Source organism: Cryptomeria japonica, unplaced genomic scaffold (genome assembly GCF_030272615.1).
Source record: "Cryptomeria japonica unplaced genomic scaffold, Sugi_1.0 HiC_scaffold_230, whole genome shotgun sequence".
Classification (NCBI taxonomy): domain Eukaryota; kingdom Viridiplantae; phylum Streptophyta; class Pinopsida; order Cupressales; family Cupressaceae; genus Cryptomeria; species Cryptomeria japonica.
The window spans coordinates 34066-106154 of record NW_026729052.1 but is presented as its reverse complement, the minus strand read 5'-3'; the positions used below and the strand labels follow the sequence as shown (position 1 = coordinate 106154).

The following is a 72089-nucleotide window of genomic DNA, read 5'->3' as shown; positions in this document are numbered from 1 at the left end:
GTAAATGATCAACAACACAAAAAGACACAAAACCGTTAGATTGTTAGCGTTAGTCAATCAAAAACTAATCTAAAAAGGCATACCAAGAGAGACACTAAAAGCATGCTAATGTATTTAACAAACGAAACAAATATTATGAGACATCTCCAACTGCCTCTTAGCATGGCTTTAGCTCCTTCCTCCCTTGTTCCTCTCCTCTCCAAGTTCCAAAATAGTGTAGCTCTCAGTAGCTTTTTGCACTATGGATGCTTATGGAGGATTGAGATTGAAATATTGTGCTTCAAATATGAAATGAGAAGCTAATGCTATGCTATTGATGCTAAAATGATATATTTTAACCAAAATAACAAGATATTAGATTGTCTATGCTAAAAATGCTCTCTAAAATGTCTATAGCTTAGATGCATACAAGTTTTCAGGATCTGGATTATGAAGAAATGGGCTCTATTTATAGGAAAAATGGAGCAATGGATGGTTGAGATTGAGCAATCTCAACAAGGGTCAAGATTGAATGATTTCAAATCCATGTGAGGGCTTTCAACCCAATCCCAGGATGACAAGTGTCGATGTGAGATAGGTTGAGAGGAGAGGGAATAAGCATTAAATGCCTGATATGACTTTGAGATTTAGAGTCAAGGTTGGTTGAATGAATAAACTCTTTATTCAAAGAATAAAGTTTTTATCCAATGGATAAACTCTTGTGCAAATGTGAAATGGATGAATATGGTCAAAAATAATAAATGTTTGGGGGGACAAGTTTGAAATAACCATAAATGGTTATGTAAGAGCCATAAATGGTCTTGGAAGACTTTGGGGGTTAATTTGTTGAACACACAAAGCATTAAATGCTTTTCAAAGACTTTGGAGTCTTTGAGAAGTGACTCCATTTTGCTTAGGAATGTGACAATATTTTAGGGGATGGATTAGGCTAATTAGAAAGGGGTTAGAAGAATCTAGAAGGGGATTAGATTTTGCAAGTGGATTTGGTGGGTGAGGGAAAATAGGATTTTATTAAAATAAAAATTCATTTATTTCAATAAATGTGTGCAAGTTGCATTTGTAGGAAAATGCAAGTGGGGGGGAGATAATGATTTAAATAAATGTTTTATTTAATTTATTTAAAAGAGGAATAAGGGGATTTTAATTAAATAAATAGATTTTATTTATTTAATTGATTGTGAATTTGATTTAATGAATTAATTAAAATAAATTGAATAATTTATTTAATTAATAGGAGAATGTTTGAAGATGAATTAATTAAATATTAATTTAATTAATTGATGGCTAGTAGATTTTTAATCAAATAAATAGCGAATATTTATTTAATTAAGCTAGACAGATTTGTGTGACTACATTTGCCCCTCTTTGAGACGGTGCAGTTTATCGTATCGTTTCAAAGAAAGAAAAATAGGTGTGAAGAAATGCCCCATAAAATGTTAATTTAATGGGTGGTATGCCCCCTCGAGAGATGGGCCGAAAAATTTCAAAAAATCGAGCGATCTCTCGAAAAAGAACGAAAATTGGCAGGGTGATAGAAGAGAAGAAGTTAGCCATACGGGCGAAAAATAGAAGAAAACGGGGGAAACATGGAGAAATGGGGGGCGCGGGAAGTTCATGGGGACCACGACGATGAGCAGGGGGGAAGTTACGGTGACCACGAAGGGTATAAATGGGGTGAAAGGGGTGAAAACAGGATCATTTGTGATCGCGACCAGTTGAAAACGAGAGCTCTGATAGTGACATTTGGAGGAGCGAGCAGCAGCTAGGATGCCGATTCCAATCACCGAGCACAGATTCGAGCAGGTCCGACGGTTCCAGCGCTCAGATAACTACGGACCAGCGGTACGCAAATTCAAAAACTTAAGTTTTGTGCATTTTTTATAGGGTTTTAGTTGAGTCAAAGTCAAGTTGGAGCAAGAGCGCTGGAACTTTGGTTTTGGCGCTTTTGCTCCATAAAATAGCGCTATTGTGCCGCAATGGCGCTATTGTCCCCTTGTTTGAGCGCTTTTGAATGCATTAGCGCTATGGTGTGTAAGGTTTAGCGCTATTGGTTAAGTAGCGCGATTGCTGGGTTAATTGAGCGCTATTGAGTTAAAAGAGCGCTATTGTGAAGTTGTTTTAGCGCGTTTGTAGTTGTAGCGCTTTGGTATAGCTTATTGAGCGCTTTTGTTAGGGTTGTAGCGCTATTGTTGAAAGATAGCGCTTTTGTTGGTAAAATAGCGCTTTTGTCTTAAGATAAAAAGATGCCCTATTTTGAATGAAGAAAAATCTCCTGATGCCAATGAGTGATGGATGGCAAGGTGAAGTGGGAGTTGTTTCGAACCATAGCAGCCTGATGAGACTTAGGTCATTTGTTTAGGATAAATTCCTGTTGAAGTCTAGGTGGCCATGATTGCTTACCTGTTGAGACCCGAAGATACTTGATCAAAGTATCTGTTGATAGTCTAGGTTTAAACTTAAGAAAGTTTGAAAACAAAACAACTGATGGTGATTGATGAATGTCCATGTGCAGGAGGATCTGCGCGTGTTGCAATTACACGAGCGCCATCTTGCGACATAGGGGTTGTGAAACCAATTGACCCAGGCAGAGATTGATTGTATTGCAGCGACGGGTCTTTATGAGGTGATGCATATGCCCGTGATTCGTATGAATCATGGATTGATCACAGCACTGGCGGAGCGGTGGCACAGCAAGATGTGCACCTTTCATTTGGCTCAGGGGGAGATGACCGTGACCTTGGAGGATGTGTGGCGCATCCTACGGATTTTGATTCGAGGAGAGCTGGTCACGTACGATAGATCCTGGGGGACTATGGTAGTGCAGAGGATATTTGATGAGGATGTATTTATTGATGATGGCTCCATTGCTTGGGAGGATATAGCAGCACTATATGAGCCTCTTCCAGCAGTTTTATCAGGGATTGTGGGAGGACTTCTGTGTCCAGACAGGCAGTCACATGGGTTGGCGGTGGGATGGGGACAGGTTATCGAGATGATGATGACCGAGGGGACCCGATTTGCATGGGGGCCGTGCGTGCTGACGCACATGTATCAGGAGCTTCATGAGGTAGTATACCGGGGGAGGGGTTCCTTAGCAGTGGGCATGACGCTGCTACACATTTGGGCTTGGGAGCACCTACCAGTGACTCGATCGGTGAGTCTGAGATTCCGTGCGGTGGATCAGCCATACATGTTTATGTACAGTGGTACGATGAGTCAACCCCACTTGGGGAAGTTAGAGTGGTGGCGGCGGGTGCTAGATGATCTGGATGCAGTGATATGGTGGCCATACTTGGAGTGTGAGCCATGGGAGGATGACGCAGAGGCACTACCTTATGTGTTCATGACTCAATTCCTCATTGGGCAGACTACATATCATGTGGAGAGACAGGTGCCTGGGAGAGTGATGAGGCAGTTTGGACGGCAGCAGGGACTGCCTAGTGGATTCGGAGAGTATGCATGGGTGATTCGGGAGAGGTATGCATGGGGTCCAGTGCTCCCTTATGATCAGGCACTGGCAGAGTTTCGGACACTGCAGGCGAGGCCATGGGACCTACAACCGAGGGTCGTTGATGCAGGGGTTACAGATGAGTACATGTAGTATCGGGCGGCGCACCGGATCCTACGGATATCGGACCCAATAGAGCCGATCCCAGCTTTTGAGGATGAGAGGGGATAGAGACGGGGCAGGGTAGGAGGTCGAGGAGATGGAGGAGGAAGAGGAGAGGGAGGTGGAGGAGGTGGAGGAGGTGGAGGATGTGGTGGAGGAGGAGATGGAGGAGGTGGAGGAGGTGGTGGAGGAGGAGATGGAGGAGGAGGTGGAGGAGGTGGAGGGGACTTCTGGAGAGGGAGGTGTAGGGGAGGCAGCTATGGACACCGGGGAGGGAGCCACTGGAGATCTGCGGGACCACATTATAGTACGCTTGTAGACGCGGATAGAGGATTTGGAGGTAGAGGTGGCAGCTAGGGATGTGCAGCTGTTTGCACGGGAGTTAGAGTTGACGGTGGTGTTGCGGGAGAGAGATACTGCAGTGGAGAGATTGGCGGAGCTGCAGGAGAGAGTCCGAGCTGGAGTAGGAGCACAGGGGCCTACAGGGGAGGTTATGAGGCAGTTTGGGCGAGCACAGGCTGAGATAGAGTACTGGCGGGGTTTGTATGAGCAGGTGGTGCCAGTGAGTCAGCGAGCTCTCAGTTATACGCAGATGCAACAGACTCGATCAGAGCGATCGCAGAGGATGCAGAGCAGTGGGGGTGTGATGGGTCCTTTGAGGCGGGAGAGATCAGGGGATGCAGGAGGGAGTGGTGGTTTGATGAGGCCTCCACGGAGAGATGGATCAGGGGGTGCAGGCACCAGTGGTGGAGCAGGGGGAGGTGTTAGGACAACATCAGGCCAGAGCGGCATTTGAGAGAGCATTCATGCATATATGTATTTGTATCATTATTTTGTGGACTGTATCTTGGATGGCTCTTGGTTGCCGATTTTTGTAGACTTCATTGTACTCTGATATATGAGATGATATATGAGGAGAGCCCATATTTTGATGATATGCATTTGATTATGTATGGATGTTTATGCAGGATGATGAGTTTATTGCTTAGATGGATATGTGTATATGTATGCATGTGATGAGATGTTCCTTATATGCAGGTGTTGATGATGATACTTGACATATGAATGCAGGTTTATATATGTATGATTTGTTTGAGTTTTAATGTAATGCTTTTATGTATGTAATGTCATGATGATGACGTATGCTTATGATGATTTATGAACAAGATTTCTTTTTGGTGTCTCCGATTGCAATATAATGATGAGATGATTTATGTGATGGCGTTAATGCAATGGTCGAATGAATGATGTTATGTATGAATATGCATCTAGATGTCTTTAGATGAATGTAATATGGATAAACAAAATGCAGAGTACAAATGTTTATATGATAATGTGTTAAATGAATGCATTTGGAAAATGGATATATAAAATGGTATGGTACTAATGTTTATATGAATGCAATATGGATAAACAAAATGTAAAGTACAAATGTTTATATGATAATGTTTTAAATGAATGCATATGCATAATGGATATAAAATGTTAAGAACCAATGTTTTGTAAACAAATGGATTTTATGATTTCTAAATGCTTTAAATATGATTTTAAGTAAAAATGATAAGGTGATGATACTATAACTTATGTGTTTAATAACTGCACCTTAATGCAATTAAAAAGAGGATAAATGAATGCAATGCGAATGAATCCTAAAATGAGCATAATAAGATACTTATTAACGAAGGAATGAATGCACTTTTTAACTATAAATGAATGTGTGCAATAATAAATGATACAAGTTGATAAGATGATAATGGATAATTGACACTAAATGAATGCCTAATAAAATGATCTAAAATAATCAAAGACAATTTGATCCCATGAATGAATCGAATTTTATTTGATGATTGATGTAATGATGCAAATGATTTAATGAAAACTAAATGTCAAGAAAACGAACTATATGGAAATTTAAAAAAAAAAATGACATGAATTTTTTTTTTAATGCAAAATGCAACTAAATGTTTAATGCAAGATGCAACTAAATGTTTAATGCAAGATGCAATTAAATGTGAGGATGATATGATCATGAAGAGTGCAAGGTTCGTAAGACTTTGCATGATGCATTGATGATGTATCAGAGTACTCGATCATGATTGTATCCAAGACCAGCTTAATTTTCATATTTTGCATATAAATCCTACATATGAATGAGCGAACGGATGGGTGTTATGCAACAGAATGCAATATATAAACAGATGAGATGAAATGACGATCCATAGTGCTCTATTTTCATCATTGAGCTTTAAAATGTTGGAAGAGAATACAAGCATCTTGACATAATGATTCAAGATGACCTGAGTATTCCTTTCATGGATTTTATGTAGCAAGTTAATACAAGCAACTTGATATAATGGATCAAGTCGACCAGAGTATTGCTTGCGGAACAGACAAGGATTATCTTCGTTCATGCATGACTTGGATCGTCCTCCTTGATCTTAGGCTGATCATATCCTGAGACAAGTGCATACCGTACTAAGAGATAAAACCTTTATCCAGTTTGGATGAGGTAGGAGGAACCAAAGGAAGAGCATTGTACCTGCAAACAAACAGTATATACATAAAGAATAAAGAATAGGGATCCTTGGTAATGGTTCATGCTCATATGGTCGAGGTATACGCTGTAGTCAGCAAGCCGGAGTGATCTATGACTGTATTTTGCATAAGATCACATAGCTTGGTGAACTTCCCACGTAGACACCATTAGTACATGCCCCAGAACTTCATCGGAAATAAGGCACAAACAAAACAAAACAATGCTGAAAAGATCTCGATATAGATAAACAAATGATTGTACTCACAAATCAACCAATTATTTGATAGCTTAACATAATTTTCTTGTCAAAGAAAACGTCATCTTGTCTTTGTTTTGGTAAGGAAGGATGCATCCTTGTTGAAGACAATTTTGAGTGTTGATGTGGATTGTGTGGTCGATTGATAAATGGTCATTTGTGTGAGTATTTTGTCAATGTTTATCTTGGTATCTGTGGATGAGTATGTACAAGGTGTTGCCATTTTTTTGTGTGATTTTCGATGTTTTTGGATTTTGAATTGTTTTGAATGTTTTTGGTATTTTTGCGAGATATTTTTGAATGTTTTTGGTATTTTGATGATTGCTTGAATGAAGAATTTAATGAATTATAAGACAATGTAGAATCCACTTCCATCAATAGGTTAAGGGCGTTGCCCCCAGTTTTTAGACATGACTATGAAAAAGCGGGATGCAAGATGCATGAAGTATTTATCATAATTGCAGAGAAATAACAAGCCATGGTTTTTCGGATGGATGTATGTATGAAGTAGATGTGATCACAACAAGTCTGAAAGACAATGGAGCCATAGCCTTTACGAGTGGCGCCTGTTTGCCAGGTTTTCACCACCGTACTTACCCAAGGTGCCATCAGAGTGGTTGTTCACCGTTTGGATGCATGATTTTCCTTTACTTTTTTGAATGTTTTTGTATTTCTTCAGGACATTTTTCTGAATGTTTTTGGTATTTTCTGGTATGCAGGGGAGCCTGATGCTCTGTACACCTTAGGTATAAAATCGTTTGAGGTGCATGCTGTTGATTGGATCTGCAAGCGGTTCTCCTTCTGATGTAGCCAACTGATATGCCCCGGACCCGAATACAGCAGTGACAACATATGGACCCAGCCAGTTTGATTCAAACTTGCCCTGATGTTCTTTGTTGGGTTGATTGCAAGGATTCTCTCGTAGAACAAGATCACCTACCTCAAATGTACGAGGTCTAACTCGGTGATTGTAGCTTCTGCTCATGCGCTGTTGATAGGCTTTGAGATGGTTGTATGCAGCTTGTCGCTTTTCATCAAGTAACTCTAAGTCCTGAAGATGGGACACTCTATATGCTTCACAATCTATCAGATTATGCAAGGAAACCCGTAATGATGGTATCTCAACCTCAATAGGTAAGATAGCTTCTGCACCATAGACCAATGAATAAGGAGTTGCACCTGTGGGGGTTCGAATGCTAGTTCGATATGCCCATGGTGCTGGATTCAATTGAACGTGCCAATCACGACCGGCATCATTGACTGTCTTCTTGAGGATTATTAATATGTTCTTATTTGATGCTTCGGCCTGACCATTGCCTTGTGGGTAATAGGGGGTGGAAAAGCGGTGTTGGATATGAAATTTCTCACAGAGTTCACGGACATCCTGATTTTTGAAAGGAAGACCGTTATCTGTGATGATGTACATGGGTACACCATACCGGCAGATGATGTAGTTGAGGATGAATGAGGCGATTTGCTTGCCGGTGACTTGGGTAAGTGGAACAGCTTCGATCCACTTTGTGAAATATTCGGTGGCGGTAATAATGAATTTATGGCCATTGGATGAAGATGGATGAATCTTACCCACAAGGTCAAGGCCCCATTGACAGAAAGGCCATGGTGTTGTGATTGGTTGTAGTTCCTGGGCCTGTGCATGTATCAAGTCACCATGAACTTGACATTTCTTGCATTTTCTGACAAAGTAGTAGGAATCTTTTTCCATAGATGGCCAATAGTATCCATTGCACAGGAGTTTCTTGGTGAGTGATGGACCACTTGAATGAGTCCCGCAAATGCCTTCATGGACTTCTTCCAAAGCCTTTGTTATCTCATCTTATTCCAAACATCGAAGGAGAGTACCATCAAGACCGCGTCGGTATAGGGTTTCGGCAATAATGGTATATCGAGCAGTTTGGCGAATGAAGGTTTTACGTTGGTTATTTGATTGGTTGGGGGGAAGGGCATGATCACGGAGATAGGTGTAGAACTCACCATACCATGAGGATTCAGAACCGACAAGGCGACATATCATCTCGGATTCAGGGATATCATAAGCGGGGATCCAAAGCTATTCTACCAAGAACTCATAGCGTGTTGAATTTTGTGGAAGATCTAGGAGAGATGTGATGGTAGCCATAGCGTCAGCAGCTCGATTCTGATCTCTTGGTATTTGCTCAAAAGTGATAGTAGTAAATGATGTCTTTAGAGTGTCCACCATTTGCTTATATGGCATGAGTTTATCATCCTTTGTCTGATATTCATCTGTTGCTTGTCGAATGACCAGTTGTGAGTCACCATATACTTGTAGTTCTTGTAATTTCCATTGTACGGCTAGCTTGAGTCCTGTGATCAAGGCCTCATACTCTGCTATGTTGTTTGTGCATGGAAATGTGAGTCTGTAAGACTTCGAGATACTGTCACCTTGGGGTGTGATAAACAGAATGCCTGCCCCCGAGCCATGCCTAGTGTACGAGCCATCAAAGTAGAGTTTCCATGGTTGTGTTGTTGTGATCATGAATATCTCTTCATCTGGAAAATTGGAAATAAGAGGATGATCGCCTGTGAGGGGTGCATCGGCCAACTAGTCTGCAATAACTTGACCTTTGATAGCCTTTCGGTCCACGTACTCGATGTCAAATTCACTCAGAATCATCACCCATTTGGCCAAGCGGCCTGTCAATGCTGCTTTGCTGAGTAAATACTTGAGTGGATCAATCTTTGCAATGAGTTGTACCTTGTGTGTCAACAGATAGTGCCTCAGTTTAGTGGCTGCTAAGATCACTGCTAGGCAAGCTCGCTCAATAGGTGTGTAATTGAGTTCATAGCCCACCAATGTGCGAGAGATGTAGTAAACAGTACACTCTTTTCCTTCTACATTATGTTGTGCCAGTAGTACACCCAATGCTGTACTTGTTACCAAGATATAGAGTAACAACGGTCTACTTGGATCTGGTGGCATCAGCAATGGTGGATTCATGAGATAGTCTTTAAGCGTCTGAAATGCTTGTTGGCATCGGGCATCCCACTGAAAGCGGATATTCTTGTGTAGCAGATGTGTAAATGGATGACACTTATCAACCAATTGTGCAATGAATCTTCGGATGGATTGAAGTCGCCCTTGTAGTGTCCTTAGCTGACTGATATTCTTTGGTGGTGGCATGTCCATGATTGCTTTTACCTTTGCTGGATTGACCTCAATACCTTTGCTTGAGACAATGTAGCCTAGAAGTTTCCCAGAGGTTACTCCAAAGACACATTTCTTTGGGTTGAGTCGAACATGATATTGTTCCAGTCTATCAAAGATTTTATCTAAGATGTGGAGATGTCCTTCTCTGGTGAGTGATTTTGCTAGTAAGTCATCCACATAATCTTCCATCATGGTATGCATCATGTCATGGAAGATGGTGGTCATTGCTCTTTGATAGGTTGCTCCTGCATTCTTTAGACCAAAAGGCATTACATTCCAGCAGTATGTGCCCCATGGACAGGTGAAGGCTGTCTTATGCTGATCTTCTGGTGCGATCTTTATCTGATTGTATCCTGAAAAGCCATCCATGAGTGAAAGCATGGCGTGTCCTGCTGTTAGATCCACTATGATGTCAATATTTGGAAGGGGGAAGTCATCCTTAGGACATGCCTTATTCAAATCTCTGAAGTCAGTACAAATGCGGATGCCCCCTTTTGGTTTGCCGACAGGCACAATATTGGAGATCCACTTTGCGTAATCAATTGGTCTAATGAAACCAACGTCTAGGAGTTTCTTGAGTTCTATTTTGACTAGCACTGCAATCTGAGGATGCATCTTACGAAGCTTCTGCTTGACAGGTTTGGCTCCTTCTGCTATGGTGAGGTGATGCATGACTAAGTCAGGATCAAGCCCAGGCATGTTTGCATATGACCATGCGAAGTTGATTTGACACTTCTGGAAGAACTCTATGAACTTAGGCTGTTCCTCTGGAGTGAGAAGAGATGCAAGATGTATGATATGTGGATTTTCAGGAGTCCCCACATTGTACTCTTTGGTTTCCTCTATGAGAATCATTGATCGTTCCTGTTGTGTATTATCAGGGAGAATGTCAAACCCTTCATCCTCAGGCGCCTAAGAGAGGTTTTCACCGTTGGATACACTCTTTCTTTTTACTTTTGTCGGATCAAACAGTGCCACAGTGTGGTTTTCACTGGAAGATCCATGTTTTATTGTTATATTTTTGCAGCTGAAAGGTTTGGCATTCGCCCCGAAGTATGCTGCGCTATTAAGTTCAATGGCGAATCCAGCTTTGTGATCCCCGCTTGGTAGGTTATCCCTTAATTCCAAAAAGTCAATGATAGCCTCATTGTTTTGGAAGAAGTCAAGACATGGGGGATTTGGTTGGTTCCATTCGATGAGTTTAGGGTGGACAATGGGCATTACTTCATCGACTAGGTTAAGTTCGGTAGAGGTATCAGTGAGGGTTAAGACGTTATGGTGAAGGTCGTTGATGGTACTCTCCCTGTCAGAATCAGGCGTAGGATGAGACGTAGGGTCTGTGGAAGATGTTTCCAATTCAGGAACCCAAGTGGTTTGTATCTGTGCTTCTCCGTAAACAGGGATGTCTTTGCGTGGTGGAGGTGGTGATGTGTCTTCCTCATCTGAAGTATTTAGCTGTACCGAATCAAATTCCCACTCATGTGAGTCAGTCTCTGAATCACTTTCCAGCATCCGGTTACTATACCATACCGGGATGTCTTTTGAGTTAAACACCGCAGGTGTGATTGGTTGATGTACCTTTGTAGTGATCAGTGCTACAGGAAGTTTGATGGGGATAAAAGAATCTGGCACAGGAAGTATCGACAGTGTTGACTCAGTGGCTTCTGCGAGAACTGTTGGTACCATAGATGCTGCTGCTAATGGTACTATGGATGTAATGGCTGCTGCGAATGGGATTACTGGTTTGATTAGTGGGATGATTGGTATTGTAGATGGTTGTGTTGGGGTTGTGAGCCTCGATGGGGCAGTCGGGATGGTGCTTGATGCCGCTTTGATAATGAAAGGTGGCCTTTTGGCAGTAGGCTGACAAAAGGGTTTGCTGGGTTTCCCTTTGAATTTTAATTTAGGGAAGATCTCTTTTTCAAAGCCAAGGCCTATATTTCCTTTGGGCTTGAATTCCAGTAGCAGAGGTTCATGTTGTCCTTGTTTGCAATATCCCAAAGCACTCTGACCATCATACCCCATTCTTTGCATAATGAGGAGGCCTTTGCCATATTGGTCCGTAGGAAGTATAACTCGCGGTATGTCAGTGGTGATGGGATCCTTATAGATCCATTCCGCTAGGTCCTCATCTTGTGTTTCTTCCTCTTGACTCTTTCCAAGAATGAAAGGCATCAAAGCACATGCTGGTATGTTTAGTGGTTGCTGGAGTACCTGCTGTGGTTTACCATGCGTTCTAGGAGAAGTGGGCATTTGTCCCACACAAAAGAGTTGACTCAAGTTGTATTCCCCAGGACCTTCCTCTGCGATCTTCATCTGAAGCTTTTCTTGCTTGGGTATAGTGGTGTTTGAACGGGCAAGAGAGGCGGGACTTATATACGATGTGGAAGAAATGGCTTCTCTATTATTAGGAACGGTAATCTCTGGTTGATGGTTGATATTATGGCAATATGCAAAGGGATTTGCGTCACCCAGAATTGTGATCTCTACACCGTTATGTGGGAACTTGATACATTGATGGTAGGTAGATGGAATGGCTTGCATGGCATGTATCCAAGGTCTTCCTAACAATAGATTGTATGGCAGAGGAAGGTCCAGAACCTGACAAATGATGTGCTTTACCATGGGACCCACTCGGATTGGTAGTACCACAACTCCTTTGGATGAACGCTCCGCATCGTCATAGGCTTTGATTGTGATCTTCTGACGAGGATCCACTGATTCTACCGCATATCCCAATGCTGTGACCAACTACAATGTACAAATATTTAGGCCTGCTCCATTATCGATCAAGACTCGCTTGATCCTATGCTGGTTAATAAATCCTTCAATGTGGAGTGAGGCATTATGTGGTTGTTGGAAGGAAGAGTTGTCACTTTAAGAAAAAGTGAGACAAGGTGATGACTTTAGACTTCCAACCATGGCTTGAAATTGGTCTGTATTCAGATTTGCAGGGACTGACGCCTCTTGGAGTGCTTGATCCAAGATAATTTTATGAGAGGGTGATAGGCGCAGAAGCTCTAAAATGGATATAAGTGCAGGGGTTTTGTCTAATTGTTCCACAAGATTGTACTGCTTTGGGATGGAGGTGGTGCCTTGTGGAGCTGCCTTGATGGTAACTTTGCCGCGATGCGTAACAACATTGCAATTTGAGTTGGGATTTTTGAAGGTTATGGTTGCAACTTGTTCATTGGCATCATACAGATGATTTACAGTGTAATTATATGCAACCTGCGTATAATCAATGGTATCAGTGCCTCGCCTGGAAGTGGAAGGATCCCTTTGATCTTGTGATGGAAGTGAATTTTTGAACATCAGATGATCATTATTGGTTGTTTTTGGGTTATGTCCTTCAATTTCAATTTCTCCTCGATCAATAAGATCCTGAATGAGATCTTTCAATCGGTGACAATTACTTGTCTTGTGCCCTCTTCCTTGATGGAATTCATAGTGTTCAGTATCTCGCCACCATGCCGGTTTGAATTGAGGCTCATAGTTTGATAGCTTAGGTAGAGTGACCAAATTTTGAGAGAGGAGTTATCGCAACACTGTTTCAATGGGTTCCCCTAAGGGAGTGTATGTGCGTTTCTGTTTTTGCTGACGAGGTCTAGGTTCATCATGAGATGTGATGCAATTTTGATTGGAAGGAATGCTTGTGTTATTCTGAGGTGGAGGATTTTGTCCTGCAAACCGAACCACAGGTTGTGCGTTTTGGATAGTCCGAGCATCCACAACCCCATCATTGACAATATTCTTGTTTTTATTCCATAAGTTTGGTTTATCGCTGTTGAAGCGTGGGCGAGGACCATCTTTTGGTTCATTAAAGATTTTGATGAGTCCCTTCTTGATGAGTGCCCATTCACATTTTAAACCCTTGGTGATCATATCATTAAAAGAGTCTGTGTCTTTGACATCCAGGTGAAATTCCATTTCTTCGTTTAAGTTGGAAATGAATATTTCCACTAGTTCTCGTTCAGGTAACTGAAGAGAACGTTTGCTAGACATTTGACGCCATCGTTGCAGGAATACTGAGAATTGTTCACCTAGTTTTTGTTTGGTGTTGCACAGATCAGCCATGGTGATGTCGCGTTCAATGTTATGAGAGTAATGAGCTAGGAACTTCTGGATGAGTTCCTCAAATGTTCTAATGCCACCTGGTAGTCGGGAAAACCATGATGTGGTTGTTCCTCCCAAGCTTTGGGGAAAAAGGCGCATTAAGTAGGTGTCCTCATATGCCACTTCAAGACAAGCAGAATGAAATTCTCTGTCATGATCACGAGGATCTCCCTTTCCTCTATATTTTTTGAATTTGGGTGTTTCGAATCCTCTTGGAAAGGGTGGCATGTAAAGATTCCTGTCAAAAGGATAGGGATAGATGTCATTGAGTGAGAATTGGTTAATCTTGACACCACTATGAAGCTGTTGGGCAAGAGTCTCGACTTGTTGCCGCAACATCTCCATTTCATTTGGAGGAGGAGGTGGTGGGTTACCTCGAGGAATGTTATATCTGATGGGATCTCTCCTCTTTCCTCTTCATGGCGACTTTGTCTTTCTGATGCTTGTCTTAATTGGGCAAGATCAAAGTCAGAGGGGAGTTTTGCTCCTTCTTGAGCGAGTCTTAAGAAGTGAGCATCCGCATTACTCCTGAGTATTTTGTCAAACAATCTGTTAAAGAGAGGGTTATGCTGAGCCCTTTCTATTGTTGCAGGAGTGGGAGTACTTGGGTTTTTGTCATCTGCATTTCCTCCAAGTGCTTCTTGAAATTCATTGAGATTTTCCTCTTCTTCTTCTTCTCTTTCTATTTCTCATTGTCTCGACTGTGATCGGGTTTTGAGCCATTTTGTTTATGAGTCTTTGTTGAAATTGCATGAAAATGATGATGAGTGTTTGATGAAATGAGAGATTGATGATTTGGTGAATTGTGTTGCACGCGGATCTCTAGCACTTTTAAGGTAGATGTTACCGAAATTCCTTCTTTGAATTGCTTGCTTGTTTGATAAGATCTGATGTGATAAGGTGTAGAGAAATCTGAGATGTGTTACAGATTTGACTACCTAGTAATGAGAGGATTCACTCATGACCTAGTTTTAACCTGCGTAGATGTGTCTCTTAGGATGAGCTTATCCTAGATGTAGAAATAATCTAAAAAGTGATGTGATGTGTTTGATTTCAAGCAATATCTAAAAGAGAACTTGGGACAAGAACCTCTTAATGTTTTGAGAGTTGGGACGGATTGATGATGAAGTGATGATGTGTGAGTGAGATGATGGATGAAAATATTTTCAATTTCAATAAAAACTCTGTGTCACAAATGGGACGAACTCTACCTCTTTCCTTTCAGGTGTTGGAGGTATTTCTCGAGCTGTGTTGTAGGTGATGCAGACGTTTGGGAAGAAGTTGGGATTAATCTTTCCTCCTTGATTTTTGTGATAACCCAGAGCTCTATATTGCATAAAAGCTCTGCGGTTCAATGATTCTGAATCAAATTCGTTTGTTTTTCCTTGAAGGTATAGATGCATGCGATGTAGAAAGACTCTATGGGAGACAAAGATTTGTCGATTGATATAGAAGAATTTCCTCTTTTTGATCAAAGCCTTTGAGCTCAATGGTCTTCTTTTCAAGTTGATATTCTGATGACACTTCTTCTTTCGCAAGATGTGAAGAATGGTCATAAAATTTTGACTCTTTGTTTGTTTGTACCTTGTTTTTGATGTTTTGGGGTTGTTTTGACAAATGTCTGGTTGGATGAATACTTTGTTTTTGGATTTGGCTTTCTGATTTTTCTTTGACAAGAAAACAAAGCAAGCACACAAACACAAGAATGTTGCCTAAAAGGCACAAATGAGTATGGGTTTAGATTAACCCAATCCTTGGACTTGTATATGACCCTTCCTTTAGATGTATTTTAAGGTGTATTTCCAAAGCCTGAAGTCGGCTCAATTTGCACTTGGTCTGTAAAACGAACACACTTCAAACACTTTTTATCCCTAAGGTCAAATGGCCAGTTGTGATAAATTTAGCCCACATCTTGATATTTCTTCGACTTTGGTACTACATACCTTATGAATCCCGCCGTGGTAGGTAAGGATGTGATATACTAAGTTTTGCACGAGCATAACAAATAGATGATCCCTATGATGGGGGAGTCACCACTTTTATCAAGCCACAAGTGACTTTTCAAAAAACTATGTTTCTACTCAAGGAAATATGTATGGTGAGTATCTTGGGAGCAAAACCATCTATGCTCTTGCACTAAATTATATCGCAAATATTCTCAATCAATAGAACAGGTGGGCTACTACTTAAAGGTGTTTAGTCATGTTCGATGTTTTTGGACATAAGTTCATTCTGCAGTGACTCACTTAAGAGCCTTGTAACTAGTGGTGGGGCCCATTTGTCCTTTCGGCCAGTTACACTGTAGGAACAGCTATACCCAAGGCTACAGCTTTCGCTCTCACCTAATTTCTATAGTGGCTCGAAGGATTTACCGCTCGAGGTCGTTCCCAAGAGTATCGATCCCTTGGCAGGCCTCGCTTAAAAAGATAAAATTTTGAGCGTTACTAACACTTTTCTCTTGCACCTAGGACCACGAGAGCCAAGGGAGAGGATAGTGTGTGTTAGAGGTAGGACCACTCGACTGACTTTTTGCACAAGCGTGCCAAACACGTAAAAACACTTGTTCTTTTTAATCCAGCATTTGGAAATGTGATCTAACTATTTGGAGATGTTACTCCAACAGCCATGGTGTTTGTTTTAACTTCAAAAGGCAATGTGTTTTGTAATCTAGAATTCAAAAATCCTGGTCAACTTAACAAAAAGCATGTTTTGCTTGAAGTAAATCGCTTGCAAAAAAAATGGAACAGGTGGATTGTAAGTTTTTTTAATTGCACCAAAATTTGAAGTGTGGCTTGTAAATTCTTTAGTTTGATGCAAGAAAAGCAAATTTGTGTGTTGATTTTAAGCACCAAAATAAGGATGAATCCTAGCTAGAAAGCAATGGAAGTAAATGTTTGTTTTAAAGTGTTTTAAGGCACCAAAGGAAAATTTGTGATTTTAATGATGAGTTTTTAAACCTGCAAAAACAATGAATAGTTAGTAAAATCTATGTCCAAGGGGGGGCTTCTACAAGCCTAAGATTTTCAATTTTTCGGTTACAAGGTGAGTTTTACAACATTCTGTTGCAATAGCGCTAGTCTGCGTTTAAACAGAAGCGCTATTTCACACAGAAGCGCTGAAATAACAAAACTGACAGAGAGCTCGAAAGTGCTAAAAAGATCTTCAGTAGCGCTAGAAGAAGAATAGAAGCGCTAGAATAGTGACAAAAGCGCTGAAACTTTTACAATAGCGCTATTGTAAGGGCAATAGCGCTAAAATAAAAAGTGTCAATAGCGCCATAACATGTTCAATAGCGCTAAAGCGCAGCCTGTGTGACACTTTCAACAATCAAACATGTTAGTTAGAAAAAAAAATGAGATGTTTTTGGTGGTTCGATTCACATCAGGTTCACCAAATGATGCCCTCCTAAATGGCACAAGGTTAGTAAATGATCAACAACACAAAAAGACACAAAACCGTTAGATTGTTAGCGTTAGTCAATCAAAAACTAATCTAAAAAGGCATACCAAGAGAGACACTAAAAGCATGCTAATGTATTTAACAAACGAAACAAATATTATGAGACATATCCAACTGCCTCTTAGCATGGCTTTAGCTCCTTCCTCCCTTGTTCCTCTCCTCTCCAAGTTCCAAAATAGTGTAGCTCTCAGCAGCTTTTTGCACTATGGATGCTTATGGAGGATTGAGATTGAAATATTGTGCTTCAAATATGAAATGAGAAGCTAATGCTATGCTATTGATGCTAAAATGATATATTTTAACCAAAATAACAAGATATTAGATTGTCTATGCTAAAAATGCTCTCAAAAATGTCTATAGCTTAGATGCATACAAGTTTTCAGGATCTGGATTATGAAGAAATGGGCTCTATTTATAGGAAAAATGGAGCAATGGATGGTTGAGATTGAGCAATCTCAACAAGGGTCAGGATTGAATGATTTCAAATCCATGTGAGGGCTTTCAACCCAATCCCAGGATGACAAGTGTCGATGTGAGATAGGTTGAGAGGAAAGGGAATAAGCATTAAATGCCCGATATGACTTTGAGATTTAGAGTCAAGGTTGGTTGAATGAATAAACTCTTTATTCAAAGAATAAAGTTTTTATCCAATGGATAAACTCTTGTGCAAATGTGAAATGGATGAATATGGTCAAAAACAATAAATGTTTGGGGGGACAAGTTTGAAATAACCATAAATGGTTATGTAAGAGCCATAAATGGTCTTGGAAGACTTTGGGGGTTAATTTGTTGAACACACAAAGCATTAAATGCTTTTCAAAGACTTTGGAGTCTTTGAGAAGTGACTCCATTTTGCTTAGGAATGTGACAATATTTTAGGGGATGGATTAGGCTAATTAGAAAGGGGTTAGAAGAATCTAGAAGGGGATTAGATTTTGCAAGTGGATTTGGTGGGTGAGGGAAAATAGGATTTTATTAAAATAAAAATTCATTTATTTCAATAAATGTGTGCAAGTTGCATTTGTAGGAAAATGCAAGTGGGGGGGAGATAATGATTTAAATAAATATTTTATTTAATTTATTTAAAAGAGGAATAAGGGGATTTTAATTAAATAAATAGATTTTATTTATTTAATTGATTGTGAATTTGATTTAATGAATTAATTAAAATAAATTGAATAATTTATTTAATTAATAGGAGAATGTTTGAAGATGAATTAATTAAATATTAATTTAATTAATTGATGGCTAGTAGATTTTTTATCAAATAAATAGCGAATATTTATTTAATTAAACTGGACAGATTTGTGTGACTACAGAAACAACATTATCAAATTTGGAATGATAACTTATTAAATTTTCTCAATCACATGTTGATTATCTAATTTATCATTCCTTGAACTTTTGTTACAAACTCATTAAGTGATTCATTTTGACCGATTTGGAAGTTTTCAAAAATATTCCTTAATGATTACAACCTAACCATATGAACACTTTAACCATATGAACACTTTGATATGCATTTATAAGAATAGTCCATGCCTCTTTAAAACACGTACAACACTACTTATCCTAAGAGAAATTGATTGACATGTCTTGAATTACAAATACAGTTTCATTGTCTTTTTGTTAATTTTAATTGATTTCTTGTTTCAATTGATTATTTAATGCATTAATATTTTTCTCTGTTCTTCTCATTCTTCTCTCTATTCTTCTAAAACTTCTCGTCTTTTTCTAAGGTGTGATACCAATTGAAGGTATTATACTGTTATAAATGTTCTGAACTAGTTATGATCTGCAGATCATCAGCAGAGATGCTTCTATTCAATTTCGTTCTTTAACGCACAGGATTCTTTTATTTAATTTCAGACATCATAGGAAGTTCTTGATCATGACCAAGGATTGATTGATCAAACGATGAGAGATGAAGAATGCATTTCGATCACCTCAATAAATAGAGGTCTTTAATAAACAACAAATTTTAGAAATTCTAGAAACTTATCATATAAGTCTGTATAAATTACAAACTTAACGTATAAAATGTATATTTACGAATCTTATTGAAAAAAAAAACCTGCGCTTACAATGCTTCTCTTTTTAAATGATAGAAATAAAATATTCCAGCAAGAATCACATAGAGATTGAGAGAAAACTCAACCATGTTTGACAATTTAGAAATAAATATTTCATTACAATTATTCTCATGCCAAATGAGAGAAATTAAATATTCCAACAAGAAGCACATAGAGATTCAGATGTCAGAAATTAATATTATATACAACAATCTGCCCATAATATATTCCAAATCATAAATGGAAGTGGGTTCTCCTCTTTTTGCTCAAACATTTTGCATCTCTTTGGTTAAAGCAGGGACTATGGTGGTCAAAAGATCTCTGATAGTACTTTCTGCCCAACCTTTGTTGAATCTGGTCCGATAATTGACCCATTCTTCATGCTTTTGTTGAAGACGTTTCACAATTACTGGTAAACAACGATCTGGCTTTTCAAGCAACAGATCTATTATACGAAGCCCGCAATTACTATAAATGAGCTCAATGCACCTTAAATTCATAGCTGCAATGGCCGAATGTTGACATATTACTCATCACATTTGCAACCAACCAAAACTAAATACCCAACTTGTGACTCTAAGTACAACAACTCTTACAAAGAACCTACCTGTCAGGTGGTCTTCAATTCTGAAATGAGCACTTGTCTGAGTTGCGTTGTCATGTTGCTTTTCCAGTAACTCGTGTACACGCTTGAATTTTTTATGAGAATGTCCAACTCAAATCTGAAAATTCACAATTTGACAATGTTAAATACAAAATAATAAACATGTATACTATTGTCATAAATAGGGAGCACCCAACACCGAATGATAAGCTCTCACCCACTGTATCCAGTATGCCTGATTTGTTTCAAATAATCCCTTGCGTATATATTCTTCATTTTGGAAGGGCGTCTGCTATGACAAATCAAAATATCAATGAGGAGTTACAGAATCTTCAATTGTTAAGAGAACATTTTACTCAGCACTTATATACCAATTCATCATAACTAGAACAAATCCAAACAATTCAAAACAAGAAATGCATATAAAATGTAGGTTTCAAATGTTAAAAAAAGTTTTTAATAAAATTAAAGACAATGTAGTTTCTATATCACAATAATTTTTCCTTTATATCATTTCAAATCACACCCCACTCTATAATCCACCATCAAAATGAATAAACTAGAAGAAATCATATTCAGAATTACCTTAATCTTTTGGGAGGAATTTATTGCAACTTAAAAGAAGTTCATGGCTCAGCTGAACCCCAATCGCATCACATCTGCAAATTAAGCAAAAATGCCCGTTCAAAGAGCGTAAAATACATTATCAGTTAAAAATTCGGAAGCCCTAAATAAAGATTTGAAATGATTACATACGTCTTTGACCCAAAATCATTGAGGATTTGAATAAACTGTGCAAATTCTTCTGTGCAGATTTGAATAAACTGTGCAAATTCTCCTGTATCATCCTTGAAATGCTCTTTTACCGAAATCAGATACGATTGTGCATCTATCTCTGTTGGCAAAGGCATCTCTTCGTAACTGACATTAACGCAGCACAAATGACAAGAAATAGTCAGAAATCTCATGTAGTGCACAAGCTTGATTAAAAAACTAATTATTTTCCAGCTTAGTATAAAAACTAACTTACCGTTTTGTTCCCCGACTCTCTCATCTTTCCTTCTCCGCTGCTCTCTTCATTATATAATTAAAGCAAGATGGGCTTGACAAAATCCGATTATATAATTAATTTTGTCGATTGGATTTTTGCTAATAACTAGGTAATCTCAACTTACCCGCGAAATGCTGTTTGAGGGACAAAAAGCATCGCGATAACATCTCGTGACCAAAACTAACGTGAAACGGCATCTCGTACAACTGATAACATCCGTTTGAACAAAACCAAGTGTACGAAATCTTTTTAATTCTCACCTGTTAACTGTAGTTTTTGCCGCCCATTATGATAATTTTTATTTTTATTTACACGAAAGGTGTATTCTATATGAAGTTGAGCAGCTCACTTCAAATATTAAGGGTACAAAATTCTTTACACGGAATGGAAGATGATTCAATAAATCACAATCGTCCATCTTTCCGTCAATTCATCTTCTTCGACGGTTTAACTCCTGGATAAATGATGCCTCAGTGGGCGACCCGACACATTTTCCCCGGGCCGTTAGTACCATCGATGTTATTACTCTACCAACACTGTCGGGTCCAGAACAATTTGCCTTTGAAATCTGTGTGATGGTGGGTCCTCAAGTCCAGTCAGCCCCTTGCCTTCTGTCAGAGCATGCTAAGAGTCTTTCAGCGTACTCATAAAAAGATAGGGCACGAATTTCAAACATTCCCAACTGTCTCTTTGCCATCTGTTTACTATGCTTGCCAAGAAGGCTGTGGGATAAGTTTTTGAGTTAAAAGATATTTGACTTGAGAGTATTAAATTATTTTTGCTGTCTGATATACATGGAAGTTAAGGACATTTAAATTATTTTTGTTGCCTTGTATACGTATTTGGATATTTGCTCCACATAACATTGAAGTGAGTTCATAAGTCTAATTACAAATAGAAATCTTCCAAATTCAAATAATTCAATATCTGTTGTTATAGGACTTTCTTGGGATTGTATCATGGCAATGTTAGGGCCTCAACCTTCACCCAGCTTCAGTATAAAGTTTTTGGCAGAAGCTAAGAGTTCCTCTTTTTCTTTGCTATTAATTATCTTAACTGTAAATTTCATAGTTGAACGAATATCAAATAGTCCAATGGTCTTAATTAGAATAAGGATAAAAATTATAAAAATTAATAGACATATTAATTTTTTAAGTTATATTATTATCCTTTTTAATAATTAATTTTAATGAATTGTTTTTAAAAGGGCTTGGTCCTAGGTCGCCCCTTCGTGGATCGCAACTTAAGGTGTGGTTATGCTCCCCATGGTCTTGAGTTCGAGTCGTGTGTGTTGCTACCTTGTGACCCAGTCCTACACACGCGGAGATTAGTCTCGCTTCGGCGAGGACACCTCAAGATTCCACGATAGTGAATATAAAAAAAATGTTTTTAAATTAAATTTACCTATTATTAATGAAATTGTCATAATATAAATATTACTCTTATCCGCTTTAATAAAGAGAATAGTTTAATTTTTTAATTTAATTATTTATTAATTTATAAGTGTATTATTTATTATTAAAAATAATATTATAATTATATTTATTAATATATATTATAAATTATTAAATATTAATATATATTATATTTTACAATAAAACTATTAAATATAAGTATGTTAATTATTATAATTAATAGTTAATATATTTTTATAGAGGGGAAGAGTACGAGTAGTCACCTTAAGCTTCTAAACAATACATTGAATTTAGATGTTTTTTTTTTTTTTTCTTAGTATGAGACTTAGGTGTTTATAGCTATTGTTTGGCTTTTGGGTAGTTATGAAAAATGTGATGGGATTTGTGCATGCAAGGATAAGAAAGTGTTCATTTTAAGTTGAGGTCTTGATACATATTTTACATTTTCTCATTAACTGTTCACTTTGACCACCACAAAAATTGTATAATTATCCAATATTTATGCAAAAATGCCCCAATAATTTATTGGGTATACTAGTGGGCAACAAGATGATTTTTAGTGGACTATCTTCATTAATGAAATCTAATGAACCATTGTTGGAACATGAATGTTAATTGGGCCACTTCCCCAACTACAAATTAAATTAACACATAAATATAATACAATATATGATATACATTTATAATGATACAAAATAAATTATATATAATATAATTATTTTATTATTATACATATTATCATTAAATATTATATTTTATTGTACGTATATCTTTCCATATGATCTCTCTCTCTCTCTCTCTCTCTCTCTCTCTCTCTCTCTCTCTCTCTCTTTATTTGTAGATCTTTCTACCTTTTTATCTCTCTATATGTCTCTATTCCTCTCTCTCTATATCTCCTTATATCTCCATCTCTCTATCTCTCCCTATTTAAATCCATACCTCTCCATCTTTATCTATCATTTTACCTTTCTTCATCTCTCCCTGTCTATCTCCATAACTCTCTATCTTTACCTCTCTTTTTTCCTTTCTCTATCTCTCTATATATTTCCCTTTGTCTTCCTCTCTCCTTTTATATTCATCACTACCCCTCTCTCTCTGTTTGTCTCTGTCTCTCTATCTCTGTCTCTCTCTCTCTGTATATATATATATATATATCTTGTTATCGCTCCATCTCTATCCCCTCTTATATATCTCCCTCTCTCCATCTCTCTCTATATATTACTTCCTATCTCTATCTTTATTTTTCTATATCTTCCCTCTCTCATTCTCTCTCTCCATCCTTCTTTTAAACTCTCTCCTCTCTTTTTTATCTCCCCCTCTCCTCTTCATATCTCACTTCATGTCCATATCCATCTCTACCTATATATATACATAACTATCTTCCTCTCTAACTTTATCCCCTATCTCTATCTCCTTACTCCTATCTCTCTTACTCTTCCCCCTCTATCTCTACCTCTTTATATTAATATCTCTCCCTTGCTCTCCCTATCTTCCCAATGCAAATATAACATGAGCCTATTAGTTATTCAACCCTATTATCTTCTTCATTCAAAGGTTTTGTTTCAATAACATTTGGTTTCTTCTAAGTAGACGTGTAGTTGATTTGGAGCTATCACTTCCCCATTAAGACCTTTGTTGCACAAACAATATAATTTTGTAAATGTTGTACCAATCAGCCTCATTTACTACAAGAATTTGTTGCACAATTGTTGTGCCAATATCTCCCTTTATCTCTTCATATATCTTTTTCTCTCCCTCTCTATCGCCCCCTTCATATTTCTATGTCTACTCTCTATTTCTATGTCTAATAGCCATCTTTGTATTTCGTCAGATAAAATGTACTTAAATTTAGTTCATTGTTTTTATCGTTTTCCATCACCATCGTTTTCCATCGGCACTGATTTTCGTTTGTTCGTAACAACATGGTTCGCTATTTTAAGTTCCTGAGATTTTGTCCTACTTACCGTTAAAATCATATCCACATAGAAATTGACGATGTAAGTTTATTTTATAAATATGGTTGAAGTTCGAGAAGCTTTGCAGATATCCATTTAATGCATTCAATATTAAATTTACCAAGATGGACACGCTATCGTTATTTTCCCTATGGAAAAAATTAAATAATATTTTCCAATTTAAATAATTCGTTTAATATTAAATAGACAATCATCATCCCCAAAAACAAGTGGTTCATATTATTATTTTTTAATTAAAAATATTTTTTATTAAATAAACTTTTTAAATAGAAAGTTTTACATTTATTTTATATATAACACATGTACATAATAAACGTAATGCATACATATTTATTAAAATTATATATTAAATTTTATATTTTAATTGAAATAAAACATGAAAATTGAGATACATTAAAAAAAAAAATTAAATATGATATGTACTAAATTTAAGTAATAAATAATAAATTATATATTTAAATATTTTTACATTTTTATGTATAAACTTAATAAGATTATTATTATTTACAATTAATATTTATAAATTACTATTTTTATTAATAGTTTTATTTTGTCATATTTTAAATTTTCATTTCGATTATTGTATTTTAATCTTTTATTTAGATTTAAGTTTGAAAATTAATTTTAATAAATTATTATTTTTATTATTATTTAATTTTTTATAGGTTTTTGCTTGTCATTTAGATTGTTTTGTTTAGAATTTAATCATAGATTTGAATTTTATTTTATTTATGAAATTACAAATGATAATTAAAAAATATTCTATTACTTATAAAGTTTATTAGAATTACTTGAATTTATAATTATTTATCTTATTAAAATTTTAGAAGCATACATGATAGATCTAATAAAATTCTTGATCTCATTCATACTGATCTATGTGGGCTGGCAAGGACTAAAAGTTTTCAAGGTGATAGATACTTTATGTTGCTTATTGATGATTATTATAGAATGACGTGGGTTGCATTTTTGAAAGAAAAATCAGAAGCTCTTGAGAAATTCAAAATTTTCAAAGCTATGGTTGAGACAGAAACATGATTGAAGATAAAATGTTTAAGGTCAGATCAAGGTAGTGAATTTACATCCGATGAGTTTAACAACTTTTGTGAGAAGCATGGAATCAAAAGACAATTTTCTGCACCTAGAACTCCACAACAAAATGGAATAGTGGAAAGGAAAAATATAACTATCTTAGATGCTATAAGATTAATGATGATGGAAGCCAAATTGCCTGATATCTATTGGAGAGAAGCTGTCAATACTGCGGTATACACTGTCAACAAAGTACACATAACAGGTGATACTAGTAAGACTCCTTATGAATTATGGTTTGGTCATACTCCTACTGTCAGATATTTTATAATTTTTGGAAGTAAATTCTATATTTCATACTCCTTATTCATTTGTCTTTCTATAATCTGTATATTTCATAAAAAATCATTCCTTGATATCCAACATCTTTGGAAGTAACTTATGCTTCTAAGCATCACTTTGGTAATTACAGTTGCAACACAAAACATCAAATTCAGAGAAGAACATGTCAAGATCTTCAACATATTGTTCTCAAAACATTGGTAGAGCTGAATGAATTATATTCTTCAATGGGCTTCCTGCATAGGATGAGATGAGATCATTATTGGCCAAGGATCGATCATTAAATTATTGTTCTTTCTATATGTGTAAACCATAATTACAAATTTTCAAGGTACCCAATAAAATGAAGGTGAGGTTATGTTTTTTTTTAATTTTCTTAAATTCTACCACTTTGTAATTTATATAAGTCTTCAAATTGTTTTGCCAACTCAAAAGTGATAGTCTTTAAAAGACCACTTGGAGGCTACAATTCAAGATTTTGGAATTTTTGGTTTTACTAATGGAATATTAGGTGGTGATTCAAGGTATAATTTTTCTGTGTTCATTTGTTGATTTATAGTAATTGATTCATTCACACATTTCTTTAGATATTTTATACTCCTTATTCATTTGTCTTTCTATAATCTATATATTTCATAAAAAACCATTCCTTGATATCCCATGTGTAGATAGAGTATCATCCAAGTCTAATGCAACATCTTTGGAAGTAACTTATGATTCTAAGCATCACTTTGGTAATTATAGTTCCAACACAAAACGTCAAAGTCAGAGAAGAACATGTCAAGATCTTCAACAGATTGTTCTCAAAACATTGGTAGAGCTAAATGAATTATATTCTTCAATGGGCTTCCTGCATAGGATGAGATGAGATCATTATTGGCCAAGGATCGATCATTAAATTATTGTTCTTTCTATATGCGTCAACCATAATTAAAATTTTTCAAGGTACCCAATAAGATGAAGGTGAGGTTATGTTGTTTTTTAATTTTCTTAAATCCTACCACTTTGTAATTTATATAAGTCTTCAAATTGTTTTGCAAACTCAAAAGTGATAGTCTTTGAAAGACCACTTGGAGGCTACAATTGAAGATTTTGGAATTTTTGGTTTTACTAATGGAATATTAGGTGGTGATTCAAGGTATAATTTTTCTGTGATCATTTGTTGATTTATAGTAATTGATTCATTCACAAATTTCTTTAGATCAAGTTTAATTATCTTTTTTTTTTTCATTTGTTTGTTAACTAATTGTAGCCTCACTTCTTGTTTCAATTTTTTTGGGTTATTAGACTATTTACTATAGTTTGTTTGACAAATATACGTTTCTCATCTTTTATTTGATTAATGGATCTATATGATTTAGCATAATGCAAATTAAGGGTAGTTGCCTAGTCCTAACTAAACTTGCTAGGATATCATGTCTTTAACACTTTTCTTGAGCAACGATGCCAAAATGCTAGGAACAATTTGAAGGAACTATTATTCATTCTATATTTAAACAATATTTTGATATTTTAGTTTATACCTATAGAAAATAGTCTCATGCAAACTATAAAATATAAAAAATATTTTTATTTTCATTGCATAGGAGAAAGAGCCCAAGATAGATTCCAAGATCCATGTGGCAAGAATCTAACAACTGTAAGTGTTTTCCTGACTTACACGATTCTTGCATGCATGTGAATCAGGATTATATACCCATCACAAAATCTCCAACTAGGGCACCCATGTTACATGAAAACACTTCCGTCAACATGTAGAGAGCTTAAATACATGCAAACCCCTTGCATGCATTGGATGCTACCTCCAAGAATAGCCAATTGTCATATAATCCACCACAAATGTCATAGATTTTGTGATGCATATGAACAATTCATAATCCTCAATAGGTGTCAATCATTGTAGTAGTGAAGCTATCTGCCTAACTTGAAGTACACTTTAAAGAAAAAATTAGCACTTAAATGAATAAAAAATGAATCAAAGAAACAATTTGTTGTAGGAAATCTTGTTGGAGACTACTTTATATAAATTAAGACAAATCCCTACATTTAACAACTAGTTATAAGAAACATCAAAACATACTTTCTTAGGCTTTGTAATTGTCTTACAACAAAAACTTATTCTCTACAAATTCGATACAAGAAAAACAAAAGAAACTCCTCACATTTGAAGCTATACACTTTTTCATATTAAATCTCTCCGTCTGGGAACTAAGGTGCCCTCTTCATATTCCTCTAGTTTTCAACTTTTTGCTCTCTTTTTCCATCCTTTTTCACAGGAGTTGCATATTCTCTCAAGATCTAAATTTTAATGTTCTTTTTCCTCCTCATTTTGGGTGTTGAGATTATCCAAGTAACTATCTTACGAGTTGGTAGGTAGAATTTGTCAGGAAAATGGTGTCTCAACCTTGCATTTACATAAGGCTACTATTTATAGTGATTTTTCATTTGAGCATGAATTAATGCAAAATTTTCCTTGAAGCTTTGGATTGTCTAGATAATCATGCTGATAAATTTTTGTTGCAAGATCATGCCTATATTCAAAGATATTAAAGTTTTTTTTTAATTGGCAACTAAATTTTTGAAGTCAATTTTGAAGGTCTTAGAGGCTCCAAAGTGGTCCTAAAGTGTATATAAATAAAATAGAATTTTTTTTCTTGATAGAGCACATTGCAAGCTTTTTGGAGATTCAAATGGTTTGTCAATTGGATACCTAGGTCAAAAGTTATGACCTCTAGAAGTTGGGTCTCCCGAGATAGAAAATGTAAAAGCATGTAATGCCTACCAAAATACCCTAGAAAAACATAGCTAAGTAACATGCAAATAGAGATAATAATATTTTTTAACTTCATCTATTAATGCAACATAATCAACTAAGAGCACATATGAATTAAACATCTATCTACTAAATATGCACATATTCATCTTAAGCATGAACATAAGATCACATTATGCAAGCAAGATTAAATACAATACATCAATAACATTCCCTAGGGTATCTCGATACCATTACTTAAATAAACATACACCTCCAACAAATACTAATTTCATAAGGATTAGAACATTGAAGAGAATTAACTTTATCCCAACTAAGCCTAATCAAATGGCAATTCATTCAACCATGAATCTAGATCCATATTCCATAATTAAACAATATCCAAGATACAACATAGATATAACAATGAATATAACATATTACATAAGGATCAAATATCCATTATATCAAATTTATGATACTCAATCTACATATACAACTATATCATGAATGCCATACGTATCATAATACATCAATCCACTATGAGAATCCATCCAATAGTTGAAGAGATAAGGAATCTACTTCCACGCACAAGAGAAACCAATGAAGAGCATCCTAATGGAAGAAGGCATCAAACCACCTGAACTTGTGGAACCATAAGGAACCACCCCTCATGCTAGGAGATGACACAAGATCCCACACACACACTAGATCTAGGCTGAAACCTAACAACCAAAGGATAAAACCAAACTCCCTCAAGTGAAATCCACAAGAACAATACACCAACACACCAACACACCATATGGCTAAATCAAAAGCATGAGATCTCCAGAGGCTTCTCCAATAAATAAGGCTTAAGGTGCTAGGACCTACATGTAGGGAAGGAGTGCCATCACACACTATCACCATAAAGCAACCAATGGGAAAATGTCTCGACATCCATGATACACATGCCAGGCCATCCCTACCTTTGAGGATATCAAGGGAGTTCGACTTACCTGTAATAACCAAGGTCTTCCCAACCATTCCCAGATTAATATAATTACACTAGGGATATGATTTGAGGCCACAAGTCAACTCTTATCTTATTATGGTGATTTACCTCTACCCATCCCACCTAGGGTTAGTTTACTTATGTTATCGTTTGATTACAAGGTAAACTCTCAATGAGCTATCCTAGTGGTCTAGACCGTAGTACTAAACATAAATAATCCTAGTAGTCTAATTCTCATGACCCCAGTCACTCACTTGGAAGCCCACTCCCCCTAGCATGCACCTAGACCTTAGGGTAACATATCACATAACAAGGGCTCTCAATGCAGCATAACTGGATAGCCGAGGTTTAACAACCAATATGCTATAATCAAAAGACACGAATGCCATATGCCATTTAATCACAACCTCACAAGCAACATGGAGCACACATCATGCAATTATCATAATATCAAAAGTAAACTCAATATGAGCCCAAGAGAAAATAAATGCAAGGCACAACATCTTTCTTGTAACCATACAACAATACAAATACACAATTTAGATCAAATAGCTAGTCTTGGGACAACTCAGGAAACCCAAAATGATAGTCTTTGGATACTGAAAATCAAAATATAGAAATAAAAAAGGATTCAGAAAGCCAGGCAAAGCAGTTTCATACATTTTCTCAACAAATTAGTGCATATGGAAACCAAAACAATGCCTTCATAAGGTACTTTAGCGCATATGACTAATGAAACAATGCTTGTGTGAACCACATCAACACATTAGGTAACTGAAACAACACACTCAGGCTTCAAAGAGCGCCTTTGACCCCTAGACTGGTGAATTAAAATATAATGATAGCACATATACCATAAATAATGACACCTTTGCAAACTTTGGCAACGCGTATATTTACTAAAACAATGCATTCACCTACCAGAATAGCAAATATATAGTTTCAACGTATTCGTACAATAGTTAAGCGTATACGCAAAGCAAGACTCAGAAATATGGAAATCAGAGGATACGACTCAGCTGAGGATACACTAAATTATTAATTATGACATAAATTCGACTTAGAAGAGACACAAGACAACTCTTACAACTCAACAAATACGCACAAGGGATATAGAATCCAAGCATGATATCACACCGTGAAAAATACAAAAACCATTGACGACAACACCAGAAGTATAGCCATTATAAACAATAATTCCCAATATACTTATTTCTTCTTTACCATGTAAATAATCTTACAACATAATCAATTTTCCCAACCCCTGCAAACAATCTTTACATAGACACAGTGCAAACAAGCTTGTCTCAAAATTGACATGTAGATAACACGGGAGTAATATCTCCAACCTGGAAGTATATAAGTGATGGAAAATGAATTCGATGAAGTGCAACAATTCAAAATCCAAGCCAAGCCAAGACTCCACAATCCAAATTCATAGAAATATAAACAACCCAAAGGGGTAAAAGGAATTAAAATAATATAAACAACCAATTAAGTAAATAAACCAAGGCACAATAGGATATAAGTGGCCAATCAAATATTAAAGCCACAACTATATAAATAAATAATAAATCCAAAAGGGATTAAATAATAAATCATTAAACAAAATAACAATAACAATATAAATCACCAATTAAATATAAATCCATAAAATAAGCATAGATAATAAAATATCCCTAATAATAGCTATCACACATTAATATTAAATATTAATGCCAATCATTGATTTAATTAATTATTATAAACTAATTAATTTTTTAATAATTTAATTAACCAATAATCACAACTCCTCAAGACAACCCAACATAGGGTAACATAAAATACCACGAGACAACTCTAACGACAATACCACGATTGACAGGATACCAACCTAAACCTAGAGTGTAGAATGCGATTTCATGTTACCTCCTATCAACTTGCCATTGTGATGGACACACTTAGACCTGTCAAGCTAGGTGGAGTTGATGATGACAACATATGAAATAACATATATCATAAATGATCAGGAAAGTGAAGAGAATCACAAGATCATATCGTGCTCGCAATGAGTGATATGACATCGTCTCTATCACAAATACACAAATAAGATAGTCACGAGAATTATAGCATCAACTCATCCAGTGTAATCATAAAGTGAGGCTAGCACATAGCATGCAACCATCATATCACCAAAATAAAATGTGAATATTGCATAAGCATATAAACCGGCAAATAATAGACCATCATAATAATAATCCATGGATGTCATCTTCCATATGAAACCATAATGTCAACTGCAAATATGACACGTCTGTCATCAACCATAGGGAATCCAAATCATAGATCAATCTATAAAATCTATCAAAAGCATTGTAGAATAGTCTAAGTTATAACCATGTCGTCTATCGATGCACAAAAAGGAAAGATGAATCAAGGAGGGGCACTACATCCTGCCCACCTTGTCCCAGGCTTACTCCTTGAAGCCTGAAATGTTGACATTGTGTTGTCATTGATGTCAACCGGTATGAGAGATGTATGTGCAACACTGCCATGAAGGAGTACAAAATGAGATATCTTTGATACCACCTTGTGTTGCAGAGCACCATTAAGGTAAAGAAGAGAATTTCATTCAGAGGAATGATCACTGGAGTCACCAGTACACAAGTTAGTGCCTGACATGTGTGGAAGAAATGGTAAGGTTATCAGTACAGTGTATCACTGATAAGGAATGGATGTCAATTGATAAGTGTTGTGTTGACAGTGTGTAGTTGCCAACTGGAAAACTCATGACCAGTGTACAAGCAGGATGGGCAAGGTTCTTGACCTGTTGTTTGTGATGAAGAGGCAGAATGTTACCTAAATCACATGAACACCAGAGGAGAAGAATGAGCTGGTCACTGGTATGCTGTGTGGTTGTAGAACAACATGACTCCCACCGGATGAAGATGCAGTCACCATGTGAAGAGATGACTGACAATGCATGTGCCCACACCGGATCACATGTGCCTGTTTGAAGATGTGCTGCACAAATAGGGAAGTCACATGAGTGCATTACATGATGCAGATGACAAGGTGTCACTCCATCGGCAAGTGGAGATTATCAGCTATTATGCATAGTGTGCATCATAGTTCTGAGAGATAAGGAAGAAGAGGTAAAGGAAAGTGTTGAAAGGCTCACACTAGAACTACCGGTAAATCAAAGGAATGCCTCAAGTGCATAAGGTCAGGGATATGCATTGGACCGACAGAGAAGGCATATTGTGTTGCCAATACAGATGAAGAAGGATGGGTTTGTCTCTTTGAAAAAATGGTTGAGATATGTTCCAAGGTGATCTGGGAGAAGGCAAGGTTGAGCAGAGGGAGTCAGAGGAGAATGACGAGATTGGAGATGGAGTCTGGTGAAGGTTGATGACATAGTATCATCAAGAGCGTTTACCTATATGTATGTCCACCTGTAATACAGACAAGGTGCAGATGCAAAAGACTCCCATTTGATGAAGATGAACATGCTATGGATAGCTAAACTTTCCACCCTAACCACTCAGTAACCACAGAGTTACATCGCTCTGCCTGAGGGTAAGTAAAATAGTTTTTTTTACAACTAACTTATAAAACCATTTTCTGACTAAAAACAACAAAAAGTAAAAAAAACACGGGAACGGTTATCCAATTCATGGCAACATGCGACTAGTTTGATCCGTCTTCCACTCCATGAATGCCTCCATTAATTACTGGATGACAGGTTCAGTCGGAATGACTACATGTAAAATTCGTTGTTGCCAAACCTCCTTATCACTATGCACCTGTTTTACTTTATCCACATGGTTGTTCAAATGATCTATGCATAAAAACAGTAAGGATTCGGTTTTAGCAATGGCGGAGAAATCTTTCTTGGTGACCACCGTTTCACTCCTAACCATATCAATTTGCACTTCAGAATATTTTCTTATGGCTTCACCAGTGTCAACGGTTTTTCCATCCTCTTTCATATATTTCACTCCAATGCATTTTAGATCATTAAGCATGTTTTGTAACAATTCAGACGATTCTTGCTCAAGTTTAACAAATTCCTCATAGCCCAGTTTTATTACCGAATTTATCCATTCAATGTTAGTTTTGCAAATGTACAGAATATTTTTATTAAATCCCTATAAAGGCTTTTCTGCAAGGAACTTCATTACGCCATCTCTTTGAACTTCTTCCATGTGAGGTACTATTCGGGCCCACTTGGCTTCTTTGTTCTTCCAAGTTGTGTTTTCCTTTCCCAACTCTCGGATAACTTAAGCAACATCATCATACACCTTTCTCAAATACCTAATGTATTCTTTTCCCTATTTCATGATCATATCTAACCATTCAAGGACCACACCATGTACCATTTTAATCCTTTGTACTTCTATGAGCAACTTCTGATTGGTAGGGGACTTGGGATCAAAGAATGCTCATTGTGCAGATAGTGGTTCCGGATCTAGTCCATGGATTGCGTCAATATATTCCGCCATTTTTCTTAAGTTTTATTTTAGTTCCCTTTTATCCTTTTCATCTTTCCAAGTCCTAGTTATGATCTTTTTCATCGAAGCTTCAAGATGAAGAACATCCGTGGCCCGAGAAGTAGTACCAAAATTCACCTTTTCAACAGTAAAATACATGACTGTAGGGTCCTCTATTTTCTCAGCTGTCAATGGGCAAGCTATCTCTACAGTCTAATTCCCACTGTCAGCATCAAAATCAATTCTTGAAATGGTCTCCAGTTTCTTCACTTTGGGAGTCTTCCCCAAGCACTTGTTCACCATATCTTCCAAAGGGACCAAAACTGGAACTACATTCCTTTTCTTTCTATTTAGGGTATTTTCTAACCATTAGAGGTTCAATGCGCACAGAAGTTTCATCAGAGCTAGCTACAATTTCCTTTTCATTCCTTACTACCAATGTGGTAGTAGTGTTTGCCAAACTATCCACTTGCTGAGTGTCATTTGTAGCATCAACATTTAGCACCTCCAAGTCTGGATGAGCTGAAGGATCTTCCATATTAGGAGAGGCTTCTAAATCAACTAGCATTGAATACACAAGAGATTTCTTAGCTCCGCTTTTGGTTATGGCCTTGATGATCCTAGTAGGAGCTAGTTCATTTTTTATTTCCATCGGCCTAGCACTCTGACTAACTCTAGTCTTTGTTCTGGATGATCCTGCAACACAAGATGTAACATGGGAATTAGCCAATGGGACTTCAGAGGATGAGGTTGAATCTTTCTTAGAGACCTTTCCGATTCTTCACTCTCTTAGCCATCTTTCAATTATTTTGATAACTGGGAATGTCCTTGTTTGAATCTGGTCCTCTTCATCTTTTTCCTAGTCCACTTCTGGAATGACTCCCTTCTTCCTATCATCCACAAACTAAGGATCCATCAGTTCACTCTCATCATCCTTGACATTAGAAATATTCATTGTCAACTCAAAGGCCATGACTTGCGGTAGGGTGAACCTTTAGTGTGTCCTCTTGCTAACTTAAAACTCATCACATCAATCAGCCCAAAAATCCTCTATATTTGGCACATGGATAAAATCTTTTCTTAATTTTAGATGGGTGGCGACAAACCCTTTGGCATCAAAATTTGCTCACGGACCATATAATTGAAAATTCAATTTTTTAAATTCTAGTTCCAAATTCAATTCATTAGAGACACTACTACAAATAAAATAAGTTAATTCAATTAGAAATGAGACACTTGTTGATGTCTGGCTCTGTACTTTGTATCAATATAGGCCAACTGCCAGCATATTTCCATTAAAATCTGTTTGTCAAATGCATATCTAGGAAGCTTGTACGGTTCTCCTTCAAAACCCCCTACCCTTAGGTAGATAAACTTGGGAAACTGTATGAAGAAGCTACCATTAGTACCAATTAGTTGCATAGATTCATTAGACAATCTTTTATGAATGTTTCCCTTCAATTCATACACCATCCTGCCTAGGAATATGCCATGCACTTTATGATAATTTTCACAGGACCTTTGTTGTTGAAGATGCGGGTGATATTCAAATATTCTCATATTGTCCACCTACGCTTAATGGTACAAACCAGGCCACAGTCTAACACATGTGCCAAGCAATATAGAAGATATGATGACATATAGAAGTTTTTTTTACCGAAGCAGCTCAAACCTTCATGCAACCTATCTGCAATTAATTTTTCCCAATCAATATATCTTTTCTCACCAAAAATGACTTGTATGAAGAAGTACATCCAATCTTCCCAATAAAAGGCCATTTGGTTCCCCCTTACTCTATGTAACAAAATGACTATGCCTTGACTTCTTGGATTAGATGTTCCTGTGTCAATGGACTTGGCAGTCAAGAACCTCCTCTTTGAAACTTTAACAACCAGTTCCTTGCAATGACATTCCTATAGAATGATTTCTTTTATGAGAAAATCCCTTTTGACTTGCACACCGTCCAATCCTCATATTGCTCCTTCTCAGGTCTTTTCATAATGGCAACAACAACCTCCTGACTAACCCTAAGCAGAACCTCACCATCTGTGCTTCTTACACATCTCTCAATAGGGTCATATCTATTCATGCATTCTAGAACCAGCTCAGGACATCACACCGCAGGAGGGAAAGTTGCTGCTTCCACTAACCAACTATCCAGAATCCTCTGCATTAAAGGAGGACCAGTGGGATTTCGTGCCCTTTCATGGAATTCGTCTAGGTCTACTGACGACATAAAAGTGTCCCCTAACTCTGACAAGGTACAAACTAACCAAGACTTTTGGTCTATCTTGGGCAATTTAGGTCTGATTTTGAATTTGCCAACAAAATAAAATACAGCAAGGGAGACGAACTAAACCAACTGAACTACCAAGAAAAGCTTCCAATTTAAGAAATCATAGAGATGAGAAGAAGATTTTGAACTCACCTTTTATGCAAAGCTCGAAATCCAAAGAGACAAGAACAAAAAATATCGCCTGTGCAAATACCTTACTTACCAAATTAGGCAAATGAAGAAGGCAAGTATTTATTTTTTATTTTTTAAATAAAACAAAACTTGAGAACAGGCTTAAAAATCGGTCACAGGATTTGATATGATTGTAACTGCATGCTTATCCATGCCAAATTATTCTGAAAAGACTTAATTCTGACAATTCATTAATTGCAAGTCTTTTCCCTCCACATCCTTCCCTGAAATAATTATTCTCAAGTAGGATCTTCTTTTCGACTCATTCCCTCGAAGTTCACCCTTTTAAATCTAGAATACTCCCTCCATGGTGATGCTTCGTGATTTTTATGTCCGCTACTTTTATGTCCAATGCTATTCAATCCTTGAACTTTGAACTTTGAACCCTCTGAGAAGTAGTTCAAATGTTCAAGTTCAAAAGAACATAACAAGGACAAACTAAGACAAAGAGAACAAAATGCCGCAGCTTATGCGTTACAAGGACGGGACTCAGGCAAGACTTGACTTTCTCAACTTTGAACTTGAACGTTTGAAAATGTTCAATAATTCAAGTTCAATAACAATTGACACTAAGACCATTAAATTTTCTTTTTAAAAACAAATCCGCGATACAACATGCTCCACTTGAACTTGAACCTTGAACTTAGATGAGGTTCAATTGAGAGGCTCAGTTCAAGATAAAATTTAATAAGACAAAAACCAAAAATCACACAAACCCGGACTAAATATACACTCCTTATTTTTAAATAACATGAGAACATAAATGCCTCAGGAGAATGAGGAGGGTAACACAAATGATGTCAAATATTCCATTCACAGTTCATGATTTGTTCATATCGGAAGTGTGATTGAGCTTTGGTGAGGTCCGGTGAGATAGAACGAGACATCCAATAGAGTGTGTAGTATTTTGATTAGCGGTTCATTTTGGTTGAATGTTTTGTGTTGTGGATCTCAGAGAAGCATTATGGATGTGTAATCTACCTTATTCCAAGTTTGTGGGCTCTGGTGAAGATTCTTGAGTAAGATAAAAGATTCGATTTACATGTTTTTGGTTAGAACAATGTTCATCAACAGTAACATGTGGATATTCATTATGCGGATTAATCTTGGTGGTTGTAATTGTGTTTGAGGATTATTTTCTGACATATGGATAACATGTGGACAATTCTTTTTCGTCCGCATATGCATTGGAGTTCGGATTGAGCCGACTTGGAGAACACGTTTCATTTGTGTGTTATGCATTTTTGGGCCAACATGTAGATGGCCTAATTTGATGTTGTCGATATATAAGAGCGATTGCTATTATCATTTTGGATATCGATGATTGTGTGTTAAGTATTTTTAAGAGATTGTGCATAGTTTCATGTGCACAAGTAAAGGATTTGTGCTTCAGATTACAACAAAACAATGCAGTATAGCATAGAAATGTAATATTGTGTACTTTATGCTTAACTGAAGCTGTATTTTGGCATTTGTAGGTGTTGTTTATCTGTTTAGACATTCCAATTATATTTGTAATCATTTTGTAAGGTAGTGAGCCTTCTAGGGTTGCAACCCTTATTGTAATTTGAACAGTGAGCTCTAGGTAGTGTGCTTGAATCCATGTGCATTCCCCTTATGTGCTTGATACTTAAGGTGGAGAGCAAACACTAGTTTATTTAGTTACTAGCATTAATTTAGATTAATCTAATAGCCATCTTTGTATTTCGTCAGATAAAATGTACTTAAAATTTGTAATACTCATGGGTCCCAAAATTGTTTTTATACCATTGATTTCCATTGAGGCCAACAATTGAAAAGAAACTCAACTCTCATGAGCATTACAACTTGTAGGTATAGTTTACCTCATGGAATGCAATGATGGTCATTAGATTATATTTTGAATCAGTGGTGGCAACTAAATATTGCTGGTAGAACCCTAAAGTAACTAATAATTATGATGTATTATTGACAAATTAATTTAATCTTTTACAATAACTAATAAAATTTTGGCGAATCTGATCCAACCATGTATCGAATATTTGGGCGAATCTTTGAGTTAAAAAATTTAATAAAATAAATTATCTGGCGATTTAAATATGACTGAAATAAAATTTTGTAAAAAATGTGGTGATTTAGGTTACCTTAAAACTTGAACTATTAGCCAAATTTTGATTTCCAAATTTTAAAAAATAGCCAATTGGCGAATATTAGCCACTAAAGAAATCACTACATTGTTGGCGAAAGGAGGTCTCCTTTATGTTGAAGGCGTGTAACCTTGTTTCTAGATTCCTTAAGACATCAACATATGACTATGTTGACATATTAAGTGGGGCCATACATATCACCCCTTTTATATTATACTTTTGCTCTATATTTGGCATGTCTTATGTGAGGCGTTCATTCTTGAAACAAGACAAAACGAAGTCTTATACGAGATGCTTCATGCCTGAAACTAGACACAACCTTTTAATATGTCTTATATAGGGTAGACATGCTCTAAACCAGAGAAAAAAAAGTTTTATACTATTTTTATTTCATGTCCTATACAGGTTGTTGCATGCTCAAAACCAAACAAAACAATGTCTTATACGGGATGCTTAACTACTAAAACCGGATAGTGACATATGTAGTAAGGTGAGTGGAATTAGCAAAACATAGCTAGACTATTCTGCCTCTCCTCCCCACCATGGATCACCTAACATAACACAACTTGCTGGCCTGTGGAATCCATGTTCCTTCTTTCTCTCCCATGAACCCATAGCATGACACATTTTGCCAGTGTTGGATCATGGTTCATTGTTCTTTAAATTGGTGTACATTTTTGTTCTTTCTACAAGTCCACTTGTTCTCTTGCAATAACATGCGGATAATGATATTAGAGGTTGAGGCATTTTGATTATCGAGGCCTCTTCAACTAGTTGACTTGAAACTTTTAGTTCTAATGATGTTTACTTTTGTTTATGCTTGAAAGTTACTTATTAAGGAGCATGCTCATGAGATCATACTCTGATAAAGTAGGGGCCAAATGTAGGGTCGCAAATTGTACACCTTTATTAGTATGTTCAATTTCACACTTTCCTAGCACCTATTTTAGTACTTCCCTTTCCTCTATGCATTATAGGACCTTTATTGACTTAAATTAATATTAAGGGTCTTATTCTTTGAATTTATTACATCATCACACTCTTATTTGAGCCCTTAATTATAGGCATGCCCTTTATTCTTTTAATCCCAATTTAATCCTAATCTTGCCCTATTTTCAATCTTCAAGGCAGATTTTAGCATATCTACACATTTTTTTTTGAGACACCAAGATCGATTTAGGATTAGAATCATGCTATCTCACATCCCTAGAACATTGGAAAAAAGCTGATAGGAGCAGGTAGTATACTACTTGGTCCTGAACATTTTCCCTGAATTTCAAGAGAATATTAAGGTGGTCATACCCTATTCAAATCTAGCTCTGTGCAAAAATATATCAATTCTAAGTCAGCATAATGGTGATTTTAATTATGAAATCCTTATATAAGGCATCCTTCTCAATTCATTTTCAACAATTACACCTTATGCTAATGTTATCATCAACTCAAGAGCAATTATTCTTCCTCAAGAGCAAATCTGAGTCAAGGAGGAGCAAAAATACATCAAGGCATCTTCATATTATGTTTCAATTATAATTTCATGATAAATTTTATGTGATTTTTCATGTTATTTAATCAACACATGAAGGAATTATCCTAAGAGCATTGCATCATCTATTGGAGGTACAATCATCTACTTTCAATTATTTCATTTGTTCCCTCAAAATGTAATATTTTCCAATTTAGTTACAATTTAATTTTTATTTCAATTAGGTTTAATTCCAAACCCGATGTTTGACCTAAGGCAAACCCCTATCCACAACCCTTTCTTTCCTCTTGTGTACAACTACAGGTACCCAATGGAGCCAAGAAGATGAGAACAACATCATGACCCAAAAATAGAGCATCCAACCAAATTTCAATAGAAAGTGTCTGGACCAAGGTTCTCCGGTCCTCCTAGAATAGGTTCAAATTTGATAGGTGTCTCTTGGATTATCTCAAAATCTATATTTTTAAACAATGGCACTAGGCGCTCTGGTTTGAGCACCCTGGTCCTATCAGTTTGGTTACAAATTTCAATTATAGGCACACAATCAGATTATCCTCCCATTTTTTTACCTATTGCACAAAGATTTTGTTTCATTATCAGTTAGCATAATTAGTCCACCTTGTTATTTCATGCATTTACCTTCTTACCCTAGGTTTGTCATTCAATTTACATCTTTTCAATTACAATTTCAAGATGAGTTACCTAAAGCTCAAATTGTGTTCTCTCAAGATGGGTTACCTTCTAAGGATATTCAAAATCATTATGATCCTTGTATGATAGTTGTCCCTATTAATGGTAATTCTATAAGACGAACCTTAGTGGACAATGTATTTGGCCTTAATGTTTGTAGCATTGATCTGTTGGATAATATTATTGTGGACACTTCTCTTATTCAACTTGAATCTCTTTCTATTCATGGCTTTGACAATGCTGATAGGTCATCCTTAGGTACAGTAACCTTTCCCATTAAGATAGGACTTGCTATTTTAGCTACACCTATTCAAATTATGCTTGAGAAGCTTACTTACAACCTTGTTCTAGGGAGACCTTAGATTCATCGTATGCAATCTGTCCCTTCCACTCTTCATCGTCAAGTCAAATTTATTTATAACAACAAGATGTATACTTTGCACACTGATACTAAATTACAAGTTTGTTTGCAAAATTCATCTGATTCTAGATCTTCTTCACATTTTTCTAATTCTTCTACTACTCAAGTTTAAACGTCATCTCCTCCTAAATACACTTCTTCATCCGAAGAGGTACTCTTAGATGATGATTGGGGGTGCTTAGATTTTACACCTACCTTTATAGTAGAATATAAAATCACCCCAATAGGGCCTAAGACTAAAAATAGTGATGATATGGTGGAACCTAATAAACGATCAACTTTGCCTAAACAACTTAGTAAAAATTTTGTGGCTTCTTCTAATTCAATGTATTCTTCAAAATATTCTTCTAGTTCATCTAACTATGACATTGAGACCTATGAGACCATGCCATCTCTTTCCGATATGGAATCCCTTTATGGTATGAGTTTTCACATTTTAGCTAAAAGTAGTTATAATGGAAATGGTTGTGGCACAAGTGGACAAGGGATTAGAGTTCCTTTAAAAAATAAGATACGTAAAACCTCATTCAGACTTGGATATAATAGTTCAAAACCCACTGAACCATCTACAATACCATCTCTCAATGTGAATTCCATATTTAGTAGTGATGACTGTGCTATGTTAAATGAAACCCTTGATGACCTTATTTCAATTATATCATCCTCTTCAGCTCTCAACACTCATAAGGAAATGGTGATGATTGACAAGTCCCTTTATGAGGCTTTCCTAGTGGTTATTAAGACTGACAATCCCATTTGTGAGGCTTTAGCTTCTATTCATTCCAATACCCTCACTTATAGAAATGAGGCCCTAATGAGTTATGTTTTTCCCTTTCCTAAGGTTTCTTTTATGTATATGAAAGTTTGTGTGAAAGTGGAACATGACATAGAGGCCTATTATTCTTTTAGAGACTATTATGTTGATCAAGACATTCTGATGCTTATCATCTTATGTATGATTTTATTTTCATTGATTGTAGATCATTTCTTCATCCAATATATCATATATTTAAATAACATTAGTTTCTAGCATGATGCTCCTCATTACGTGACACTAGTAGCTTACCTATCGAAATATAATAGCCTATTTTTGTACCTCATCTTACCTCTTTTTTGGGGGGCAAGAATGGCTTTCAAACATCTCTCCTTAAGATTTATTTGTCTCAAGTCAAGACAATTTACTCAATTTTTGTCTTAAACCCTCACTCTGTGTAGTAGTGTCACATGTTGATTATCTGATTTATCATCCCTTCAACTTTTGTTGGAAATTCGTTATTTGATTCATTTTGACCCATTTGAACATTTTCAAAATTTTTCCACAGTGTTTGTAACTTAGCTATATGAACACTTTGATATGCATTTACAAGAATAGTCAATGCCTCTTTAGAATGTGTACAACATCACTTATTTGAGGAAAAATTGATTGACATAGTGCACCTTGAATTAGAAATAAAGCTTCATTGTCTTTTTGTGAATTTTTCTAGAGTTAATGCATTAATATTTTTTAGGTTCTTCATATCCATTACTAATAATATGCCCTAAATCTTTAGATTTCAACAAATTTTGCATTCTTGGATTGCAATAAGCAAAATTCGTTCGACCCAATAAACAAAATGTGTCCCATTAAAATAGGAATCAATAGTTTTGATGTCATGCAATATTTGTTATCTCAAATAAATACAAAAAAACAACATAACGGCTATTGTCAATCAACAAAAAAATATCTTCATCTGTTTAAATATATGACACTTTAAAAAAAAATAAAAAAAATAAACCAAAATTTTTATTTTTAAAAAAAAATCAACAAATATTTATCTTTAGATTTAATGCCGTTATGTTTTGATTTGAAAAAAAGCTTACAGCCCACAACATAAGAAAAAATTATCTTTCCTCTTGCTGTCTCACATAGAAATGTGAAGAACAAACAACAATAAAACTTACCTTCAGAGCCGTCTCCTTTCCTCCTTTTATTTGGAACAACAACTTTTCTTTTGACTGGACAAATACAATTACCTTCCTTCAAAACAGCGATCCTTTAAAGAAAAAGAGTGATTGCGATCTTATTATTCTTCTCTTATAAAACAACTCTGTAAACATAATAATCTCGTCTTTTTCTATGCTCTGATATCAATTGAAGGTATTAAATTATTATAAATACAATTCTAATACTAATTAGATGCAAAAATATTGGACGACACATAGAAAAAATACTATAGAATTCACCCACTGAATCCAACTAATCAAGCAACTAGTTACACCAAATACTAAGTAGTCAAAACGGTTTACTGACATCAGCTAGCAATGTTTCACTGCTATTCCTGTAGAAGTGAAGAAAGCAGAAAATACAGAAATTGCTACAGCAATAAAGAGATACAGATTCTTTTATTCAATATCAGACGCTATAAGAAGTTTTTGCTCATATGATCAAGGATTGATTGATCAAATTATCAGAAATGAGGAATGCATTACAATCCCTTCAATGAATAGAGGCCTTTAACAAACAACAAATTTTAAAATTACCTCAGTAAATATAGAAGACTTTAAGGGACAACAGATTTTAAAATTCTAGAAGGTTATGACAAATTTAATATATATAATCTAATTTTATTTTTAGCTTCATATTAAAATAAAGAATAAAAAAAAAAAAAAAATATTACTGTGCATACAATTCTTCTCATGCCAAATGAGAGAAATTAAATATTCCAACAAGAAGCATATAGGTTGAGAAAAAACACAATTATATTTTCACAAGTCAGAAATTAATATTTTATTACATTTCTTCTCATGCCAAATGAGAGATTAAATATTCCAACAAGAAGCACATAGCGATTGAGTAAAACCTCAATCTTGTTTTCACAAGTCAGAAATTAATATTATATACAACAATCCTCCATAATATTTTCCAAGTGGCTCAAACATTTTGCATCTCTTTGGTTAAAGCGGGAGCTATGGTGGTCAAGAGATCTCTGATAGTACTTTGTATAAACATCTGCCCAGCCTTTGTTGAATCTGGTCCGACAATCGACCCATTCGTCGTGCTTCTGTTGAAGACGTTTTACAATTACTGGTAAACAGCGATCTGGCTTTTCAAGCAGCAGATCTATTATACGAAGCCCGCAATTTCCATAAATGAGCTCAATGCACCTTAAATTCATAGCTGCAATGGCCAAATGTTGACAAATTACTCGTCACATTTACAACCAACCAAACTAAATATCCAACTTGTGACTATAATTACAGAAACTCTTAAAAAGAAGCTACCTGTCAGGTGGTCTTCAATTCTGAAATGAGCATGTTGCTTTTCCAGTAACTCATGTACACGCTCAATTGCAGCTTCTAAATTTTTTATGAGCATGTCCAACTCAAATCTGGAAATTCAAAATTTGACAATGTTAAATACAAAATAATACACCTGTATACTATCTTCAGTGATAGGGAGCACCTAACACCAAATGATAAGCTCTCGCTCTCTGTATGTAGTATGCTTGGTTAGTTTATTAGTACTCCAGAAAACTCATGATTTTCCACCGAATAATTACAAATTGACAATCCTTAAAAAGTACTCCTATATGTAACTAGAAGATTAACTTCAATATATGTGGTACCTGTCATCCTCACAATTGAGAATAGCCTGCTCATAAGTGTTAAATTGCCTTTTTCTTCGGTAATCCTCTGTACCAGATGCTACTGATACACAAATATCATTCAATACCTCTGCGTCAAGATCAGTTGAACAGCTGGCAACGGGTTTCAGGAACTGCAACATAATGAAATTAATGTTGATTCTTCAGCCAAATTTTAAATAGAAAAAACAATCATACATCTCTACATTATGAAATAAACTAAAAAAGAAACAAGATCTAGGGAGGTCAGTAGATAGCTTCAGAAGAAGTGCACAAAGGAATTGTATTTACAATAAGAATTTCGAATGCAAAATAGTGGCTTAGACTGCAACTGAAGATTTATAATTGTATGCAAAAAATAGCGGCAGTTCATGCAGATGGATTGTAATAATGCATGTTTAAACTTTGCTTATGAATCCCACCAGACATTGATTCTTCCATTAAAATAAGAGAGATTTTCCTTACATTCTGTGGTATCAAACGGTATCTAGGAGTACACTGTTCCAAATGAGAAAGGTCCATCTCTGATTTGGGTTTGTATGTGATTTTCTCATTGTTTGAAGCTGGCAAAGCATTGCTACCCAACATAGCCCTTGATTTGTGATGTTGATCCTTGTGTCCGTCTCGTAGAAAATCTTCGGAAGGGAGCAAGATTTCGAAGCCTTTTGGGAGAAATTTATTGAAACCTAAAAGAAGTTCATGGCTCTTAACGAGCTGTTTCAATCTGGCAATAACCTTGATCGCATCACATCTGCAAATTAACCAAAAATGCCGGTTCAAAGAGCGTAAAATACATTATCAATTAGAAATTCGGAAGCCCTAAGTAAAGATTTGCAAGGATTACATACGTCTTTGACCTAAAATCATCGAGGATTTGAATAAACTCTGCGAATTTTCCCATATCATCTTTGAAATGCTCTTTTACTGAAATCAGATATGATTGTGCGTCTATCTCTGTTGGCAAAGGCATCTCTTCATAACCTTCGGCGAACCTACAACTGAAATTAACGCAGCACAAACGACAAGAAATAGTCAGAAATCTCATGTTCTGCCCAAGCTTGAAAGAAGCAATTAATTTCCAGCTTAGTATAAAAACTAACTTACCGTTTTGGTCCCCGAATCTCTGATCTTTCCTTCTCCGCTGCTCTCTTCATTATATAAGCTTCAAAATCTATAATTTCTCCCTTGAATTCAAACCTGCACAAGAAATGATGAAAAATGGGCGATAAAATCCGATTATATAATTATTTTTCTCCCGCGGAGTCGAGTAAGTTGTGATTGGTTTTAAATCTGCGCTAATAATAACTAATCTGAAGTTACCCGCGAAATGCTCATTTTAGCCGTTACAAGTTTGAGGGACAAAAAGCTGAGACTAGAACTAACGTGAAGTGCAGTAATGCGCGGCTATCCAACCGATAAAACAGGCATCTCGTACATCTGATAACATCCATTTTAACAAAACGGAGGAAATCAAGTGTAGTTTTTGCCGCCCACTATTGTTTTCTGTGAATGCATGAAATCGTTTTTATTTTGTTTTATATATCATAAACTATGACACATATTTTTTATTTTCTTATATTACATATTTATATTATTTATTAAATATCATTTTTTTATTTTTAGTTTTTTTAATTAAATTTCATTCTTTAATTAATTTAATCATAGATTATAAAGAGTTAAAAAATTAACTAAAATATTATAGTCTAAATTTATTTTCTATTTTTACTGAAATGTCACTTCTCTTTGATCTTACTGATTTCTATAAATCTAAAATTCAATTTTTCTAAAAAAAAAAATTTAAATTTTTATACAAATCATTAAATAAAATATCAGTATGTACATTAAATCTACTCACATGTGTTAACTCCTCAGTAAATGTTTGGTAAATCTAATAGACATTTTATTTGTTTTTTAGATAGATTTAATTTCTTCCAAATATATATTGATAATATTTGAAATATAATTTATTTTTTTAATATAAATTTTAGGTACATTAAATTGTGCTTTTAACATCTTATTATTCTCTATTTTAGATTTTTGTAAAAAATAGAAAAAATCATTTATTATGAAATAATTTATTAATTTAAAATTAAATAAATTACATGCTAGTTTATTTATCTTCTTATTTTATTCTAATAGATCAATGCATTATTAAAAAGCAAAAAAATAAAGAAAATGTATTAAAGAAAGAAAGTCCATGTGAACAACAAAATAAAATAGAGAATAAAATGATTCTTTTAAATTTGAATATTTATATTTATTATACAAGAGACACAAAACATCAAGTTCAAGCATCAAGTTCCTCCCAATAATGTGGTTAGCATAGAGCAGAAAATAGAGAAGCATTTGGATGGTATTTTTTTATAGTAAACGATTTGTTTAGTTTGAAAAATTTCAAGTATTACTAATTATCAAATAATTTGAAATATATTTGCATAAAAAAAATAAAGAATGTAATTAAAAATAAACTTGATTTATTGAAAGTTAATATACTATATACTTTGGTCACAATGATAAGCGCATTAGTACTTTCTTACTTTCTTCAAGGAGAAGCTAAAGAGTGTACACGTACACGTATTGTTTGTGCTGGGATGATCAAATATAATATATAATATAATATAGTCAAATATATGTGTGATGATCAAATATAAACATTTACAAAATAAAACTTTAATCATTTCAACAAATAGTTTTCCATATTCAAAATAATTGAACTACTCATCAAATTAATGATATCAAATTTTCACATTGTACATTCAAATGACAAATCTATTTAGAAAACTGTTCCAATTTGGTACAAAAAAGTATGGGTTAAAAATTGTACCATGGGGCATTGAGTGGAGATTTTGAGCTATATATTTTTGGTAGAAAAGAGTGATGGGATTAATGTTTTATTGTTTTTCAAATGGTGAAACTGATTTTTTACAATTTTGGAATATTCACATGCTATTTTGAAAATGATTTATTGAATTTTTACAATTTTGGAATATTCAGAGCCTTTATTTTAAAAATGATTTATTTGAGTGGAATTGAGCTAATCTCATATATCTAAGTCATAAGTATTTAATCTAGTGCTTCATCTTTGTCATGGACATTAATGGTTGAGTGTTAATTGACACATATGTTTGCCTATTAGATTTGAATCTTTGCAAAATGGTTCTCTGTTGTCAAATAATCTTCTGTGTTTTAAAGGGTAGTCAACAATTTTCAATGCTATTGCTGCTAGTTTTGAAATCTTTTTCTTCAATTATAAAACCTTTCTGCCTCTAACAAATTCCACAAAACTCCTTAATTCTATCTACACCCTTACTACAAGTCTCTTTTCACTCATTGCTTATCCTTACTAACAATTGGCAAGAACTCTACGCTTGCGTCTCTTGTTATTAAATATTATGTTTAAAATCTTAATCTTTTGTATTTAAATATTTTTAAATTTAAAATAAAAACTCTCTATTTCTCACATCATCTCTCTGTCTCCCCCTTTCCCTTTATCTTCATATCTACTTTTATCGTAGCTATTGGTAGGAACATGATGCTTTGCATCCATTGTTTTTATATATAATTTTTATTTTATATTATATAAAATATTAAATAAATAATTAAGAAACCAATAAAAACAATAATTAAGAAATCTATGTAATTTTTATTATTTATTTTATATAATAAATTATATATAAATATATAATATAAATAATATATATTATATCTTGGGTGGAATTTTTTTTACCCATTGCTTTGGGTAATGTGTTACTAACAACTTCTTTCCAACTTATTTTATTGTGACTAACTATCTTTTCTTCTTTGTGAAGAGGGTTTCTATTTGTATGTATGTATATATATATATATATATATATATATATATATAGGATCATCAGTATGATAGAGGATTAGTTTTTAACAATTTTTTTCCATTTTTTCACATGCTCATTTAGAGCTCTACATGCTTAGAAAAAATATATGTTTAATAGAAAATAGAAAATAAATATTATAATTAAATAAAAAAATAAATACTATATTTTTTAAAAAGTTTCTTATGAGAAATACAATCAAGTAAATTATGGTTCATGGTGACATTTTTAAATTCCCAAAACTTACCTAATTTAGTAATTTTTTTGAAGACATGGATGATCAAAAGAATGAATGGTAAAATGAAGAGGTTAAAAAAATGACCTTATAATGAAGGTTCGTTGATGGAGAGGATAGGCCCTTTAGGCATTTAACAATGTTATTAGAATCTCCCTCAAGCCAAACTTTATTAAATCCCAAAGATTTGGGAAGGGCAAGGGCTTGATAAGCTGCCATGGCCTCGTCTAAGTGGTTGGTCTGGGATCCCATGGGGAGTGCCACTGCCACAATACAATAGCGTGTTTCATTTCTTAACACTTGTCCACACCTAGTCAGCCCCAGATTTCCCTTGGCCGCCCCATCAAAATTAGCTTTGATCGAACCAGTCGAAGGAAAAAACCACCTACTACTTTCTCTCTTATTTTTTTCGTCACATATATCTATAGAAGAGGAAACATTCCAGTTTTTGAAGAGCTTCGATTCATCCTTGCTCCTGAAAAGAAGAGGCTTACCATTAGCTTTCAAATTTTCCACAATGGCCCACTTAATTTTAGTAAACATCACTTCAGGGGAGGAGAAGGACTCTCTGAATAATCTGTTGTTCCTTTATTTCCAGATTCCCCAAACCACATGAGGCAGGATGAGGTCCCATAGAAGGTTGATAGAGTCGTTCAAGGAAGGGCATCTCCAACAAGTGAAACACTCTTGGATAGAAGCAGGAAAGACCCAATTCATGTTCCAAAGCTGCAAAATTTGTGACCAAATAGCTTGAGAGAAGGGGCAGTGGATAGTTATATGGTTAACATTTTCTTCCTCATTATGGAAAAGGTAGCACCTATTGGGTAGATGGAAGCCTCTTTTGCAGAGACTATCAATGGTGCAGATTTTGTTTTGCAGAATGATCCAAAAAAATATATTGATCTTGGGAATGAGACCACGAATCCAAGCTCTAGACCAACAAGGGGGAGGCTCAAGAGAGTGGAACAATAAGAGGACATTAGAAACCATCGAATAACTACCAGAGGAAGTACCCGCCCAAAAGATTTTATCTTCAAGCAAAGGGTCCAAAAAAATAGAATTAAGCAGAATCATAACAGGGTTAATGGATGGGTCTATGGCACTCAGATTCACCCAATGGTTATCCCTCCAGCAGTAAGCCATCTTAGTACAAAATCTGGCCTTGCACACAAAGATAAAGGTGTAAAAATAAACCTTGTTGGAGAGGGGGGTCTCCATCAACCAAGTATCCTCCCAGAAATTGACTTTTCTACCATTACCAATAATCCATCTTTTACCTTTTCCAGCAACCATTTTAGATTGGACCACATTATTTCAAATTGCCAATCCAGAAGGGGCTTCATAGCAATTAAGAAAATCTGCAAGAGATATCTGAGGTTGCATCTATTTGGCTTTCCAAATTGAATCCCATTCACTGGTTTTCCCAAACAATCTTCAGATTTATTTAGCGAGAAGGGCTTTATTAAGAGTTTTAATGTTTCTCAAACCAAGGCCACCCATTCTTTTAGGTCTACGAACTTTGTCCCATGATATCAGAGAAATCCTTTTCCTCTCCTCTACCCCTAACCAGAGGAAGGACTTTTGAATCTTTTCAATACCTTCAGCAAACTTGGTCGGAATTCTAAATAGACTTAAAGCATACATAGGAAGGCTCTAGAAGGGAGGATTTTAATAATTGGATTTTCCCTGCTTGGCTCATAAGGGCTTCTTTCCAGCCAACAATTGTTTTGTGGAATCTGTCCACCAGGGTACTCCAAAACGTCTCAGGAGGATTTTTGCATAGAGGGAGACCCAAGTAGATAGAGGGGAGCAAACTGATCTGACATTCCAAAATTCTAGCAATTCTTCCCTGCCTATATTTAGGAGTGTTGAGGAAGAAGAGAAAACTTTTCATCCAGTTAATCAGGTGACCCGAGGCTTGGCAATAGATATTTATAATCGATTTAAGGGTCCTGGCTTCCTTGATAGTTGATGCGCCCATCAACACCGTGTCATCAACAAATTTTTGATGGGAGCATACCCTCTCAACCGACGACGGTTTGGAACCTTTTAGTTGACATTCATAAACAAGTTTTTTGATAACAAACAAAATAGGAGATATAGGATCCCCTTGTCCCAAACCTCTTGACAACTTGAAAAGGGGGGTAGGAGAACCAATGACAATACCTAAAAGTGAGGGAGTAGAGATCAGTTGGGAAATCAGCTGAATCACTTTCTTACCGAATCCGAAATCTTTAAGGATTCTGAGAAGAAAACACCAGTCCACCCGATCATAAGACTTCGATAAATCAAGTTTCAATAGGAAACCTTGGTTTTTGGAGACTTCCAGGGAGTGTACAACCTCGTGGATGGAGACGATGGAGTCAAGAATATGCCTTTTAGGAATGAAGCTGGTCCGATGAGGAGAAATAATGTCAGGAAGAATAGAAAGAAATCTAAGGGTGAGAACCTGAGATATAATCTTATAAAAGGAATTGCACGGACTAATCGGTCTGAAAAGCTCCATAGAGTCAGCGCTCGGAGTCTTGGGGATAAGGACCGAAAATGTGACATTTATCTCTTTCAAGATCAGCTTAGATAAAAAAAATTCTTTAACACCCTTAACAATGTCTTGGCTAATAATGTGCCAAAACGATTGAAAGAATAACATAGGTTCTTCACTAATTTTCATTCGTTCTTCTGTAGTGGAAAGAATGCCACTCAACTTATCAATTTTCATAGATGTAAGTTCTTTTGAAATTTCAATTATGGAAACAACATTATCAAATTTGGAATGATAACTTATTAAATTTTCTCAATCACATGTTGATTATCTAATTTATCATTCCTTGAACTTTTGTTACAAACTCATTAAGTGATTCATTTTGACCCATTTGAAAGTTTTCAAAAATATTCCTTAATGATTACAACCTAACCATATGAACACTTTGATATGCATTTATAAGAATAGTCCATGCCTCTTTAAAACACGTACAACACTACTTATCCTAAGAGAAATTGATTGACATGTCTTCAATTACAAATACAGTTTCATTGTCTTTTTGTTAATTTTAATTGAGTTCTTGTTTCAATTGATTATTTAATGCATTAATATTTTTCTCTGTTCTTCTCATTCTTCTCTCTATTCTTCTAAAACTTCTCGTCTTTTTCTAAGGTGCGATACCAATTGAAGGTATTATACTGTTATAAATGTTCTGAACTAATTATGATCTGCAGATCATCAGCAGAGATGCTTCTATTCAATTTCGTTCTTTAACGCACAGGATTCTTTTATTCAATTTCAGACATCATAGGAAGTTCTTGATCATGACCAAGGATTGATTGATCAAACGATGAGAGATGAGGAATGCATTTCGATCACCTCAATAAATAGAGGTCTTTAATAAACAACAAATTTTAGAAATTCTAGAAACTTATCATATAAGTCCGTATAAATTACAAACTTAACGTATAAAATGTATATTTACGAATCTTATTTAAAAAAAAAAACTGCGCTTACAATGCTTCTCTTTTTAAATGATAGAAATAAAATATTCCAGCAAGAATCACATAGAGATTGAGAGAAAACTCAACCATGTTTGACAATTTAGAAATAAATATTTCGTTACAATTGTTCTCATGCCAAATGAGAGAAATTAAATATTCCAACAAGAAGCACATAGAGATTCAGATGTCAGAAATTAATATTATATACAACAATCTGCCCATAATATATTCCAAATCATAAATGGAAATGGGTTCTCCTCTTTTTGCTCAAACATTTTGCATCTCTTTGGTTAAAGCAGGGACTATGGTGGTCAAAAGATCTCTGATAGTACTTTCTGCCCAACCTTTGTTGAATCTGGTCCGATAATTGACCCATTCTTCATGCTTTTGTTGAAGACGTTTCACAATTACTGGTAAACAACGATCTGGCTTTTCAAGCAACAGATCTATTATACGAAGCCCGCAATTACTATAAATGAGCTCAATGCACCTTAAATTCATAGCTGCAATGGCCGAATGTTGACATATTACTCATCACATTTGCAACCAACCAAAACTAAATACCCAACTTGTGACTCTAAGTACAACAACTCTTACAAAGAACCTACCTGTCAGGTGGTCTACAATTCTGAAATGAGCACTTGTCTGAGTTGCGTAGTCATGTTGCTTTTCCAGTAACTCGTGTACACGCTTGAATTTTTTATGAGAATGTCCAACTCAAATCTGAAAATTCACAATTTGACAATGTTAAATACAAAATAATAAACATGTATACTATTGTCATAAATAGGGAGCACCCAACACCGAATGATAAGCTCTCACCCACTGTATCCAGTATGCCTGATTTGTTTCAAATAATCCCTTGCGTATATATTCTTCATTTTGGAAGGGCGTCTGCTATGACAAATCAAAATATCAATGAGGAGTTACAGAATCTTCAATTGTTAAAAGAACATTTTACTCAGCACTTATATACCAATTCATCATAACTCGAACAAATCCAAACAATTCAAAACAAGAAATGCATATAAAATGTAGGTTTCAAATGTTAAAAAAAGTTTTTAATAAAATTAAAGACAATGTAGTTTCTATATCACAATAATTTTTCCTTTATATCATTTCAAATCACACCCCACTCTATAATCCACCATCAAAATGAATAAACGAGAAGAAATCATATTCAGAATTACCTTAATCTTCTGAATATATCTTAGGGTTTCCTTAAGCTGAAATCGTTGTTTGTTTCGTAGACAATCTTTGGAAGGACACAAGATTTCGAAGCCTTTTGGGAGGAATTTATTGCAACTTAAAAGAAGTTCATGGCTCAGCTGAACCCCAATCGCATCACATCTGCAAATTAAGCAAAAATGCCCGTTCAAAGAGCGTAAAATACATTATCAGTTAAAAATTCGGAAGCCCTAAATAAAGATTTGAAATGATTACATACGTCTTTGACCCAAAATCATTGAGGATTTGAATAAACTGTGCAAATTCTTCTGTGCAGATTTGAATAAACTGTGCAAATTCTCCTGTATCATCCTTGAAATGCTCTTTTACTGAAATAGATACGATTGTGCGTCTATCTCTGTTGGCAAAGGCATCTCTTCGTAACTGACATTAACGCAGCACAAATGACAAGAAATAGTCAGAAATCTCATGTAGTGCACAAGCTTGATTAAAAAACTAATTATTTTCCAGCTTAGCATAAAAACTAACTTACCGTTTTGTTCCCTCCTTCTCCGCTGCTCTCTTCATTATATAATTAAAGCAAGATGGGCTTGACAAAATCCGATTATATAATTAATTTTGTCAATTGGATTTTTGCTAATAACTAGGTAATCTCAACTTACCCGCGAAATGCTGTTTGAGGGACAAAAAGCATCTCGATAACATCTCGTGACCAAAACTAACGTGAAACGGCATCTCGTACAACTGATAACATCCGTTTGAACAAAACCAAGTGTACGAAATCTTTTTAATTCTCACATGTTAACTGTAGTTTTTGCCGCCCATTATGATAATTTTTATTTTTATTTACACGAAAGGTGTATTCTATATGAAGTTGAGCAGCTCACTTCAAATATCAAGGGTACAAAATTCTTTACACGGAATGGAAGATGATTCAATAAATCACAATCGTCCATCTTTCCGTCAATTCATCTTCTTCGACGGTTTAACTCCTGGATAAATGATGCCTCAGTGGGCGACCCGATACATTTTCCCCGGGCCGTTAGTACCATCGATGTTATTACTCTACCAATACTGTCGGGTCCAAAACAATTTGCCTTTGAAATCTGTGTGATGGTGGGTCCTCAAGTCCAGTCAGCCCCTTGCCTTCTGTCAGAGCATGCTAAGAGTCTTTCAGCGTACTCATAAAAAGATAGGGCACGAATTTCAAACATTCCCAACTGTCTCTTTGCCATCTGTTTACTATGCTTGCCAAAAAGGCTGTGGGATAAGTTTCTGAGTTAAAAGATATTTGACTTGAGAGTATTAAATATTCTCGATTTGTTAAAAACTGAGAAAAATAAAAGAAGGTGAATTTGTCATGTAAATCTTGTATACGTGGAAGTTAAGGACATTTAAATTAGTTTTGCTGCCTGATATGATATACATGGAAGTTAAGGACATTTAAATTATTTTTGCTGCCTTGTATACGTATTTGGATATTTGCTCCACATAACATTGAAGTGGGTTCATAAGTCTAATTACAAATAGAAATCTTCCAAATTCAAATAATTTAATATCTGTTGTTATAGGACTTTCTTGGGATTGTATCATGGCAATGTTAGGGCCTCAACCTTCACCCGGCTTCAGTATAAAGTTTTTGGCAGAAGCTAAGAGTTCCTCTTTTTCTTTGCTATTAATTATCTTAACTGTAAATTTCATAGTTGAACGAATATCAAATAGTCCAATGGTCTTAATTAGAATAAGGATAAAAATTAATGGACATATTAATTTTTTAAGTTATATTATTATCCTTTTTAATAATTAATTTTAATGAATTGTTTTTAAAAGGGCTTGGTCCTAGGTCGCCCCTTCGTGGATCGCAACTTAAGGTGTGGGTATGCTCCCCATGGTCTTGAGTTCGAGTCGTGTGTGTTGCTACCTTGTGAGCGGGTCGTACACATGCGGAGATTAGTCTCGCTTCGGCGAGGACACCTCAAGATTCCACGATAGTGAATATAAAAAAAATGTTTTTAAATTAAATTTACCTATTATTAATGAAATTGTCATAATATAAATATTACTCTTATCCGCTTTAATAAAGAGAATAGTTTAATTTTTTAATTTAATTATTTATTAATTTATAAGTGTATTATTTATTATTAAAAATAATATTATAATTATATTTATTAATATATATTATAAATTATTAAATATTAATATATATTATATTTTACAATAAAACTATTAAATATAAGTATGTTAATTATTATAATTAATAGTTAATATATTTTGATAGAGGGGAAGAGTACGAGTAGTCACCTTAAGATTCTAAACAATACATTGAATTTAGATGTTTTTTTTTTGTTTTCTTAGTATGAGACTTAGGTGTTTATAGCTATTGTTTGGCTTTTGGGTAGTTATGAAAAATGTGATGGGATTTGTGCATGCAAGGATAAGAAAGTGTTCATTTTAAGTTGAGGTCTTGATACATATTTTACATTTTCTCATTAACTGTTCGCTTTGACCACCACAAAAATTGTATAATTATCCAATATTTATGCAAAAATGCCCCAATAATTTATTGGGTATACTAGTGGGCAACTAGATGATTTTTAGTGGACTATCTTCATTAATGAAATATAATGAACCATTGGTGGAACATGAATGTTAATTGGGCCCCTTCCCCAAGTACAAATTAAATTAACACATAAATATAATACAATATATGATATACATTTATAATGATACAAAATAAATTATATATAATATAATTATTTTATTATTATACATATTATCATTAAATATTATATTTTATTGTACGTATATCTTTCCATATCATCTCTCTCTCTCTCTCTCTCTCTCTCTCTCTCTCCTTATATGTCTCTATCTCTACTTCTCTTTATTTGTAGATCTTTCTACCTTTTTATCTCTCTATATGTCTCTATTCCTCTCTCTATATCTCCTTATATCTCCATCTCTCTATCTCTCCCTATTTAAATCCATACCTCTCCATCTTTATCTATCATTTTACCTTTCTTCATCTCTCCCTATCTATCTCCATAACTTTCTATCTTTACCTCTCTTTTTTCCTCTCTCTCTCTCTCTCTCTCTCTCTCTCTCTCTCTCTCTCTCTCTCTCTCTCTCTCTCTCTCTCTCTCTATATATATATATATATATATATATATATATATATATATATATATATATATATATATATATATATATATATATATATATATATATATATATATATATATATATATATATATATATATATATATATATATCTTGTTATCGCTCCATCTCTATCCCCTCTTATATATCTCCCTCTCTCCATCTCTCTCTACATATTACTTCCTATCTCTATCTTTATTTTTCTATATCTTCCCTCTCTCATTCTCTCTCTCCATCCTTCTTTTAAACTCTCTCCTCTCTTTTTATCTCCCCCTCTCCTCTTCATATCTCACTTCATGTCCATATCCATCTCTACCTATATATATACATAACTATCTTCCTCTCTAACTTTATCCCCTATCTCTATCTCCTTACTCCTACCTCTCTTACTCTTCCCCCTCTATCTCTACCTCTTTATATTAATATCTCTCCCTCGCTCTCCCTATCTTCCCAACATCGTTCATTTGTCTTTCTATAATCTATATTTCATACTCCTTATTCATTTTTCTTTCTATAATCTATATATTTCATAAAAAATCGTTCCTTGATATCCAACATCTTTGGAAGTAACTTATGCTTCTAAGCATCACTTTGGTAATTATAGTTGCAACACAAAACATCAAAGTCAGAGAAGAACATGTCAAGATCTTCAACATATTGTTCTCAAAACATTGGTAGAGCTGAATGAATTATATTCTTCAATGGGCTTCCTGCATAGGATGAGATGAGATCATTATTGGCCAAGGATCGATCATTAAATTATTGTTCTTTCTATATGCGTAAACCATAATTACAAATTTTCAAGGTACCCAATAAGATGAAGGTGAGGTTATGTTTTTTTTTTATTTTCTTAAATTCTACCACTTTGTAATTTATATAAGTCTTCGAATTGTTTTGCAAACTCAAAAGTGATAGTCTTTAAAAGACCACTTGGAGGCTACAATTCAAGATTTTGGAATTTTTGGTTTTAGTAATGGAATATTAGGTGGTGATTCAAGGTATAATTTTTCTGTGTTCATTTGTTGATTTCTAGTAATTGATTCATTCACACATTTCTTTAGATATTTTATACTCCTTATTCATTTGTCTTTCTATAATCTATATATTTCATAAAAAACCATTCCTTGATATCCCATGTGTAGATAGAGTATCATCCAAGTCTAATGCAACATCTTTGGAAGTAACTTATGATTCTAAGCATCACTTTGGTAATTATAGTTCCAACACAAAACGTCAAAGTCAGAGAAGAACATGTCAAGATCTTCAACAGATTGTTCTCAAAACATTGGTAGAGCTAAATGAATTATATTCTTCAATGGGCTTCCTGCATAGGATGAGATGAGATCATTATTGGCCAAGGATCGATCATTAAATTATTGTTCTTTCTATATGCGTCAACCATAATTACAAATTTTCAAGGTACCCAATAAGATGAAGGTGAGGTTATGTTGTTTTTTTTATTTTCTTAAATCCTACCACTTTGTAATTTATATAAGTCTTCAAATTGTTTTGCAAACTCAAAAGTGATAGTCTTTGAAAGACCACTTGGAGGCTACAATTGAAGTTTTTGGAATTTTTGGTTTTACTAATGGAATATTAGGTGGTGATTCAAGGTATAATTTTTCTGTGTTCATTTGTTGATTTATAGTAATTGATTCATTCACAGATTTCTTTAGATCAAGTTTAATTATCTTTTTTTTTTCATTTGTTTGTTAACTAATTGTAGCCTCACTTCTTGTTTCAATTTTTTTGGGTTATTAGACTATTTACTATAGTTTGTTTGACAAATATACGTTTCTCATCTTTTATTTGATTAATGGATCTATATGATTTAGCATAATGCAAATTAAGGGTAGTTGCCTAGTCCTAACTAAACTTGCTAGGATATCACGTCTTTAACACTTTTCTTGAGCAACGATGCCAAAATGCTAGGAACAATTTGAAGGAACTATTATTCATTCTATATTTAAACAATATTTTGATATTTTAGTTTATGATTTAGTTTATCCTATCTCAATTCTAGGGAGTAAACTTTGCCGAAGGCATAATGACAATTAGCTTAATGAAATAAAATCTACTATTTGAGATAACTAGATTTATGCTAATCTATTACAAACATTACAAATTGGTGATAGGACTTGAGAATCTTAGCTACATGAATTCTTATAAAGACTATAATTTGGCTACATGAAGTATGTTCACATTGTTGTAAAATAAAATAGAATTCAATTCATAATCATCAACTCAATTTACAACGCACATTAATTTGAGTTTATTACTAATATCTAAACACAAAATAATTATTATTATCAGCTCAAATAAGGTACAAAAAAATTTAATCAAATCTAGAAATCTACACACCTGCAAATTGAAAATAATAAACAAAATGAAATATCTATTTACTAAGAGTGGCCCTCCTTTTAATTTGCCAATGAGAAAACAAGATTCTTAGAGATTGTTCAAAATAAATCGTTTCTCTTGTTAATCGAATTTTTAAGATATCATTATCTATATTATATAATACACAGATTGTACTTATATACCCATTCATTCTGTTTAACAAGTTATCAAAAAATATAAGAGTTACTACTTTATAGCTTATAACCAAAATCCATGGATTCAATTAATAAGAGTTTGATGTGTAACCACTCTTTTCAAATTTCTAGTTTTAACCACATATGCTAATATTAAACATTTCAATAAAATGGCAAACAACTGGACAACTTTCTTCAACTACCATCCACTTTTATTTTCTTTTTCCACTTGATGAACTTTATTCTCCTTTCCTAATAAAAAGTGACCATGAGAATTAGCGTCCCCAAGGCTATATTCTATTCTTTCAATACATTAAGCATTTTTTATTTTATAATACTAATAGTGGTAGGAATATGAACAAAGGTTAAACTAAAGTATCACTATAATAGGATAAATGATCTAAAAACCAATAAACTTATAATCTCATCAATTTATAAGTTATTTTTCTCAATAGAATAATATAAAAAGTTATCAATTATTTTTTTATTAATAATGGCCCTAATACATTTTCACTTATGTGATCCAAAATTTGGTACTATAATTACATCCATTTAAAAAATATCTAGTCACATTGGAGAATTAAAAATGTGGAGGCATTCAAGTTTCCTCTCATCGACTTGCAGCTAGACTTGTTAAACTTTAGATGCACACTAGAATCATTCAACTTTAATATAATAAGTAAGTTTCTCAAAAATATTGGAATACACAAATATTATCAAGGGTTTTAAACAATAAGATGCATTTATCTTCCATTTGCAACTTAATATATTTTGGAACAAGATGAATCAAAATTAAATTAGAAGTATTTAAATGATCTACAATCAAATCACCATGTTTTACTTATTAAGAATATAAGTATCTTTGGAGATACAATTTATTTGTTAGACTTTGAGTTTGGTAAATATTATCTATCCTCTTCCATAGCTTGTATGTACTAGTCTCTTTAGAAACATTCAAGAGAATGATATATATGTCAAAAATAATGGTTTATTGTGTCTTTTGGGATGGTTTTGGTTCATTTACAACTAGCACCCACAAATCTCTTTCCTCTGAAACATCTTCAATCTTTAGATTTCATATCTTGTATCCAATGTCATCAAAATTCTCAATATATGAAAGTGAGGCAAAGGCTATGTTTTTCAATCCCACCCAAATTTGTAAAACCACACAATGCAAAAGGTTTTAATATAGCCAAAAAGCCTTGAACACTTTAAAAATATATGTTCCAATCCATATAGAGCTATTAGCTCTAATACCAAATGTTGAGAAACAAGGTGAAACTACTATAATAAAATACTCTATAAAGTGAATCCAAATGTAAAATATGATTTATTTATGATTTTCATAAAAAATATTTTGCAAATGCATAAACAAACACTAAAATAAATAAATAACACACAATATAAACAGATGATTTATGTGAGGAAACCCTTTTGAGGAAAAAATGTCCACTAGAGAAAGAGGATAAATATGTATTTATATTCAATGCACATGAGATAATATCAACACAATAACACTTTGCACTTTGAATAACTCTAAAAACAACAACAACCATGTATATGTAAATAATGATATGAAAACGCCATCTCATACCTTCAATTTATATGAAAGAAGAGAGGCCAAAACCACAAATTATTTTACCAAAATAATAAATAGAAAAACCACGAAATAATGCAAAAAAGTCCATGCTCATCTTGGAGAGCGTCTTTTGAGAATAGTAAATGCATCAAATGACTTCACTAAAAGGAAGAAAAGGTGTGGAAAATGCTTCCAAACACTAATCTAGTGGGAGAGATGATGCAAATTTTCGTATAAACATTTAACTAGTTATTATATGAAGAAAACACATATGGAAACAAAGGATAAACATACAATATCATCACACCATGAACTCCAAATATACTTGTGGAAAACCCTTTTGGGAAAAAACCACACACTCCAAAAGAACAATACTTTGTATTTAGTAAATACACATGTTTATAATAGATTCCAAGCACCAAGACTCTTCACAAGAGTTTTAAATCAAACACATAAATCCTAGAGTGATCTTAGAATCATCACAATACCTATAGAAAATAGTCTCATGCAAACTATAAAATATAAAAAATATTTTTATTGTCATTGCATAGGAGAAAGAGCCCAAGATAGATTCCAAGATCCATGTGGCAAGAATCTAACAACTGTAAGTGTTTTCCTGACTTACACGATTCTTGCATGCATGTGAATCAGGATTATATACCCATCACAAAATCTCCAACTAGGGCACCCATGTTACATGAAAACACTTCCGTCAACATGTAGAGAGCTTAAATACATGCAAACCCCTTGCATGCATTGGATGCTACCTCCAAGAATAGCCAATTGTCATATAATCCACCACAAATGTCATAGATTTTGTGATGCATATGAACAATTCATAATCCTCAATAGGTGTCAATCATTGTAGTAGTGAAGCTATCTGCCTAACTTGAAGTACACTTTAAAGAAAAAATTAGCACTTAAATGAATAAAAAATGAATCAAAGAAACAATTTGTTGTAGGAAATCTTGTTGGAGACTACTTTATATAAATTAAGACAAATCCCTACATTTAACAACTAGTTATAAGAAACATCAAAACATACTTTCTTAGGCTTTGTAATTGTCTTACAACAAAAACTTATTCTCTACAAATTCGATACAAGAAAAACAAAAGAAACTCCTCACATTTGAAGCTATACACTTTTTCATATTAAATCTCTCCGTCTGGGAACTAAGGTGCCCTCTTCATATTCCTCTAGTTTTCAACTTTTTGCTCTCTTTTTCCATCCTTTTTCACAGGAGTTGCATATTCTCTCAAGATCTAAATTTTAATGTTCTTTTTCCTCCTCATTTTGGGTGTTGAGATTATCCAAGTAACTATCTTACGAGTTGGTAGGTAGAATTTGTTAGGAAAATGGTGTCTCAACCTTGCATTTACATAAGGCTACTATTTATAGTGATTTTTCATTTGAGCATGAATTAATGCAAAATTTTCCTTGAAGCTTTGGATTGTCTAGATAATCATGCTGATAAATTTTTGTTGCAAGATCATGCCTATATTCAAAGATATTAAAGTTTTTTTTTAATTGGCAACTAAATTTTTGAAGTCAATTTTGAAGGTCTTAGAGGCTCCAAAGTGGTCCTAAAGTGTATATAAATAAAATAGCATTTTTTTTCTTGATAGAGCACATTGCAAGCTTTTTGGAGATTCAAATGGTTTGTCAATTGGATACCTAGGTCAAAAGTTATGACCTCTAGAAGTTGGGTCTCCCGAGATAGAAAATGTAAAAGCATGTAATGCCTACCAAAATACCCTAGAAAAACATAGCTAAGTAACATGCAAATAGAGATAATAATATTTTTTAACTTCATCTATTAATGCAACATAATCAACTAAGAGCACATATGAATTAAACATCTATCTACTAAATATGCACATATTCATCTTAAGCATGAACATAAGATCACATTATGCAAGCAAGATTAAATACAATACATCAATAACATTCCCTAGGGTATCTCGATACCATTACTTAAATAAATATACACCTCCAACAAATACTAATTTCATAAGGATTAGAACATTGAAGAGAATTAACTTTATCCCAACTAAGCCTAATCAAATGGCAATTCATTCAACCATGAATCTAGATCCATATTCCATAATTAAACAATATCCAAGATACAACATAGATATAACAATGAATATAACATATTACATAAGGATCAAATATCCATTATATCAAATTTATGATACTCAATCTACATATACAACTATATCATGAATGCCATACGTATCATAATACATCAATCCACTATGAGAATCCATCCAATAGTTGAAGAGATAAGGAATCTACTTCCACGCACAAGAGAAACCAATGAAGAGCATCCTAATGGAAGAAGGCATCAAACCACCTGAACTTGTGGAACCATAAGGAACCACCCCTCATGCTAGGAGATGACACAAGATCCCACACACACACTAGATCTAGGCTGAAACCTAACAACCAAAGGATGAAACCAAACTCCCTCAAGTGAAATCCACAAGAACAATACACCAACACACCAACACACCATATGGCTAAATCAAAAGCATGAGATCTCCAGAGGCTTCTCCAATAAATAAGGCTTAAGGTGCTAGGACCTACATGTAGGGAAGGAGTGCCATCACACACTATCACCATAAAGCAACCAATGGGAAAATGTCTCGACATCCATGATACACATGCCAAGCCATCCCTACCTTTGAGGATATCAAGGGAGTTCGACTTACCTGTAATAACCAAGGTCTTCCCAACCATTCCCAGATTAATATAATTACACTAGGGATATGATTTGAGGCCACAAGTCAACTCTTATCTTATTATGGTGATTTACCTCTACCCATCCCACCTAGGGTTAGTTTACTTATGTTATCGTTTGATTACAAGGTAAACTCTCAATGAGCTATCCTAGTGGTCTAGACCGTAGTACTAAACATAAATAATCCTAGTAGTCTAATCCTCATGACCCCAGTCACTCACTTGGAAGCCCACTCCCCCTAGCATGCACCTAGACCTTAGGGTAACATATCACATAACAAGGGCTCTCAATGCAGCATAACTGGATAGCCGAGGTTTAACAACCAATATGCTATAATCAAAAGACACGAATGCCATATGCCATTTAATCACAACCTCACAAGCAACATGGAGCACACATCATGCAATTATCATAATATCAAAAGTAAACTCAATATGAGCCCAAGAGAAAATAAATGCAAGGCACAACATCTTTCTTGTAACCATACAACAATACAAATACACAATTTAGATCAAATAGCTAGTCTTGGGACAACTCAGGAAACCCAAAATGATAGTCTTTGGATACTGAAAATCAAAATATAGAAATAAAAAAGGATTCAGAAAGCCAGGCAAAGCAGTTTCATACATTTTCTCAACAAAGTAGTGCATATGGAAACCAAAACAATGCCTTCATAAGGTACTTTAGCGCATATGACTAATGAAACAATGCTTGTGTGAACCACATCAACACATTAGGTAACTGAAACAACACACTCAGGCTTCAAAGAGCGCCTTTGACCCCTAGACTGGTGAATTAAAATATAATGATAGCACATATACCATAAATAATGACGCCTTTGCAAACTTTGGCAACGCGTATATTTACTAAAACAATGCATTCACCTACCAGAATAGCAAATATATAGTTTCAACGTATTCGTACAATAGTTAAGCGTATACGCAAAGCAAGACTCAGAAATATGGAAATCAGAGGATACGACTCAGCTGAGGATACACTAAATTATTAATTATGACATAAATTCGACTTAGAAGAGACACAAGACAACTCTTACAACTCAACAAATACGCACAAGGGATATAGAATCCAAGCATGATATCACACCGTGAAAAATACAAAAACCATTGACGACAACACCAGAAGTATAGCCATTATAAACAATAATTCCCAATATACTTATTTCTTCTTTACCATGTAAATAATCTTACAACATAATCAATTTTCCCAACCCCTGCAAACAATCTTTACATAGACACAGTGCAAACAAGCTTGTCTCAAAATTGACATGTAGATAACACGGGAGTAATATCTCCAACCTGGAAGTATATAAGTGATGGAAAATGAATTCGATGAAGTGCAACAATTCAAAATCCAAGCCAAGCCAAGACTCCACAATCCAAATTCATAGAAATATTTTATCACCAATAGTTTTCTAGAAAATCTACCACAGGCTAATCCCACGACAATCTCAGAAACTCAATATGTAGAGGATTAAACAAAAACCATGAAAATATGTCGGCCAATGAAAGCAATCTATAAAATATATTTCATACCAACCCCTACCTCAATTTGAGGCAAAATATATTAAAATAATATTATTTATACTTACCGAGCTCACAACCTGGAATAGTAAAATAGGGTAGGTAGAATAAATAATTAATTAAATAACCCAAAGGGGTAAAAGGAATTAAAATAATATAAACAACCAATTAAGTAAATAAACCAAGGCACAATAAGATATAAATGGCCAATCAAATATTAAAGCCACAACTATATAAATAAATAATAAATCCAAAAGGGATTAAATAATAAATCATTAAACAAAATAACAATAACAATATAAATCACCAATTAAATATAAATCCATAAAATAAGCATAGATAATAAAATATCCCTAATAATAGCTATCACACATTAATATTAAATATTAATGCCAATCATTGATTTAATTAATTATTATAAACTAATTAATTTTTTAATAATTTAATTAACCAATAATCACAACTCCTCAAGACAACCCAACATAGGGTAACATAAAATACCACGAGACAACTCTAACGACAATACCACGACTGACAGGATACCAACCTAAACCTAGAGTGTAGAATGCGATTTCATGTTACCTCCTATCAACTTGCCATTGTGATGGACACACTTAGACCTGTCAAGCTAGGTGGAGTTGATGATGACAACATATGAAATAACATATATCATAAATGATCAGGAAAGTGAAGAGAATCACAAGATCATATCGTGCTCGCAATGAGTGATATGACATCGTCTCTATCACAAATACACAAATAAGATAGTCACGAGAATTATAGCATCAACTCATCCAGTGTAATCATAAAGTGAGGCTAGCACATAGCATGCAACCATCATATCACCAAAATAAAATGTGAATATTGCATAAGCATATAAACCGGCAAATAATAGACCATCATAATAATAATCCATGGATGTCATCTTCCATATGAAACCATAATGTCAACTGCAAATATGACACGTCTGTCATCAACCATAGGGAATCCAAATCATAGATCAATCTATAAAATCTATCAAAAGCATTGTAGAATAGTCTAAGTTATAACCATGTCGTCTATCGATGCACAAAAAGGAAAGATGAATCAAGGAGGGGCACTACATCCTGCCCACCTTGTCCCAGGCTTACTCCTTGAAGTCTGAAATGTTGACATTGTGTTGTCATTGATGTCAACCGGTATGAGAGATGTATGTGCAACACTGCCATGAAGGAGTACAAAATGAGATATCTTTGATACCACCTTGTGTTGCAGAGCACCATTAAGGTAAAGAAGAGAATTTCATTCAGAGGAATGATCACTGGAGTCACCGGTACACAAGTTAGTGCCTGACTTGTGTGGAAGAAATGGTAAGGTTATCAGTACAGTGTATCACTGATAAGGAATGGATGTCAATTGATAAGTGTTGTGTTGACAGTGTGTAGTTGCCAACTGGAAAACTCATGACCAGTGTACAAGCAGGATGGGCAAGGTTCTTGACCTGTTGTTTGTGATGAAGAGGCAGAATGTTACCTAAATCACATGAACACCAGAGGAGAAGAATGAGCTGGTCACTAGTATGCTGTGTGGTTGTAGAACAACATGACTCCCACCGGATGAAGATGCAGTCACCATGTGAAGAGATGACTGACAATGAATGTGCCCACACCGGATCACATGTGCCTGTTTGAAGATGTGCTGCACAAATAGGGAAGTCACATGAGTGCATTACATGATGCAGATGACAAGGTGTCACTCCATCGGCAAGTGGAGATTATCAGCTATTATGCATAGTGTGCATCATAGTTCTGAGAGATAAGGAAGAAGAGGTAAAGGAAAGTGTTGAAAGGCTCACACTAGAACTACCGGTAAATCAAAGGAATGCCTCAAGTGCATAAGGTCAGGGATATGCATTGGACCGACAGAGAAGGCATATTGTGTTGCCAATACAGATGAAGAAGGATGGGTTTGTCTCTTTGAAAAAATGGTTGAGATATGTTCCAAGGTGATCTGGGAGAAGGCAAGGTTGAGCAGAGGGAGTCAGAGGAGAATGACGAGATTGGAGATGGAGTCTGGTGAAGGTTGATGACATAGTATCATCAAGAGCGTTTACCTATATGTATGTCCACCTGTAATACAGACAAGGTGCAGATGCAAAAGACTCCCATTTGATGAAGATGAACATGCTATGGATAGCTAAACTTTCCACCCTAACCACTCAGTAACCACAGAGTTACATCGCTCTGCCTGAGGGTAAGTAAAATAGTTTTTTTTACAACTAACTTATAAAACCATTTTCTGACTAAAAACAACAGAAAGTAAAAAAAACACGGGAACGGTTATCCAATTCATGGCAACATGCGACTAGTTTGATCCATCTTCCACTCCATGAATGCCTCCATTAATTACTGGATGACAGGTTCAGTCGGAATGACTACGTGTAAAATTCGTTGTTGCCAAACCTCCTTATCACTATGCACCTGTTTTACTTTATCCACATGGTTGTTCAAATGATCTATGCATAAAAACAGTAAGGATTCGGTTTTAGCAATGGCGGAGAAATCTTTCTTGGTGACCACCGTTTCACTCCTAACCATATCAATTTGCACTTCAGAATATTTTCTTATGGCTTCACCAGTGTCAACGGTTTTTCCATCCTCTTTCATATATTTCACTCCAATGCATTTTAGATCATTAAGCATGTTTTGTACCAATTCAGACGATTCTTGCTCAAGTTTAACAAATTCCTCATAGCCCAGTTTTATTACCGAATTTATCCATTCAATGTTATTTTTGCAAATGTACAGAATATTTTTATTAAATCCCTATAAAGGCTTTTCTGCAAGGAACTTCATTACGCCATCTCTTTGAACTTCTTCCATGTGAGGTACTATTCGGGCCCACTTGGCTTCTTTGTTCTTCCAAGTTGTGTTTTCCTTTCCCAACTCTCGGATAACTTAAGCAACATCATCATACACCTTTCTCAAATACCTAATGTATTCTTTTCCCTATTTCATGATCATATCTAACCATTCAAGGACCACACCATGTACCATTTTAATCCTTTGTACTTCTACGAGCAACTTCTGATTGCTAGGGGACTTGGGATCAAAGAATGCTCATTGTGCAGATAGTGGTTCCGGATCTAGTCCATGGATTGCGTCAATATATTCCGCCATTTTTCTTAAGTTTTATTTTAGTTCCCTTTTATCCTTTTCATCTTTCCAAGTCCTAGTTATGATCTTTTTCATCGAAGCTTCAAGATGAAGAACATCCGTGGCCCGAGAAGTAGTACCAAAATTCACCTTTTCAACAGTAAAATACATGACTGTAGGGTCCTCTATTTTCTCAGCTGTCAATGGGCAAGCTATCTCTACAGTCTAATTCCCACTGTCAGCATCAAAATCAATTCTTGAAATGGTCTCGAGTTTCTTCACTTTGGGAGTCTTCCCCAAGCACTTGTTCACCATATCTTCCAAAGGGACCAAAACTGGAACTACATTCCTTTTCTTTCTATTTAGGGTATTTTCTAACCATTAGAGGTTCAATGCGCACAGAAGTTTCATCAGAGCTAGCTACAATTTCCTTTTCATTCCTTACTACCAATGTGGTAGTAGTGTTTGCCAAACTATCCACTTGCTGAGTGTCATTTGTAGCATCAACATTTAGCACCTCCAAGTCTGGATGAGCTGAAGGATCTTCCATATTAGGAGAGGCTTCTAAATCAACTAGCATTGAATACACAAGAGATTTCTTAGCTCCGCTTTTGGTTATGGCCTTGATGATCCTAGTAGGAGCTAGTTCATTTTTTATTTCCATCGGCCTAGCACTCTGACTAACTCTAGTCTTTGTTCTGGATGATCCTGCAACACAAGATGTAACATGGGAATTAGCCAATGGGACTTCAGAGGATGAGGTTGAATCTTTCTTAGAGACCTTTCCGATTCTTCACTCTCTTAGCCATCTTTCAATTATTTTGATAACTGGGAATGTCCTTGTTTGAATCTGGTCCTCTTCATCTTTTTCCTAGTCCACTTCTGGAATGACTCCCTTCTTCCTATCATCCACAAACTAAGGATCCATCAGTTCACTCTCATCATCCTTGACATTAGAAATATTCATTGTCAACTCAAAGGCCATGACTTGCGGTAGGGTGAACCTTTAGTGTGTCCTCTTGCTAACTTAAAACTCATCACATCAATCAGCCCAAAAATCCTCTATATTTGGCACATGGATAAAATCTTTTCTTAATTTTAGATGGGTGGCGACAAACCCTTTGGCATCAAAATTTGCTCACGGACCATATAATTGAAAATTCAATTTTTTAAATTCTAGTTCCAAATTCAATTCATTAGAGACACTACTACAAATAAAATAAGTTAATTCAATTAGAAATGAGACACTTGTTGATGTCTGGCTCTGTACTTTGTATCAATATAGGCCAACTGCCAGCATATTTCCATTAAAATCTGTTTGTCAAATGCATATCTAGGAAGCTTGTACGGTTCTCCTTCAAAACCCCCTACCCTTAGGTAGATAAACTTGGGAAACTGTATGAAGAAGCTGCCATTAGTACCAATTAGTTGCATAGATTCATTAGACAATCTTTTATGAATGTTTCCCTTCAATTCATACACCATCCTGCCTAGGAATATGCCATGCACTTTATGATAATTTTCACAGGACCTTTGTTGTTGAAGATGCGGGTGATATTCAAATATTCTCATATTGTCCACCTACGCTTAATGGTACAAACCAGGCCACAGTCTAACACATGTGCCAAGCAATATAGAAGATATGATGACATATAGAAGTTTTTTTTACCGAAGCAGCTCAAACCTTCATGCAACCTGTCTGCAATTAATTTTTCCCAATCAATATATCTTTTCTCACCAAAAATGACTTGTATGAAGAAGTACATCCAATCTTCCCAATAAAAGGCCATTTGGTTCCCCCTTACTCTATGTAACAAAATGACTATGCCTTGACTTCTTGGATTAGATGTTCCTGTGTCAATGGACTTGGCAGTCAAGAACCTCCTCTTTGAAACTTTAACAACCAGTTCCTTGCAATGACATTCCTATAGAATGATTTCTTTTATGAGAAAATCCCCTTTGACTTGCACACCGTCCAATCCTCATATTGCTCCTTCTCAGGTCTTTTCATAATGGCAACAACAACCTCCTGACTAACCCTAAGCAGAACCTCACCATCTGTGCTTCTTACACATCTCTCAATAGGGTCATATCTATTCATGCATTCTAGAACCAGCTCAGGACATCACACCGCAGGAGGGAAAGTTGCTGCTTCCACTAACCAACTATCCAGAATCCTCTGCATTAAAGGAGGACCAGTGGGATTTCGTGCCCTTTCATGGAATTCGTCTAGGTCTACTGACGACATAAAAGTGTCCCCTAGCTCTGACAAGGTACAAACTAACCAAGACTTTTGGTCTATCTTGGGCAATTTGGGTCTGATTTTGAATTTGCCAACAAAAAAAAATACAGCAAGGGAGACGAACTAAACCAACTGAACTACCAAGAAAAGCTTCCAATTTAAGAAATCATAGAGATGAGAAGAAGATTTTGAACTCACCTTTTATGCAAAGCTCGAAATCCAAAGAGACAAGAACAAAAAATATCGCCTGTGCAAATACCTTACTTACCAAATTAGGCAAATGAAGAAGGCAAGTATTTATTTTTTATTTTTTAAATAAAACAAAACTTGAGAACAGGCTTAAAAATCGGTCACAGGATTTGATATGATTGTAACTGCATGCTTATCCATGCCAAATTATTCTGAAAAGACTTAATTCTGACAATTCATTAATTGCAAGTCTTTTCCCTCCACATCCTTCCCTGAAATAATTATTCTCAAGTAGGATCTTCTTTTCGACTCATTCCCTCGAAGTTCACCCTTTTAAATCTAGAATACTCCCTCCATGGTGATGCTTCGTGATTTTTATGTCCGCTACTTTTATGTCCAATGCTATTCAATCCTTGAACTTTGAACTTTGAACCCTCTGAGAAGTAGTTCAAATGTTCAAGTTCAAAAGAACATAACAAGGACAAACTAAGACAAAGAGAACAAAATGCCGCAGCTTATGCGTTACAAGGACGGGACTCAGGCAAGACTTGACTTTCTCAGCTTTGAACTTGAACGTTTGAAAATGTTCAATAATTCAAGTTCAATAACAATTGACACTAAGACCATTAAATTTTCTTTTTAAAAACAAATCCGCGATACAACATGCTCCACTTGAACTTGAACCTTGAACTTAGATGAGGTTCAATTGAGAGGCTCAGTTCAAGATAAAATTTAATAAGACAAAAACCAAAAATCACACAAACCCGGACTAAATATACACTCCTTATTTTTAAATAACATGAGAACATAAATGCCTCAGGAGAATGAGGAGGGTAACACAAATGATGTCAAATATTCCATTCACAGTTCATGATTTGTTCATATCGGAAGTGTGATTGAGCTTTGGTGAGGTCCGGTGAGATAGAACGAGACATCCAATAGAGTGTGTAGTATTTTGATTAGCGGTTCATTTTGGTTGAATGTTTTGTGTTGTGGATCTCAGAGAAGCATTATGGATGTGTAATCTACCTTATTCCAAGTTTGTGGCCTCTGGTGAAGATTCTTGAGTAAGATAAAAGATTCGATTTACATGTTTTTGGTTAGAACAATGTTCATCAACAGTAACATGTGGATATTCATTATGCGGATTAATCTTGGTGGTTGTAATTGTGTTTGAGGATTATTTTCTGACATATGGATAACATGTGGACAATTCTTTTTCGTCCGCATATGCATTGGAGTTCGGATTGAGCCGACTTGGAGAACACGTTTCATTTGTGTGTTATGCATTTTTGGGCCAACATGTAGATGGCCTAATTTGATGTTGTCGATATATAAGAGCGATTGCTATTATCATTTTGGATATCGATGATTGTGTGTTAAGTATTTGTAAGAGATTGTGCATAGTTTCATGTGCACAAGTAAAGGATTTGTGCTTCAGATTACAACAAAACAATGCAGTATAGCATAGAAATGTAATATTGTGTACTTTATGCTTAACTGAAGCTGTATTTTGGCATTTGTAG

The 72089-nt window shown here is 35.0% G+C and overlaps 1 protein-coding gene and 2 long non-coding RNA genes across 5 annotated transcripts; all 3 read right to left on the bottom strand.

The window, feature by feature from the left end:
- Positions 1-19312: 19312 nt before the first annotated feature.
- Positions 19313-20995, bottom strand: LOC131058444 (uncharacterized). 2 transcript variants are annotated; one of them, XR_009367466.1, is made up of 6 exons: positions 20871-20995; positions 20597-20761; positions 20426-20499; positions 20058-20129; positions 19844-19958; positions 19313-19738 (listed from the first exon to the last, which is right to left on the bottom strand). It is a non-coding gene; the product is annotated as an uncharacterized LOC131058444 (long non-coding RNA). The 2 variants fall into 2 exon arrangements; XR_009367465.1 differs by having other exon boundaries at positions 20426-20761.
- Positions 20996-43850: 22855 nt separating this feature from the next.
- Positions 43851-45877, bottom strand: LOC131056129 (paired amphipathic helix protein Sin3-like 4). Its single transcript, XM_057990482.2, has 6 exons — positions 45792-45877; positions 45536-45685; positions 45153-45438; positions 44670-44821; positions 44326-44432; positions 43851-44221 (listed from the first exon to the last, which is right to left on the bottom strand). Exons 1-6 carry the CDS (start codon positions 45839-45841, stop codon positions 43938-43940), a joined length of 1029 nt encoding a protein of 342 aa, XP_057846465.1. The 5' UTR covers positions 45842-45877; the 3' UTR covers positions 43851-43937.
- A 6449-nt stretch (positions 45878-52326) lies between these two features.
- Positions 52327-54077, bottom strand: LOC131056120 (uncharacterized). Of its 2 annotated transcripts, XR_009108579.2 has the most exons (6): positions 53977-54077; positions 53704-53867; positions 53447-53606; positions 53079-53150; positions 52865-52979; positions 52327-52759 (listed from the first exon to the last, which is right to left on the bottom strand). It is a non-coding gene; the product is annotated as an uncharacterized LOC131056120 (long non-coding RNA). The 2 variants fall into 2 exon arrangements; XR_009367463.1 differs by lacking the exon at positions 53977-54077 and having other exon boundaries at positions 53704-53967.
- Between the last annotated feature and the right edge of the window lie 18012 nt (positions 54078-72089).

Bases quoted from the DNA above. Each gene is read 5' to 3' on its own strand.
- LOC131056129 (XM_057990482.2), bottom strand. From the start codon at position 45,841: ATGAAGAGAGCAGCGGAGAAGGAAAGATCAGAGATTCGGGGACCAAAA. The intron at 45,439-45,535 runs GTATGTAATCCT...GTTAATTTGCAG, and splicing joins GATGATTTTAGGTCAAAGAC to ATGTGATGCGATCAAGGTTA. The intron at 44,222-44,325 runs GTAGCTTCTTTT...TGGCCATTGCAG, and splicing joins AATTGAAGACCACCTGACAG to CTATGAATTTAAGGTGCATT.